We start from the raw sequence: 63,497 nt of genomic DNA, 5'->3' as shown, positions 1-63,497 counted from the left end.
CCAAGTTATTTTTTTATTATTTATTTGGCTCTGCCAGTTCTTAGTTGTGGCACATGAAATCTTTGCTGAGGCCTGTGAACTCTTAGTGACAGGATAAGGGATCTAGTTCCCTGTGCATGCCATGTGCATGCTCGGTCACTTTAGTTGTGTCCAACTCTTTGCGACCCCATGGACTGTAGCCCGCCAGGCTCCTCCGTCCATGGGATTCTCCAGGCAAGAATACTGGAGTGGGTTGCCATTTCCAGGGTTGAAACCCAGAGCCCCCTGCATGGGGAGTGTGGAATCTTAGCCCTGGACCCCCAGGGAAGTTCCATATCCATGTAATTGTTTGTGTCTCTAATTCCAAAGTCCCAATCTATCACTCCCCTGGCTGTTCATTTTTATCCTTTGTAATATCCTTTATAATAAACCAACAATAGTGAGTAAAATGCTTCCGTGGGTTCTGTGAACCCTAAGAGCAAATTATTGAACATGAGAATGAAATAGTGTTCAAGCCCTGTGTCCTTGTCTTTTGAAGTAAAGTGCTGACCCAAAAGTTAATGATTTGGAAATATGAAGATGTAGAAACAAAGAATAGCTGTTGAACTGGGGAACTGGTAACAATTTAGACTATAATTCTGCCACACAGCAGAACCAGTGAAATCCCAGTTCTCTGAAAGATAGAGATAAAGGCCTGACACACATTCCTAAGTTGTTTTTTACAGGAAGCAGACCCGCTCCAGATGAAAACTGTTGACCACAAAAATGCAGACCCTAGACTAGCTGAAACCAGAAAATTGATGATGCTTGAAACTTCACCTAAATGCTAACCAATCCAAGAATGGTCTGCGAGCTGATCATACCCTGCTTCCTGAACACTGTGACACTCCTCACTGTCCGTTCCAGGGTGGGTCACACAGTCTTTAGGACATCAGCCCACTATGGTCCCTTTTTGCCTGGCAAAGAAATAAAGGCTACTCTTCTCTACTTCACCCAAAACTCTTTTATCTCCGAATTTCTATTCAGCAACAGTGAACAGAGGCCAAGTTAGGGCAATAAGAAGAGGGGGTCATGGGGATCCCTGTTACATGTAGGCCACTCAGACCAAAGTGTGGGTAACCTGGGGACCCACTACTTCTAACTGGTGTGTGAAGTGGCTGTAGTCTTGTGGATCTGAGACCTTAAGGATGAGTGTGTGTGTGTATGTAACTCTAGGTGGTTGGTGTCAGAATTTAATTGGCTTATAAGACAGTCTGTGTCCACAGAAAACTGGGGAACTGCTTGGTGTGGAAAACCTACACATTTGGTATTAGAAATATTGTGAGTAGAGAAAGAGTTTTCCAGTAGGAAATCCTCTAGGAAGTAGGAAATGTTTCTTTCTTTTTATTTATTTATTTATTTATTTATTTATTTATGGAAATTTTTCAACTATCCCTGGAAAGTGATCTGAAATGCAAGAAGGAACAGGGAGGACAAAATGAATCATAAACATACAATTATAATTGCCTGCATAAAATAAGAAAAAGTATTCAATGAAGGCATTTTAAAAAGTCAAATTAGAATGCTAGCAACACTAGCTGCTTAGTCTGGAGAGAGTTTAATGGAGTTAACTTGTCACATTCTTTTTTATTTTTTGAGAGAGGGTTTAAAAATCTTTAACCTTTTGCTGAATTAAATGTGATGGCAAAATTTCAAAAATAATAAAAGAGAATTAATGTATAAATTTGAAGCCAGAAGAAAGAGGACAAAATGGACTGAGGAAACAAATCCATTAAAAGAAAGGAGAAAATAAGCATGGAAAAGGCAGGACAACAAGAAATATAAAAATAAAATGATAGAAATAGGTCCCTCTTGCCTCTGAGATAGTCCCCATGCTGTCTATGGAGTGTTCTACTTCTTACCAAAAAAAGGAAAGTGATAGAAATAAACCTAAGTATATCAGAACTCTAAATAAATATAAGAAGACTAAAGGAGAAATTCATAGAACTACAAGGAAAAATTGATATTTTACTTCATTTGTTATTTTATGCACTTTATTCCTCTTTAAGTTTCATGTAATTTAATGTACAAGTAAATGTCTTATTTCTTATCAGCTATCAGAAATCAAATCCAGAATGCAGGCGAAACATGTTTAAAAGAAATAAATGCTTTCTTAATACAACTATATGTTTTGTAAATGTATTTGCAGAAATGAAGGCAGCTGTTCTGAGAAAAACGATCTGATTAACTGATAACTTAATGAATATTTACTTTATACCTTTAAACACATAGTGATAAGAACCTAACTTACGTCAGTATAGAATGAGCTAAATATATTTTGTTACATCCATGATATAGGTTAGGATAAGACATTTTAAAAAGACGAAGTATATTTATACAATTTCATGAGAAAAACAAAGTTTGAAAACAACATTAGTACAGTAGTATCTGTGAAAACGTGAATATCCTGTGTTAAACTGTTAACTTTTTATTTCAGGGAAAGGATTTCGGTAGGAGTATTTTCACATTCTGCACTATACACTATCATGTGTAAATTCATTATAAATAATATTATTTTACGATTCTAGAATATAAAGGATTTCATCTTTCTTGTTCTAATAACAAAAACAACCAAGTCATTTGTTGGTTACTAGGCAACTCTTGCCGGACCAAACCATCCTCGAAAGTAAGGGGGGAGATGGTGTCTTTCTCAATTTTGCTCTAAGGAAGATTGCTCGTGATTCGTCATGCGGCCATCTTTGAGAGGGGCACAACTATTTATAGCCTTAGAAGGAAAAATAAGACTGGTCGTTGCTAGGAAACCCCAAGGCGCGGTCGGCATCTTTGAGCCCGTAGTATTTCCTACCGTAAAAGAGAAAGCCAAGCTAAAGCGGTTGCTAGGCAACGCTTCGGCATCGTCGCCATCTTTGAGTGTGGCACGGTTGTTTGTCAATTCAGAATGTGAAACACACTCGCTTACGTGGTGGTTACGAGGCAGCGCCTTGGAGTAGTCACTACCTTCAAATTGGGCTCTTCATCCTCTTCTTAAATAGAGTCAAATCGCTTCAAGTAGCGAACAGTCAGCTTAGCAAATACAAAGCCGCCATCTTTGTTAGGGGTATTGTGACTTCCGGCTGGGGCGGAAGAGAGCGTAACGGGGCTCGGGGGTAGGTGCTGGAAAAGGGCTTGAGGAGGGGTTTGAGTTGGGATGAGGAAGGCGGAAATCTAGTCCTCTTCCAATCAGCTTCCTATCTCGCCCTCTGGCGGCTCCGGACAGCAGCAGCCCGACTTCGTGTGACTATGGGCGTGCTCCGAGGCGGGCATTGACTCTCCCCATGAGGGGACTGGGTAGCGAACGTTCCAGATGGGGGAGGAGGGGACCGAGGGCACGGTACATCTTCTGTGCCTCGCGGCATCTAGCGGGGTCCCCCTGTTTTGCAGGAGCAGCCGCGGTGGCGCCCCCGCCCGCCAACAGGTGGGACCCTGGGCGCCTGGATCTCTGAAATAGCAGGGATTTAGAAGGCCTCTGGGTCCTCAAGGGAGTAGAGGCTGGGGAAGTTTCAGAGTTGTGTTTAGACCGTCGAAGGTGCAATTGACCAGTAATCCTGGTTCCTTGAAGAGGAGGGGCCAGGGGCTCTAGAGAGAGGAACGGGGTTGGGGGCCTGAGTAGTTGGTTCTCAAGGAGGAGGAAACTGGGGGGCTCTTGTCTCAAGTTCCCAATCTTTCCCCAGCTCCCATTCTCTGTCATCGGCTCCCTCAATGGAGTCCACATGTTTGGGCAGAATCTCGAGGTGCAACTGAGCTCTGCGAGGACGGAAGACACAACCGTGGTGTGGAAGAGCTTCCACGACAGGTCTCCCAGAGCAGCTTGGGGGCAGGGCCAGGGGGACAGCCCCTGTGTCTGCGGGACCCCCAAGCTGTCCAGCTCTCCAGCGCCAGCTGAGACTGGGCTGTGGGATCTTTGACAAGGCATTCAGCCTGATTGCTGAGCTTCTTTGTACGAGGGGCCGGTTGTGCTGGGGCATGGATCCAGGGTAGACCTACTCTCCTTTTTGCCTTGTTTACTTGGCCTGGACTCATCCTTCTCACCTTCCTTTCTCACAGCATCACCCTCATTGTTCTGTCGTCTGAGGAGGGCACCTCGGAGCTGAGGCTGGAGAGACTACTCCAGATGGTGTTTGGGGCCATGGTGAGACTCCCTAACCCTCTTTTTTAAAAAAAAGTTCTTGTTTGTTTTTGTCCACACCCTATGGCATGTGGGATCATAGTTCCCAGACCAGGGACTGAACCTGCCCCCTGCTGGGTGGAAGTGCAGTGTCTTAACCACTGGACCACTGGGAAGAGAGAGAAGTCACAGTTGTGTCCAACTCTTTGTGTCTTTATGGACTGTAGCCTACCAGGCTCCTCCATCCATGGGATTCTCCAGGCAAGAATACTGGCATACTAGGGAAGTCCCTCCTTTACTCTCTTTCCCAACCCCAGGAATCTGAGCTCTCAGCATCCCTCTCCCTCAGACCCAGGGGTCCAGACTCCCAACAGCCTCCTGTAGAACCCAGGAATTCTGTCCCTCAGTCCGACTCCTCCCGCAGACACAGGAGTCTGAGTCCCAACCCCTCCTGTCCTATAACCAATTGTCCAGGGTCCCTACTCTCCTCTTCTAGGTTCTTCTCGTGGGACTTGAAGAGCTAACCAATATCCGCAACGTAGAGAGACTGAAGAAGGAGCTGAGGGTGAGGCTGTAGGACATGAGGATGGGAAGTTAGGATACCTGGTCACTGATATTTGGGAACTATAGTTCCCAGAAGCCCCTGGGGCAGCCTTATCCATTGGGCTCCCAAGGCATCTTGGTTGTCTGACATCCCCTAGGAAGGCCCAGTGGGCCAGTTTTCTGGGGGGAGCCAGCAGATTTGGGTGCCACCTGGGTCTTAGGCTCCTCCATTTTTCCTTCTACTAGGCCAGTTACCGCCTCATCGACAGCTTCCTGGGGGACTCAGAGCTCATCGGGGACCTGACCCAGTGTGTGGACTGTGTGGTTCCTCCCGAGGGGTCCCTGCTGCAGGTATTGGGAATGCCTTGTCAACTTTTAAAACTATCCCTCTGGCCCTGTGTCAGAGGCCAGTGTCCGTCCTCTTACCTTTGGACCATTGCCTCTTCCTATACTTTTGGCTTCCAGTCCACCTCCCACTTGACCCCAGAAGGATCTTTCTACACCTAGAGCTGACACTGCCCCTCCTCTGGTCACAGCCCACCCGAGACTTCCATCAGACCCGGAACAAGGTCCTAGCCCCTTAGTCTCATGTTGAGGACCTGAGGAATCTGATGCCCGCCTGCCTTCTTGCCCTAACCTCTGCTAACTAACAGCCTCTCCCAGCTGCCTCATGAGTCTCACAAATCCTACAACTCCCCAGTTTCTCTGCCCTGACACATCCTGTTCTTTCTTCCACGGAAATCTATCTGCTCTTCCTTAAATATTGATCTGATTTCATCTGGCATGGCTGCCTCCCAGCAGTGTGGCTCTGGGCAGCTGACAACCTCTCTGAGCTTCAGTAGCTTGTAGATTGCACCCACCTGGCACTTAATAGCACTCAATAAACCGTAGCTGGTGCTGTTAAAAGGACGTGTCAGACTAGGCGGCGGTCAGCCTACCTGTTTAATTTTACTGTGTGACTCGGGGATGGTACCTGCATGTGAAGGTGAAGGAACTCAGACCCAGGGAGGGTGAGACACAGGAGCACAGCCATCAAGTTAGCTTTGAATTGTACGCCTGTCTCTTCCCGTACTCACCCACCTGGGAAGTCTGTCACCCCTGCTCATGTTCTCTGACTCGCGGCCGGCCTGCCTCCCTTACCCAGGAAGCCCTCTCCGGGTTTGCTGAGGCGGCGGGCACGGCCTTCGTCAGCCTGGTCGTGTCGGGCCGGGTGGTGGCAGCGACGGAGAGCTGGTGGCGGCTGGGGATGCCGGAGGCCGTGCTGCTCCCCTGGCTGGTGGGGTCCCTGCCTCCTCAGGCCGCTCGCGACTACCCGGTGTACCTGCCGCACGGGAGCCCCACGGTGAGTGAGTGGGTGGGGCGGGCAGCGGGGGAACGGTGAGGGCTGGGAGGAGCGCGCCAGGGGTGGGACCTGGAGGACCGCCTCTAGGAGACCGAGCTTGCGAAGAGAAGAGGAGGAGCTCCGGCCAGCCCACCCTCCTCGCTGCTGCAGGTTCCACACCGGCTGCTGACCCTGACGCTTCTGCCGGACTTGGAACTGTGTCTGCTCTGCGGCCCGCGGCCTCCCCTCAGCCAGCTGGATGCGCAGGTGAATCGGGGCTCCGTCCCGCTTTGCTTCTAGTTCACCTTTCTACTCGCGAGCCCTGGCACTCCTTTGAGCACCAAGCCAGGCGAGTGCGCCTTTACCCTGGACCCGCCCTGTGTCCGGCCCGCCCCTCGTAGATCCGCCCTCTCTAGGCCCCGCCCCCACAGGCCCCACCCTCTAGTGGCCCCGCTCCTTTGGGCTCCGCCTCCGGGGCCCCTCTTCCCCATCCTTCCAGGCCCCTCTCTCTTCCCTCCCGCGGCCCCCTCTGCCTTTGTGGTCTCCTCCCCAGCTCCCTGGCCAAACTGCCTCCCCTGGGTACCCCCCTGACCTCGCCCTTGGGCCCCGCCTCTCTTGCTGACCACGCCCCCTGCAGCTTCTGGAGCGCTGGTGGCAGCCCCTACTGGAGCCGCTGCGGGGCTGCCTGCCGCTGGGACCCCGAGCGCTGCCCGCGGGCTTCCCGCTGCACACGGACATCCTCGGGTAGGGCGCTGCAGGGGGAGTGGGTTGGGGGTCCTCAGCACCTCTTTCCTGGCCGTGACACCTGTTTCCTCACAGGCTGCTGCTCCTCCACCTGGAACTGAAACGCTGTCTCTTCACAGTGGAGCCCTCGCGGGATAAAGGTGACTTGGAGGTGGGCGGGGGCCGGGAGGGGCAGGGGGCTGGGCAGGGGCTCTGCGTTACCGCGCCCCTCTTCCACCTTCAGAACCGTCTCCGGAGCACCGCCGGCGCCTTCTCCGCTCTTTCTACACCCTGGTCACCGCCACTCACTTCCCACCAGGTCAGCGGCGGGCACAGCGACCCCTTTGCACAGGCTGAGGCACGAGGCGGGAGTAAGAAGCGGGGGAGGGGAAAGCAGTAGGAGAAGCGTGGACTGGGCATGGCCGTTGGTGAGCCCTGGGCATGTACACAGGCAAGGAGGGAAGAGAGCTGAAGGGAAGGGCAAGGAGGGCCCAGCCTGCAAGCTTCAGAGCCTCCTGACTGACCCTAAACACCGAAACCTCATCTCCTGCCAGGTGCTGCTTGTGTATTGCTTCACTTCTTCCTCGAGCTTCCATTATAGCTCAGTTGGTAAAGAATCTGTCCGCGATGCGGGAGACCTGGGTTCAATCTCTTGGTTGGGAAGATCCCCTGGACAAGGGAAAGGTTACCCACACCAGTATTCTGGTCTGGAGAATTCCATGAACTGTATAGTTCATGGGGTCACAAAGAGCTGGAAAAGACTGAGCAACTTTCACATCATCATTTCCATATTATAGATGAGCTAACAGGTTTAGCTAAACAGCAGAGCTCGGCTGTGATTCAAACACAGGCAGCCTGGCTTCCACATCCACACGCTCCTGCTCTACTGCTGAAAATACAGGCTTTGGGTGGAGAAGGGTGGTAGATTCCACAGAACCCAGGTCCAGGAGGAAAAGCTGTCACACAGAACCTGAGGCCCAAAGAAAGGGACTTAGAGTGATACTACAATCCCAGCAAAGACCCTGATGAGTTAACAAGATGGTGAAAAGTTCTCCCTGGAGGAGTAAAGAACTGTCCCTTCCTAGCCGTGGCACTCCACCTCCGCACCTGCTTCGCAAGTGGGGTGGGGTCCTCTGGAGGCCAGTGCCTGGCTCCTGGGCAGCATCTCTTGCATGTCTGTGATCTGTACTGTAACCAGGTTCCTTGGGGCTGCACACACAGTGTCCCCAGGAAAGTGGGGCACTGGGGCTGGAAGCGGGGGAGAAAGTCTGATCTCAAGTCCTGACAGCTGGCTGGAGCTGGAGGCTCTTCCATTAGATGTCAAACTTAGCCCAGGATGGGGGTGGCTCCCTCAGGTTGGCATCCTAGTTGTCCAGGCCTCACTGGTCACCTTGACCCTCGCTGTCCTTCCTTCAGAGCCGGGGCAGCCAGAGGAGAAAGCAGAAGAGGCTATCCACCGGGCCCAGGTAGCCAGAGCCTGCTACTTGGTGTCGGGGACTGAGGAGCCAGGCACGGGATGGCGGCTGGTGGCGCTGCAGTTGGGGCCACGGCGGCTGCTGCTGCTGCTGTCTGCTCAAAGCCCCACATATGGGCTGCGGGGCCTGGCCACCCACACTCTGCATGCCCTCACCCCACTCCTCTGACCACTGGACTTGAACGCCAGACACAGACAAGGACGGGGGCTACTAGCGTCTCTCTGTTTATTCGCTCACAATAATACACAGCCCCTGGAAGGGGAGGGGGTAGGAGGGGCTATGACAGGATGGGGTGGGAGGGGAGGAGGCACCCACTTCCCTGGCCCCTCTCCCCTCTGTGCTTCGGGGGAAAAGGGAGGGAGGGGGCTCCCCCTTACCCCCCCAGAATGTAAACAGCAGCAGATGAACAAAAATAAAAATACAAAAGGCCGGAGGAAGTTCCTGGGCATCCCCCTACCCCAGGGTCTTCCCTGTCACCAGAAGAGGTCCCTCGCTGCCCCATCCACCAAAGCTGCCTCAGTCCTGGGGGCTGCCCAGTGCCGGCCACATCCCCGGGGGGCAGAGTCCAGGGCTCAGAACTGCTGGGCCAGCAGCTCACACAGGTGACGGGAGACGGGCTCCTTGCTGGTGCGCAGGGTCAGCCGGTACATCTAGGGGAGACAGGGCAACTCAGGGAGGAGGCAGAGGGGATGGAGAGTGTGGGGGAGGGGGATTAGATACAGGGCAGATAAATGATGAGACAGAAAGGATCAAGGGGTCAGAAAGGTGATATGAGAGAGGGAAAGGATGAAAGGTAAAAAAGAAGTCACAAAGGGTGTAAAGGATATAGAGAGACAAAAGCGGGGAAGAAAAGGGAGAGGAAGACAGCAGAGAATGCACGCGGAGCAGGCGGCCTTGGGAACCACCACTCACCTGGGCCTGGGCGTTGGGCTCCAGCCGGAGCAGACAGCCCACCTGCAGGGCTTTAGTCTGGATGATTCCAGCCCCCACGAAATTCTCAGGGTTGGGGTCCACATTGTCCAGGAGAGCAGAGCCAAACCCCAGGAGCTAAGGGGGACAGGGGGTGCCCGATCTCTGTTAGCTCCCAGACAGCAACATGCCAGTTACCCCAAACCCTTGGGAGTGGAAATTAGTCCTTTACCGATGGGAAAACAGGTTCAAGTAGAGCAGCCACCGCACCCCAAATCCCAGAGTTCGGGAAAGGAGAGGCAGGACTGGGATGGTAGCCCCCGTGCCTCTCCTGTCTAGCCTCTCACCTTGGCCTTAGTGACCTCCGCGTCCATGGGGTGGTTGGCTTTGAAGATTTTCTGGGCCTCTTGTTGGGGGCTAGGGGCGGGAAAAGGTCTAGGTCAGGGATCTGGAAGCCCCAGTCCCGCCCACCCTGAGGGCGGCTTTGGCTCCCTTCCCCCGCGGCTCACAGGCTTAGCTGCTTCCAACGTTGGAAGAAGTCCTGGGCCGCCATCTCCGTCGGCTGGAAGAACTTGTTGATGGTCACTGGGAGCTTCAGGGTGAGGGACTGGGGGGCGCCCCCGTACCTGTTGGGAGAGAGCAGGCTCATCAGGCCCCGCCCTCGCCCTGGAGGCCCCGCCCACCCGGCAGCGCCCCGCCTCCTGACTTACCGGAAGCGCACCGATAGGAGCGGCGGCGTCAGGAAGTCCCGCAGACACTCAATGTTGAGCACCTGCTGCACCTGCGCGCCGCCGTCCACCTGCGAGGCCACCCGCTTGGTCTGCACGGCCAGCTGTGCCCGCCCGTGGTCAAGGAAGCCAGAAATGCGAGTGGGGTAGTGGGGAGGAACGGAGGGGCGCTGAGGAGGGCAAAGGGACTTCACCATCATCACCTGATGGTTCAGAACTTTCCTGGCGGCCCCAGCCTGCAGGTCTCTGAGGGGCCCAGCCCTGCCGTCCCGGGCTCATCCAACATGACCCAGCTCCAAAGTCCTTCCTAATCCAAAGCTCTGACCTGGGTGCCTCTGGCTTTCCACAGCGGGCTCAGTCACCTCCATTATGGCACAGGTCACGCTCTGGCTCTGACGGCTGACCTGGGTTTGAATCCCAGCTCTTCTTAGAGGTTAAGACGTCACTTAACCTCTCTTAGCCTCATCGTCGAAATGGATGTAAGTGTCCTCAGCAGTCAATGAAATAATCTCCCACAAGTACTTGTCAGTGTGTCTGGCACATGGTAAGTTCACTGAAATGGTAGCAATGAGTATTACCACCATCTACCTTTGTTCAACAACCCATTGGCAAGTTGGGGTCTTATGTCTCTGCCCCCGCCCCTGCCCAGCACAAAGCTGAGCCTCCGGGAGGTCTCTGGAAATGTTGAATGAAACAAAGCTAAAATGGTCTTCAAGTTTTGGGGTATAATCACTCTAATTTCCAAGTTGTGGAAACTGAGGCCCAGAGAAGGGCGGACAGGGGACTGACACCCTTCCAGGGTCTTCTAGCCACACTGATCTTCAAAACAAGACTGAGAAGGAAGAGGAGGATCCACACTTCACCGAAGGGAGTGCAGGGCTCGGAGAGGCCAAGTGACTGGCCGAGGCACTGGAATCATGGGTATGGAACCCGATGGAAGAAAAGGTTAGGACACAGCGAGGGGCCTGACAGGGACCAACTGATGCCCACAGCATGTGGGATTCAGGAAATAACACCTCCTGCATCCCTGTCATGTCATGTCAGTGTCCTCTCCTGTCCTGGGAAAGAGGCTCAATCCCTCTTACAGATGATGCTGAATCTCAGAAAAGTACCATGGGCTCAGGCTCTCAAGTAAGGGGGCCAAAGAGGGATCTGGATCTGTTTCCCGGCTGCCAGGAAGGCAGACCTGGAGGAGCAGGGCTGGGCCAGGCCGAGAGGATATGAGTCTGGAGGTCTCCAGGGTGGACCACAGTGGGAGAGAAGTTCTGGAACTGCACCGAGGTCTTGTTGCCATAAAAGAGATACATGCGGCCTGTGGGAGCAGGGGTGAGAGGCAGAGCTCCATCTGAGTTCCTTCCATGTCCTCCCCAAGTCGGGGTCTCCTGAACCTCACCCCCTTGCCCTCTGGACCCACCCAAGTTCTGCCGGAACTCTGACTTGACTCCAATCTGCAGCAGCTGGTTCTCAAACAGCACCCCGTTGTTCCTGCACACGAACCTGCGTGGGGCAGTGGGGGGGCAGGATGACGGTGCCTGCCTGGGCTCTGCTCTGTACTCCCCACTCATCCCTACTTCCGTCCCCAACCTCACCCACAACTCACTTATTCAGCAGCTCATCGGCTTCGGGGATGGGCGGGCCAATGTCCTCAGGACCTGCGCTGCACGTGGGAAAGGAGGGAGATGGGAGGGGGCTTGGGGAACTAGAGGTCAAGGCCCAGAGCTAGTGGTGGGAGACAGCAAGCCCTGAAGGAACGGAAGCCCAGAATCCACATACCTGGATTCCCCACAGAGCCCCTCAATCAGACTGGCAATTGCCTCTGATGGGAAGAGGACCCTGGCAGGAGCCATCACCCCCCTACCCTATACCAGACGGCCCTGATTCTCACTCCCAAGCCCTCGCAGCTCATCAGGAGAGCCTGCTGAGAGCTCCCAGTCCCCTAACCCTCCCGGGGGGATACAAGAGTCTGCCCCCCAACCCCCTGAGGCCACCCCTTACTCAGCAGCTGGAGCTGGATCAGCCAGCAAAGCCATGGGGCTCTCAGGGGCAGGCGGCTCCAGCTCGCTGGGCCATCCAATCCCAGAGCAGACAAGAGAAGACAGGCGTGGCAGGCAGCCAATCCCAGAGAGGCAGCAAGAGGGCGGAGAGAGAAAGAGAGAGAGACGGGAGGAGAGAAGGAGAAGGAAGAGCAGGCTGAGACGGTGACAGGGAAGGACAACACAGGGTGGCCAGGGTCAGCGAGAGCCCAGAGAGGCCCAGAGGGAGGGAGGGGGGAGACCGGGGCAGGCAGCAGCCAGGGAAGACACGAGGCTCAGGGAGAGGGGAGTTGGGGTGGGGGGCAGATGAAAAGGGGGCCGCCCTGGGCCCAAGGCCGGTACCTGAGGAAGGCCTCCTCGGGGCTGGGCCCCAGGCCGGGCTGGGCGGCTGGGCTGTCGGAGAAGACGTCCACGAGGAGGTTGCCTGCACCCGAGGGGGCCGGGGGAGCCGCGGGGGGAGGGGCTGCCCGCAGCCCCAGGAGGTCGGCGGAGGGCGAGGGTGTGGACTGCAGGCAACATGGAGGCAGGTGAGAAGGGGCTGGCCTGGCCGGGCCCAGCCGCCCCGCCCCCGGCCCAGCTCCCCGGGACTCACCACGGTGCTGGGGGTAGGCTCCACGCCCCCATTGATGTCGTGGCTGCTGGGGTCCCTCCTGCTGTCGTCCAGGGCGCTGCCGGCCCCCGGCCCCTTCTTGCGCTTCAGCTTGGCCAGGATGGATGACTCGCGTTCGGGGAAGGGTGGCATCTCCTCCAGCACCGTGGCCTGCAGGGTTTGGTCAGGGACGGGGGTCAGCACCGGTCTCCAGCGGGAGTGGGGGCAAGGCGCAGGGGCGGGGCACGTGGGAACTGGGCTCTGACCAGGACGTCCGTGCTGGCCACCGAGCTGAGGGTGAGGTACTCGACGGCCCGCTGCTGGAGCTCCACGTCAGCGTTGCGCAGCTGGGAGCCGGCCCGCAGCACGCCCTGGATGGTAGCCTTGGTCTCCGGGAAGAGGTTGATGAACTTGATGTAGGTGGAGAGCAGCAGGGCCCGCGTGGCCACACTGCACAGGTGGAACTTGGAGTGCAGCAGGGAGAACTGCACCGGGGGGCTGCAGAGAGTGGGTAGATGTCGGTGGGCAGCCGGCTGCACCGGCCTCTCCCAGCAGCCCCTGTGGGAGGTGCCGCCTCCCTCAGAGGGACCCTTCCCAGGACCCCAGGTGGGCCCTGGAGCCCCAAACCCCTCACCTGGAGCGGGGGTCCCCAGCAATCAGGTTCCCAAACTCCCCAAGGATGTAGCCGCCAACCTTCACCATGTTCTCATGGCAGGCGGGCGCCTGGAGCGCCTGCGGGCGGGGACAGCGGTGAGCAGCAGCATCCTGGCTCAGGAGCGCTTGGCATGTACCCGGCGCTCCACTGAGCCCTTGACTCCTATTAACTGCAGAAGCCTGGTGACTGCTGTGAGTGGGTTTACAGCTGGGGAAACCGAGGCACAGAGCAGTTAAGTGACTGAACTGAGCTGGGAATAAAACCGAGCTGAATGGGAACTCTTGTCTGGAGTGGAAAGAGCGGGAAGCTGGTGGAACTCAGGGACCAGTGACTACACACCGGGCATCCTGTGCCCTGCTGACCCTCACATTGGCCCGTGGTGGCCCGGCCCCTCTGAGGATGAGGCCCGGGCCAGCTGGCCCCACAGCCTCAGCTGTCCTGGCTCTGCCCTGAAGCCCCATCGTGGGGTGAGACGGGGGCGCTGACCTCGAAGACGGTCTTGGCAGCGTAGCCCTGCACGTCGTCGCGGTTGGTAACGATCTGCAGCACACGGTACCACACCTCCTCGCTCACGTAGTCGCCCGCGATGCGGATGAGGTTGAGGATGGTGTCCACGTACCAGCTGTAGTCCACGGCGTACTTCTCAGCCAGGATGGCCACCTTCAGGACCTACCAGCGGAGGGAAGGTCGGGCGTGCATGTGTGTCCCAGGCAGGGGAACTGGGGTGTGGACTCGCCACATCTGGGCTCAGCATGTCCCCACCTGGAGGAGGGCCCCTCCTCCCTCAGGCCCTGGAGTCTGGGTGCCCGGCCCCTCCCAGGACTCACGATCTCTTCACGAATGGCGTAGTCGGCCGTCTCCAGGTACCGCAGCATCTCTGACACGATCTGCTTGGCATTGCTCCGGTCACACATGGCGTAGAGGAGGTCAGCTGCCCGCTGCCGCACGCTGACATCCCGCTCCGTCTGAGGAAGGAGAGCAGGTAGGGCATGTTCTAGGCTCCCTTCTGACCTGGCCTGGTCACCCAGGGCCGCTGGGTCCCCGAGTCGCTCCGAGGGAGCAGAGGAGCCACAAGCCAGGTCAGTGTGGCCAGGACAGGCGCCCAGAGGTCGCACCTTGAGGGCGTTGATGACTGTGTCGATGTGCGTCTTGACCGCCTCGTGGGAGAACTCGGAGCTGGCCAGCGTGCACATGCTCTCCAGGGCCAGGTAGCGCAGGTTGGTCTCCCGGTGCTGCAGGAACTGGCCCAGCTGGTTACAGGCCCGAACCAGGAGGTTGGGCTCACTGCCGGTGAGAGAGGGAGAGATGGGGGGCGGGGGCGGTGAGAACACACAGTTGATGTGAGCAGACGAAGGACTGGCCCCAGCCGACGCATCTTGCATCCCCCTCAGGACCCCACTCTGAGTTCCTGCCCTGTCCCAGTCACAACCATGCCCGGGGACCTGACACCTGGGCCGTCCAGCCCAGATATGGAGAGCCAGGAATTCTGCCCCGCAGAAGGGGCCCAGCACCTGTGAGTCACGGCAACACCCCACAACCACACTGCCCTCCTACCTCGAAGTCACATTCCCAGACCCCGTCCCCTAGGACCTGGGAGTCTGGCCCCCACAGGCACCTGTCGTAGTGGATAATGAGGCTGATGGTCTCGAAGAGGATGGCGTTCTTGGCGTTGGAGTGCTGGACCTTCTTGGACTTGGGCGGCTCCTGGGCCTTGTTGAGCACGGTCTCCAGGCACTCCACCAGCCGCCCCTTCACGGCTGCGTCCTCTGAGGAAACAGAGGGCACGCCCCGGGTTGAGCTCCCTGCAGGCAGGGCCCCCCACGCCATGGCCCCCATCCTCCAGAGGAAGAGGGAGGGCCCAGCAGCTTCAGGCTGGGGCCCCCAGGCCACACAGGGAGGCTGATGGAGGACAGGAAACCAGACCTGGGCCCTTGCTCTGCTCTGTGCTGACTCTGATGGGCCAGAGGCGGCACCGTGGGAGCCTCCCTTTCCCCCGCTGCAGCACCCAGGCCCTGTAGGAGTCTCACAGAGCAAGGACAGCGCCAGTAAGCCTCCCTAGAGACACCCCCAAGCCCGGCCCTTCCCAAGGAGGGGTCTGAGCACCTGAGACAGTTGCCAACCAGGAGCTCACAAAACCCGGAGAACTGCCATTCCCTCGCCCGTGAGGTGACCCCAAGTGGACAGAACAGCTGGCAAATGTTCCAGCAAAGAATGCGGCACCAGATCTATCAGGAAATTCACGAGACAGAAAACCAGCTAAAGGACCCAGAGAGCTATCAGCCGAAACCAGCATGTTCGACACACCGCAACACAAAACTCTCCCATTGTTTACAAAACAGGCAGTGGGAGGCGCAACTATTCCAGGTGTGGGGCAAAAAATGGCAAAGACATAATCATAGTTAATTTGCAGTCCTGGACTGTATTTTTTAAGCCCGCTCTGGGCACACGCCAAAATTATGAGGCGGGGCCTGGGCTCTAGCTGTACCTTTTCTTAAGGGGTGAGCAAAGAAGCTCAGCTGGGAGAGCCTTCCCCAGGGACTCACGACAAAATTCATCCCTGGTTTCCCAGGCTGAGAAGGGCCTTCGGTGTCACGTACACTCTGCTACAGGGTGCAGACTGGCTGCGGAGATTCAGGGCCGCACACCAGCCACCGTCCCCAGTAGGTGCTCAGCACCCTGGCTGAATCGAAGGGCACTGTTTCTCAAGCACCTACCATGTGCTGAGCACCTCAGCACAGGGTCCCTCAAGCTGCTCTGTGAGGTCAGACACCCGAGGATCGGGACATTCTGGGGGAGCCCGGCCCACATGAAAGGGAAGGGGTTATGTGCACGGACTCAGTGGTCAGGCTCTGCTCTTTGTCGCTGCCCAGGGCCTGGAGTCACTGCAGATGGTGACTGCAGCCATGAAATTAAAAGATCCTTACTCCTTGGAAGGAAAGTTATGACCAACCTAGATAGCATATTAAAAATCAGAGACATTACTTTGCCAACAAAGGTCCGTCTAGTCAAGGCTATGGTTTTTCCAGTAGTCATGGACAGATGTGAGAGTTGGACTATAAAGAGAGCTGAGCACCGAAGAACTGATGCTTTTGAACTGTGGTGTTGGAGAAGACTCTTGAGAGTCCCTTGGACTGCAAGGAGATCCAACCAGTCCATCCTAAAGGAGATCAGTCCTGGGTGTACATTGGAAGGACTGATGTTGAAGCTGAAACTCTAATACTTTGGCCACCTGATGCAAAGAGCTGACTCATTTGAAAAGACCCTGATGCTAGGAAAGATTGAAGGCAGGAGGAGAAGGGAACGACAGAAGATGAGATGGTTGGATGGCATCACTGACTCAATGGACATGAGTTTGAGTAAACTCCGGGGGTTGGTGATGGACAGGGAGGCCTGGCGTGCTGCAGCTCATGGGGTCGGAAAGAGTCGGACACGACTGAGTGACTGAACTGAACTGAACTGAGGGCCTGGAAAGATGCCTCATCTCCAAGCCTCCGTTTCTGAGACAGCTGCCCCCCACCAGCTCTGCAGGAGGCGGCTGGACACCCTGGCACAGCACCTGCTCACTGCAGGTCCTTCGTCCACACCAGCGCTCATGACCACGAGCACTGAGGGCATGAAAACCCTAACAGAGCTACGCTGACTCCTACCACCCAGCTTGGAGTTACCCCTTGATGTGCTGGGTGGCCTTGGGCAAGGCCCCCCTCTCCAAGCCTCGGTCTCCTCATCTGTAAGAGAGGTAACAGAGCCCCGACGTTTCAGGCGGGGGCGTGAGTCTTGCCTTAGAGGGCCCCTGGGCCACGGCAGGGGAATCAACAGCGATCTGTCCGTTCCCTGTGCTGGGGAGAGCACTCCCTGCTGAAGGTCCCCCCCCCCCACCCCGGCCCCTCACTGCCTCAACAACATACTGGTCCCAGAGCCTGAGTGGGCTGTGGGCTCGGCACTGCCCCCACTGCGGCCTCGGATCAGGGGCTGGAGGCACCAGGCCAGCCTCCGGGAAATCGACACAGACCCCTGGCGCCCTGCCCCCTGGCCAGCCTTGGAGTCGGGGGACCCCAGGCCCCAGCCCACGCGGGCTTGTTGGTACCTGGTGGCGGGTAGCACTGCAGCAGCCGCAGGAGCTTCACAGAAAGCCAGGGTGCCGGCACGAAGTAGTAGGTGTAGTCCTGGAGGTCAGTGGAGGCCGAGGAGACGATCTGGGGGCAGAGAAGGGTGGGCAGAGGCAGGGGAACGGGGAGGGGCAGCTGTCACAGCGTGAACCTTTATGGAGCAGAAACTGGAGGCTCAGGGAGGGTGGTGAGGAAGCCTCGGGGACACAGAGTGTGACCGGGTGGATCTAAGCCCAAGCTAGGACTGGTCGATCTTTCCAAGTAAAGCTGGTGATAGGTGGGCAGGGAATGTTGGCCAATCTGATCCCCTTCTGTGAACTCCTGATGCCAGCTCGGCACCTCACAACACCCTGGGCCGCCTCCACTAGCAGCTGAACCTTACCAGCTCCCTAGAGCAGGCACATGGGTGAAGGCACCTTCTTTACTGAGTCTACTGACTTAAACATTGGGTTGGCCAAAAAGTTCACTGGGGTTTTTCCATAAGATGTTAAAGATGCCATCCAGGGCAGAGGGCGTGGACGAGGACAGCGCCAGCTGCGCATCCCGCTCAGTGTCTGGGGGCCGAGGCCTCAAGGACGAAGGTGCTTTCTGAGATGGAGAGGATGGGCCGGCTCTTCCACAGAGAGGAAACTGCCTGAACGGGGACCCAGAGACAGGAAAACCCACGCCTATCAGAAGAGACGGGAGGCCCCTGGAAGGAGGGCAGTCCGCTCCTGTGTGGCTCTCCCCCAACACTGGAAGCTCCTCAGGAGCAGGAACTGAGTCTGACCCTTTCCTGGGTCCCTGGGCCTACTACACAGTCAGATAAGAGAAGGGCTCAGCGAAGGGTGGGGGAATTAGTGAAAGAGCCTGTGACTTTATTGTCCTCACGGCAAACTCCTATGCAACCGTGAAAACCCCTTCTCCAGGAAGCAAGCCTCATCCTGCTCTGAGCCCCCTTCATGACAGTAGTTGCCCCCCCTCCACTGTCTGTGGCTCTCCTACCAAGCGTGGCCCACGGAGTATCCGAATGTGTGGTGAATGAATGAAAAACATGGTTGAACGAATGAGCTAATGTTTTGTTTTCTTTGATTGAAAACCCAGGCCTCTCTTTACCTGCTCAGGAAATGTTTCTATTCACTCCAAGTTTCAACTCAGGTAAGGATCACCTCCACCAGGAAGCCTTCCTGGACTTCTAGGCTGGGTAGAGTGCCTTCTTTGGGGGCCTACAACGTCCTTGCTATCTCCATGACCACACATACTGTCCCTTGTATGATAATCTGTGCCTGAGATGGCCTGTCCTGCAATGCATCCCTCCTCCAAACAGAAGAGGAAGCCCCTGAAGGCAGGCTTGGGTCTCACTCATCTGTGTCTTCAGTGTCAGCCCACACAGAGCTGACCAAAGAAGCAGCCTCGGGGCATATGCCCAGGAGGGAAAGAAAGATGCATGAGAAGGAAAAGTAGGAGAAGCAGCAGGAGGAAACAAGAGGGCTCAAGAGGGAGGGAGGCAGGAGAGCAACCTCCCTTGCTGGGAGCTCCCAGTGCCCTGGGCGCTGCTCTCACATGCTATCCAGGTTAACTCACAGCAGCTATGCTGTGAGACAGGCACCTGGAATCACCCCCTTCAAGCAGATGAGGCCAACGAGGCCCAGAGAGGTGATGCCACTTGCCTAGGGCCCCATAGCCAGGAAGTGGCCAAGCAGGGATGAACTCAGCTCTGAGCCTGCCTTCTTAACCGCTGGGCTGGATGGTCTCTCAGGGAGCGTGAGGGGGACCAGAGGGGTGCCCAGGGAACAGGCACACCAGGGTCACCTTCCTGCAGTCGGCGTGGACACCACACCTACCCGGCTCAGGCGAGACACAGCCAGAGAGACACACGTCTTGAAGTCATCCGGGTTCTTCTTGCAGAGACAGGTGATGAGGCTGACAGCAGCTGTGACCACGCCCTGCGGGGGCAGGAGAGAGGCAGGTCAGGGCCCTCGGGGGACTGGGGCATCAGGGGAGGGGACAGAGGTCCGAGTCTCTACGCTGGCTGGGCAGGCACTGGGACGTGGGGGAAACTCTGGGTGTCAGAAACAGAGGCTGGATTTTTTCTGAGGGGTGGGGTGAGTGATGGATGTTGGGGACACTGGACAGGATCCCTGAGTGGCCAGGTGGGTGTTGGGGACAGAGGCAGGGGGCCTCCGGCATTCGGGGCATGCCCAGGGTGGGCTGGGTCTTGGGGGCAGGGGCCTCACCATGTGCTGGTCGTTGAGCAGGTGCACCACGCGGGCCGTCCACTCGCCCATGGGCACCAGGTCGGGCGAGGCCTTGTAGAGCCGCAGCAGGCACAGGGCCGCGCTCTGCTTCACGCTGTCCATGCTGTCCCTGTGGGGACACAGAGTGGGGTGGGGGTGGGGGTCAGTGCGGCCCCAGCCCTGCACACCGCCCTCCTCCTCTCTCACTCCTCCCAGGAAGGGTGTCCAGCGAGAGGCGGCAAGAGCCTGGTGGACCCAGGAACCCATCTGGTGCTGCCCTCACGGCCCACCGGGCCCCCAATTCTTCCTCTGCAAAATGGGTTGCATCCCAGTAACCTCATGGGGTTACAGGCAGGGCAGGCGTGGCTCTGCACCTTCACTTAGCTGCCGTCTGCTCCTCTGAGCACCGCCTAGGCACTGGGCACCCGGCGGCACTGCGGACTGCATGTGCGTGCTCAGCAGCTCAGTCGTGTCTGACTCTTTGCAACCCTATGCACTGTAGCCCACCAGACTCCTCTGTCCGTGGGATTTTCCAGGCAAGAATACTGGACAGAGTGGTGGACAAATTGGTCCAAAGAGTGTCCTCAGAGAACTTATGTTCTTGCCAGGGCAGCCCCACTCTACAACAGACGCCGTCGGGGTTCAGTAGCCTCCTCCAGGGCCGGCGCAGGAGCTCTGGGGACGGTGTTTAGGACGAAAGCCTCACTGATGCGGCACCAGGTGAACAGAAAACCGAGAGAAAACACTAAAAATCTACACAGATGTTCCCGGCAGAGTGAAGAGCCTGTGGAGGCCCGGAGGCAGGTGGGCCTGTGTGTGGGAGGAGCTGGGAGGAGGCTTGGCGCCCCCTACAGTCTCTAGGCTATCTGAAACTTAGGATCAAGCTTTCACTGATTCTTGTATATTCTTAGCTATCCTCTGTTCAAACACTGCCTCTGTTACGATTCTCTTCCTTTTCTCCTTCTAGAACTCTGAATGGTGTTGTTAGACTTTATCTCCCTTGACTCCTAGCCTCTCTCTTTTTTTTTTTCAACCCCCGACACCCCAGGGGCAACAACACCCAAAAGTCGCTTGCGGTGTGAGGAAGCTCTCAAAGGGCGAGACCAACCACGGAGGCCCGGCAGGCCAGGGGCCTCGGCGCAAGCTTGAATCCCCTTCTCCCCTCTCGCGTCCTAGCCTCTCTTAAATTTTTCCATCTCTTTGCTTCTCTGGGCTGCATTCTGATTAACATGTCTCTATTTACAATCCTTGCTTTGGTTCTGTCTACTCTGCTGCTAAACTAAACCATTTATTTTCTTTATGAAAACTCCCAGTTCTATTTTTGGCTGTATCACGTGGCTTGTGAGATCTTAGTTCCCCGACCAGGGATTGAACCTGGGCCCTTGGCAGTGACAATGCTGAGTCCTAGCCACTGGACCACCACAGAATTCCTTGAAAACTCCAATTCAACTGTTATTTTCTGTTTTCTTTTTGCTGGCTCTCCTTCATGGTGCCTTGCAGCCTGCATTTAGTGATTTTCGACTGTGAGCTTCTCATATAACCTGGAGCTTCATCTAGGAAAATCATAGAGGCTTGTGGTGAAGGTGGCTTTCTCCAGAAAAGACTTGTTTGCGTCTGTCAGGCACTAGCAGGTGGGTAGGGAACTAGCAGTATGTATCTCTTTAAACTAAACTTGACTTACGGATCTATGGATCACCCAAGAAAGGGAAAATCAGGCTGAAAACCAGAGTTGTGGCCTGTTCCATGCCAAGACTTGAAAGGGGTAACTCTGCCTATAGTCCCTAAGGGGATTTATTTCTAGGTCACCCTCACTTTGAAGTGTGGCCTCTGGAGCCTCTGCTTGAACAAGCTTTGTCTTCTATTCCCAGAGGCTGCAGGGCCCCAAAACCAATACCCTGCTTCACCCAGTTCAGCAAATGCCCCAAGCAAAATCCAGCTCAAAACACCAACAGTTTTACCTGCTCAAAACACACCAATTGCTTCCCATTTTGATCAGAAGAAAATCCAAACACCACTATGGAAAAACTCAAGCAAACTTTTTGGCCAACCCAATACAAAGCTCATGCCTATCCCAGGGTCTTTCCACTTACTGCTCCTTTTGCTTGGAACACTTTCTCCGATATTTCTGATTGACTGTCTTCTCCTCATCATTCCAGTCTCCAATTACACGGCACCTCCATGCAGACACCCTCCTTGATGAGTCTGATTTAAGTAGCCAGCCCCCCACGCTGCCACCTGTTTTGTTTTCTTCACTGTAGCTGTCCCTGTCTGAACTCAACTCACTTCTCTGCCTATGCGTTTGCTCTTTGGAGCCCCTCTCAGATGCCAGCTCCCTGAGGGTGGGGACAACTGTTCCCCCAGCTCCCTCCTGCCTCCCAACGCCCAGAACAGAGCCAGGGACTTTGCAGGTGCTCAAGAAACAGTTGCTCAATGCCCTCCTGATTCAGAAAGATCACAGGCTGATCACTGCCCTTCATGCCTTTCCCTTTTTCACAGCCAACTCCTCCTCCTCACCCAGGTCTCAACCTAATGCCACTTCCTCTGAGCAGCCCTCCGACCCACAGCCTAGTTCAGATGCTCCCACTAAACGCCCTTAGGCTCCTGTGTCCCACAGCAGGGTTCTGAGAGAAAGTAATATGTTTCATCCTGCAATTATTCAATCAATGTTTATCCCCCACCTCTGGACCGTGAACACTGGGAAGATGATGACCGTGTCTGCCTCTGGTCATGGCTACGTCCCCAGCAAAGAGCACGGCGCCTCACACATAGATGTTCAATAGATGATTGCTAAATGAATGAATGGAGAAGGGGCAAAAGTTCTGGAAGGCTGTCACCGACATGATTTAAGGTCATTGCCTCTTCTTCACCAGATGTTAAAGGTCAATCAGAAATTTTGCAAGTTTTATCACATTTAGTGATAGCCCCTTCATTCCTGTGAGCAAAAAATCATTTAATTCATTTTGCAGGATGGCTACCTACTCCAGTATCCTTGCTGGGAAATTCCATGGACAGAGGAGCCTGGCGGGCTACAGTCCACAGGGTCGGAAAGAGTCACACATGACTGAGCAACTAACACTATCGTTATATTTATTTCCAGTGTTTCTCATTACTAGATCTGTGCTTCCTATTATTTTTATAAAAAGGTTATTTCACTCCCTTTGTATTGGTTTATCTTATACCATATGGTAACCAAGGTTGTATGAGAGTCAAAGGAAAATGCCTAAGAAACTCTACAGGCCTTTCAATTGCCTCTTATTTGGGACAAAACATTTTTCTAGTTCTTACCAAGAATAGTAAGTTATTAATAAATAGTGACAAATTTCCACTTTTTTTAACTGTACTTTTGACCTTATTTTTTCTTATGGTACATAAACAATAATTTATAAATATGAAAAAAAAAAAGGTCCATTAGACAGACATCCCACTGGCTTTGTTGGGGAGCTGCCTTACAGGGCCGAGTCCGATTGGTGAGATGACAGGAGACACCCATGGGGCTGTCACCACGCCCAGCGTAATCCCCACGTCCCGGCTGGGAGACCTCGGGCAGGTGACACTGCCTCTCTGACCCTCAAACTGGGCTGGGTCTTGTCTAGCCCACCCCACCAGCTGGGTCCCCAGTGCCTCACCCGGCCACCAAGATGCGAGGGATGTCAGCGGCAAAGGCCTCGCCCATCTCGCGGCTGCCCACGTTGGCGATGCAGTGCAGGGCCAGGCACATGAAGGTGGGGTTGCGGCTGGCCAGGTCGTTCTTGATGGCGTTGTTGATGAGCCGGATCAGCTCAGAGTTGGAGTTCACCAGCACCGAGATGAACAGGTAACCCTAGGTGGCGCGAAGGAGGTGGGGGGCTTGGGGCCTTGTGGCTAACTGACCCAGAGTCCACACCCCTAGCCCCTCCTCCCTCAGACCCAGGGGTCCAGGCCCCCAGGCCCTCCTCCCTCAGACCCAGGATCCAGGCCCCAGCCCCTCCTCCCTCAGACCCAGGGGTCCAGGCCCCCAACCCCTCCCAACTCAGACCCAGGGGTCCAGGCCCCCAGCCCCTCCTCCCTCAGACCCAGGATCCAGGCCCCCAGCCCCTCCTCCCTCAGACCCAGGGGTCCAGGCCCCCAGCCCCTCCTCCCTCAGACCCAGGGGTCCAGCCCCCAGCCCCTCCTCCCCAGACTCACAATCTGCTTCTCCGTGTACTTGTTGGAGCTCAGCAGGTTCACGGCTTCCATGTGCCCAAAGTCAATGTCATGGCCAAGCAGGAAGATGAACAGCAGTTTACACACGTACTTTTTCTTGCTGTAGCCGTCCAAGGCTTTGTCCCCTGGGGTCACAGGAAGGAGGACAGGGTGGCAAAAGTGAGGAAGGATCATACTTACAAGTCCTGGGTATTCCAGCTCCCAGTCCGCTCCTCCCACAGGACCCAGGAGAAGAGCTCCCAGCCTACCCTTGAACTTGGAGCGGATGTTGGCCAGTTCCTTGTTGATTCTCTTAATCTCTGCCTCCTTGCTCTTACCTGGGAAGGAGAAGGCAGGGCAGGTGAGGAGGGTCCCGAGAGTGGAGCTGCCTGCCCTCACTTTCCGGGACCAGGACCCTCCCAGGTGGAAGGGCGGATCCTCTCTATGCTGGGGTCCCGGTCTGGAGGCTGAAGTCAGGCCTGGGACTCCATCTCTATATGGGAGCTTCAGGGAACCAAGAACCTGCGCTCAGGGGTCCCTACCACCCAGGGGGAAAGCCTGGCACACACTCTGGAGCGATCCCTGACCCCCTCCCTTCTTCCTTCTCCTGTTGCCATTGCATCCATGGCTCTGCACCAGCCCCCAGCTGAAATAAGCCCCTGGTAGAGAATGTGTGATGAATGAATGAGTGAAGAAATCGGCTGCCCTCAGGGTGGCCCCGAGGGCCCTCAACCCCACATCCCCGCTGAGTTCCGCACCCCCTGAAAACCTCCTCTGCCCTCAGCGTCCCAACTGTACTCGCTCACCAGGCCTTGCGTCCTGAGCTCCACACTGCCCTCCCCTGCCGCCGCCTGGTCCCTCCTCACAACCTGCCAGTTCTCTCCATACCCCATCCCACCCCCGAAGCCTGGCCCACAGACCCACTTCCTCCTTCCCCCCTACACGTCTGTCTGCAACGTCCCTACTCTTCTGCCGAGATCCACCCAGAGGCGGACTCGAGAGGGCCTCCCCGGGCCCCGCGAGCCTCTGTGCTCCTTGATGCCTGGGAGTCCCCATCGGACCACGATCCGACTGGACGGTGACCCGGTCTCGGCTGCCCTCACCGCTGGCTGTGTCCCTCCTCCAGCTTCCCAGTTCTACTTGAGCCAGACTTCACCATCTCACCCTTGACAGGCTTCACCGCTCACTCAGCTCCTCCGAGCAGAGAAACCTAGGTGTCCTCACCCCCTCACTCGTCGCCACATCCTCTTTGTTCGACCTTCAGAACACGAGCCCAGGCAACCTCCACCATGACCATCTTGTCCAGACCCCATGCCCGCCCACCTGGATCACTGCAGCAGCCTCCCTGCCTCCCAGGGCGGGGACTCTACCCCGGGGCTAGCAAGCTCTGGTCACCCTCACATCTCACTGTGTCCGGCCTGGCAGGCCTCCGCCAGTTCCAGGGCCACTCCACATGCCCTCCCACCTCCAGGGCCTTTGCACCTGCTATGCCCATCTGTCCAATTCTCTTCTTGTCATTTGGGTCTCAGCTCTTGTCACCTCCTCCACGTGGCCTTTCCTGGCCAGTTCTTTAAAGGCAGTGCTTTATTCTTTGGTTTCCTCATTTTAAAAAAGGTCCTCCCTGGCACATGTCACATTGCATAACCATTTCTCTCTACTGTCAAACCTTGGCTCCCCCTTCATTACAAGCCATCATGAGGGAGTTTCTAGAACAGTGCCCAGCATACAGCAGGTGCTTAATAGATGTCTGGTCGGGACTTCCCTGGTGGTCTAGTGGTCAAGGCTCCAAACTCCCAATGCAGGAGGCCTGGGTTCGGTCCCTGGTCAGGGAACTAGATCCCACATGCTGCAACTAAGACCCGGTACAGTCAAACAAATAAAAATAAATATTATAAATAATAAAAATAAATGGCTAGTCATCTGAAGGGTGGAGACTGCTCCGACCCATGGCTTGCGCCCAGGCAACTAGGAGGTTAAGATGAATGAATGAATGAGCACTTAAGAGTATGTCCTCTCCTTCTCTTTAGAAATCCTGCCTCACCAACTACTCCCAACTTCCAGGGAAGCTCCCATAAGCCCCACTTCAGCTATCAACTCCTTCAGGAAGCCCCCTTTGATTAGCACCTCCTGATCAGTTCTAAGCAGATGCTAGAGCTGCCTTGTCAAATATGGCAGCTGTCAGCCAGGCAGCTCTTGAGCACCTGAAAGGTGCCTGTTCTCAAATGAAATGAGTGACAAAGACACATTTAGAAGACTCAGTGTGTGTGGGGGGGAGGAATGTAAACTATCTCATTACAAAGTTTAAAATATTAATTATTGGTTGTTGTTCAGTTGCTAAGTTGTATCCGACTCTTTACAACCCCATGGACTTCAGCACACCAGGCTCCCCTGTCCTTCACTATCTCCGGAAGTTTGCTCACACTCATGTCCATTGAGTCAGTGATGCCATCCAACCATCTCATCCTCTGCCGTCCCCTTCTCCTCCTGCCCTCAATCTTTCCCAATATCAGGGTCTTTTCTAATGAGTCGGCTCTTCGCATCAGGTGGCCAAAGTACTGGTGCTTCAGCTTCAGCATCAATCCTTCCAAGTAATATTCAGGGTTGATTTCCTTGAGGATTGACTGGTTTGATCTCCTTGCAGTCCAAGGGGCTCTTCTCAAGTCTTCTCCAGCAGCACAATTCAAAATCATCAATTCTTCGGAGCTCAACCTTCTTTATGGTCCAACTCTCACATCCATACATGACTATTGGAAAAACCACAGCTTCGACTAGACCAGCTTTTGTCAGTTAAGTGATGTCTCTGCTTTTTAATACTGATATTTAGTTTTGCCATAGCTTTTCTTTCAAAGAGCAAGTGTCTTTTAATTTCATGGCTACAATCACTGTCTGCAGTGATTGTGGAGCCCAAGAAAAAATCTGCCACTGCTTCCATTTTTTCCCCATCTATTTGCCATGAAGTGATGTGACTGGACACCATGATCTTAGTTTTTTGAATGTTGATTTTTAAGCCAGTTTTTTCACTCTCCTCTTTCACCTTCATCAAGAGGGTCTTTAGTTCCTCTTCACGTTCTGCCATTAGGGTGGTTTTAAATGAAAAAAAAAAAAAAGTCTAAATACTGATTACATGTGGAATTGATGCTTTCAAATTGTGGTGCTGGAGAAGACTCTTGAGAGTCCCATGGACAGCACAGAGATCAAAGCAGTCAATCCTAAAGGAAATCAATCCTGAATATTCATTGGAGGGACTGATGCTGAAACTGAAGTTCCAATACTCTGGGCACTTGATGTGATGAGCTGACTCACTGGAAAAGACTGTTGCTGGGAAAGACTGAGGGCAGTAGAAGGGGGTGACAGTGGAAGAGATGGTTGGATGGCATCACAGACCCGACGAGAATTTCAGCAAATTCCAGGAGACAGTGGAGGACAAAGAAGCCTGGCATGCTGCAGTCCATGGGCCTGTAAAGAGTCGGACACGACTGAGCGCCTGAACAAGAGTGTATCAAGTTACATAAATACATTAAAATTAATTTGGCCCATTCCTTTCTGCTTTTTAACAAAAATGTGGCTCCTGAGGAAGTTGAAAACCACTCATGCGGCTCACACTCTGGGTAGGACTGCTCTCAGGCTTTCCCCGGGCTCCCCACACTGCCCGGGCCAGCGCTGCTGTGGTGTCTGGGTCTGCCCCGTCCCCAGACCACACTGAGAACCACCTGAGGGCGAGCGTGGGTCACTTTTCTAGTAATGACTCCACGTTTCACAGGCTTACTGAGTGGCTGAGCTCAGGAAAGACAAGACGATATGAAAAAAATTCAAAGTGCCTGAAGAGGTACAGTGACCCGCTCCGTCCTCAGGGAGGGAGGAGGGTCTCTGGGACCCAGGCGATGAAGGGCCAGTATCTCCGTGATAAGGCTGAACCGGCCCGTGTGGTCCCAGAGCCCATCTGATGCTTCATTTATTAATTACACGTTTCCTGAGCCCTGCGGGGCAGGCTGATGGGGGCCTCGCCGGGCCCCTGGGACTACAGAGATCCGGCACTCCTGAGCCTCCCCCAGGGCCTCCGGGCCTGGTGGGGCGCAGGCTGCATACCTCCTGCCCACACCTGAGCAAGGTATGCGTGGATGGAGGTCATGGGGGCAGCCCTGGGGCCTTGCTGGTGGCTGCCGAGAGGAGGGGACATTTGAGGAGGGCCGTGAAAGATGAGGCGAGTTCAGAAGCAGTTCACCAGGGAGAATTAAGCCTCGCTGCTGAGTGACCAGGGGAGGGTGGCCAGGGCGTCAGGACAGCGCCTCCCCTGGGGCGGGGCGGGGGCGGAACGGCACCCGCGCAGGGCGGGGCCTCGCCTATGGTGCGCATGCTCCATTCATTCTTCCCAACGTGGAACACTCACTCTAATGAGCTGTCTTAAAGCTATTCTGTAGGGACCAGAAAAGGAAAAAAAAAACAAAACCAGTTTTTATAAATGGACCACATACCACATGGTGGCTGCCTAACTTTTACCACAGGTAAATGGAAATCTGAATGGTAATTACATTTCCGACACTAGAGCCCTGGCTTTTGCTTACACATCTATTAAAAGCTTCAAGAAGCAGACAAAACTAACCGAGGGTGTTGGATGACTGAGCAGTGAGCAGGGGGTGCTGGGGAGCTGGGGATGTTTGTTCCTGCATCTGGGGGCCAGTTACACAGCTGTGTTCAGCTGGGGAAAATTCATCAGATTTTGATGAATTTTGTTTTCATCAAAATTCATCACTTCTGATCTGTGAGCTTTTTTATAGATATACTATATATATGTGTAAGTGAATATATAAATATTTTTGTATAGGAATATATATTAACATGTTTTTATAGTTAAGTGTATCAATGACATAGAACAGAATGTCAAACAGATACGGAAAATTTAAAGAATATTCAGGAATTCCTTGGGACTTCCCTGGTGGTCCAGTGGCTTAGACTCCACGCTCCCAACACAGAGGGACTGGGTTCTATACCTGGTCAGGGAACTAGATCCTGCTGGCCTCACTAAAGCTCCTATGTGCTACAAGTAAGATCCAGCACAGCCAAATAAATAAACATTAAGGGACTTACCCACGGTCCAGTGGTTAAGAATCCACCTTCCAATGTAGATGACACGGGTTCAATTTCTGGTCAGGGAACTAAGAACCAACATGCAGCAGAGCAACTAAGCCCACCCCAAAGCCTGCAGGCCACAACTAAGATCCAGTGCAGCCAAATAAAAAAAAAAAAAAAAGAATTTGTGATAGTCAGCTGAGTGAATTATTCAATTATGCTATAGTTGGACATTTCACTCCTTTAATAAAAAATACTAGTGGCGGCTACGTGTAAAAATTAAAAATAAACTTTTAAAAGTCTTTAAATTGTCCACATCTATTTGATATTGTCTTCTGGCTCACCAATATACTTCCCTATAAAAAAGAATTCACAGAAATTACAAAGCATCAGATCTCCCATCAGAGAATGCTCTCTGGCCCTGAGGAAAGGCATTCTGGTAGAGCACATAACCTCTGCAAATATCTAGTGCCCCCCTCCCCTTATTTCTGCTTGGTGCATTTTGGCAAATATCGAGTGCCCAGGTGCCCAGAGACAGCACCTGGGTGCTGCTGAGGGTAACGCATGGGAGAAAGGCAGCTGTGACAGAACTGGGCTGCCGGAAGAAATTTTTCATCACTCAGGACCAGCCTGCAACAGAAGGTGAGCTCCCTGTCACAGGAGGCATGTAAGCACTTCAGGATGTTTTTTAAAAAGATTCCTTTATCCTCAAACATTCCCTGGGTCAGGCTCAGGGATGTCATACCTGCTCTGCCCTGGGGATGCTCCCTGATTGGAGGAGAGGCTGATAGAGATAACGTGGAAAACTTTGACAGAGGCAAACACAGTGAGGGCTGGGAGCCTAGAATCATATGGGAGGAAGAAAGCTTCCCAGTATCCAGCTCCTGGGATACTTTTTTTTTTTTTTTTTTTGGTGGCCGCACAGCAGAGCATGCAGGATCTTATCTCCCTGATGAGGGATCGAACCCGTGCCCCCTGCAGGGGAAGCATGGAGCCCTAACCACTGGACTGCCAGGGAATCCCACTCCTGGGATTTGAGGCTCAATGGACAAGGCTGAAATGCACCAAGCAGAAATAAGGGGAGGTGTGCTTGGGGTACGAAGGTCAGCTTGTGTGAAAACCCGGGGGCTAGCACAGCAGGTGGGGGTAGACTGTGGGGCTCCCTGTGGGTGCTGGGGAGACATGGGAGGGCAGGGGCCTCTTCTGCCCGCAGCTGTTCCCGTGAGGGCCGTGCAGGAGGGAACGAGGCCACCGTCTAGCTACAGGCCAGGGCAGGTGACTGCTGAACACTCCAGATGTACCAGGGGACTCCTGGCTGGGGGAGCTGCAGCTTCCCTGAACATGGTAGCCGGGGGCATTGGGGTGCGCCTGTCGCTGCCATCAAAGGGACCCTCGCCAACCCTGACTGCCGTGAAGGGACTGTCGCGCTCTCACATCAGTCAGGTAACCCAGGCACTGTCCGGCGCCTCACTGCCAGGCCCTTCAGTGCCTTCCAGACAACTGCTGTTTACAGCACAAAGGAACAAATGTTTCTCTCTACTAGGATGCGCCCTGCTGTCTCCCACACAAGTCCGGACAGCCCGGAGTCCTCCAAGAGGGTTCTGGGAGATGAGACTTGTTGACACTGGATCCCTGTGAGGTTCACAACATGCTGTTCCTGCTGCGTCCACTAGGGGAGCCACTGGCCACACGCGGCCGCTGGGCGCTCCAAATACGCTGGTGCCTCTGAGGGACTGGATTCCTAATTGACTTGTAACAAGCTAAAAATTAAAAACTGATCCTCCACTCAGTTACCAGAAAAGTATGTTTGGAACGACTTGGACTCTCTTGTGAAGCTTCTTTTTAACTACAAGTTTTATGAACTATTCAGACAGCAAGTTATTTCCAATGAAAATGGAGCTTCCGAGTGGAGAAAGGAACATAAACTGTCTCATTAATCATTGAAAAAATATCGATTACACATTCAGATAATATTTGGGCCATCCCGGGGTAAAGGAAATAAAACATGTTAAAGTTAATTTCCCCGGTTTTACTTTTTTCATGTGACTCCTGGAAAATTTAAATGTCTGTATGTGGAGGGACCTCGAGATTGTCATATTAAGTGAAGTAACAGATATGTGAGGGAGGCAAGTATCAGATGATATCACTTATCTGTGGAATCTAAAAAAATGATACAAATGAACTTCTTTATGGAACAAAAACAGACTCATAGACATAAAAAACAAATTTAAGGTTACCAAAGGGGATAGCTGGGAAGTTGGGAGGGATAAATTAGGAGTTTGGAATTAACATATACACACTACTATACATAAGAGATAAAGAAGAACCTACTGTATACCACAGGGAACTATACTCAAAATCTCATAATATCCTAAAATGGAAAAGAACCTTAAAAAGGATATGTGTGTGTGTGTGTGTGTGTGTGTATAAATTCAATTAAAAAACTGAGGTATAGTTAATTTCCGACTCATTGGAAAAGACTCTGATGCTAGGCAAGATTGAAGGCAAAAGGAGAAGTAGGGGGCAGAGGATGAGATGGTTAGATAGCATCACTGACTCAGTTCAGTCAGTCGGTTCAGTCGCTCAGTTGTGTGGGACTCTTTGCGACCCCATGGACTGAACAACATAAAAAAAATGTACATATGTGGATTGCCACATGAAAGCCCCGGGTTGGATGTTATCAAAGTCCTCAACTTCCCCTAGAGAGAATTTTCTCCTTGAGCAACCAAGTCACACCTTGTCATTCCCCGGCTTGAGCTCAGCTGCAAAGACCTCCTGAACTGCTTCCCAATACATGAGGGGGCATGTGCTGCTCTGTAAACCCTGGGCCTCTGCCTGGGAACACTGGTTCCCCAAGGGCAGGGGTGGGGGCCAGGGCAGTCCTGACACAGCGCTCAGTCGCTACAGTCGTGTCCGACTCTTTGCAACCCCACGGACTGTAGCCCGCCAGGCTTCCCGTCCATGGGATTCTCCAGGCAAGAATACTGGAGTGGGTTCCCATGCCCTCCCCCAGGGGATCTTCCTGACCCAGGGATTGAACCCACGTCTCTTGCATCTCCTGCCTTGGCAGGCAGGTTCTTTACCACTGGCACCATCTGGGAAGCCCCTTGTCCTGACACAAGGGAGGTGCTGAATGTGATTGTGGACCGAGGTCACAAGAAACACAGCGAGAGGGAGAAAGGGGGCTCAGGCCTGGATCTGTCTGTTGCCGGCATCAAGCCAGTTCCTTTAACACACTGATGCTGGAGCACCACCAAAGTGGGACTCATTCCTTCTGCTGAGTCAAATCCTATTCCTTCACCGTTCTGAATCTCTCCCTGGCTCCCATCTGGCCCAGTGTAAAGGCAAAGTTCTTACTGGATCCACTAGTTCCTTCTCTGACCACAGCTCCCACCCTCTCCCCACATTCCTATTCCTCAAGCACAGTCCTGCCTCAGGGCCTTTGCACAAGCTGTCTGTGCAACCAAGAATGTCTTTTCCAGATTTCTATGGGCCAATTCACCCACCAAATTTGGCTCCAAGCTCACCTTCTCAGAGAGAGATTCTGACCAGCCAATACCAGAGCACCACCCCTGACCTCGTCCCTACACCCCTTCCTCGCTTTATTTTTTCCCAGCACTCTGAACACTGTATATTTACCTGTGGGTTGGTCCATCTCCCCACTAGAATGGAGCACCACAGGGAGGGGACTTCTGCTCACCACTGTGGTCTCATTACTTAGAAGAGCGTCTGGCGCTCAATCAGTGCTCACAAAGATAGATTCGTTCATTCATTCATTCAATCAGCAAATACCTCAAAAGGGCTCCCATGGGCCAGGCCCTGAAGAAGGTGGAACTGGGGACCCAGGGAGCAATCAGACCGGGGCCTGTGTTCCAGGGTTTGGGAACGACTGTCACAAATAGGATGGATCACAGTTTGTTGTGAAATGTGCCCCCCATGGAGAGCTTGGCCTGCACTCTCCTCAGGCTTGGGGAGGGCTGGGGCCCTAGAGACAGGGAACCCAGCCCCTGCCTCAGGGAGCTCCCAGCAGATAAGTGTCTGGAGGCCAGACTCCCCCTCCAGACAAGACAGGACCACGCCTTCAGGCTGGGCCTGGCCTCACCCCTCCCTTTCTTATCTGCAGAATTTGCCCTTCCTGGCTCTTCTCCTCAAAGCCTGCCTTCATCCCCTTCTAGATCCTCTCCCCAGCTCCACTGTGCCAAGCCTCCAGTAGGAGGACTCCACTCTCCTCCTGTCCTCCACCTGCCCCCTGACCCTACTCTTCCCCTCACTCGGGCTTGAAACCCTCTCTAGTGCTCTCAGGACAAACACTATCCTGGCCTCTGCCCACCTTCCCAAGGTCAGATCACATCCCTCTCTGCACCAGCCACACAGGCCTTAGCGCAGAGTCTCCACAGGGCCTCAGGACCTTTGCACGTGCTGTCCCTCTGCCTTCAGAGCTCGCCTCTCCTTCCTCTGGCCTGGCTAACTCCTCCACATTGTCTGGGCAATGCAATAAGACAGCTCCTGTTCTCCCAACACGATGGCCCTCTCCCTCACTGGACTTAGGACAGCTACAAGCTTTTTTTACCCCACTTAAAAAAAAAACAAAAAACTGGGGGACTTCCATGGTGGTCTAGTGGCTAAAACTCCAAGCTCCCAATGCAAAGGGCCTGGGTTCAATCCCTGTTTGGGGAACTAGATTCCACATGCTGCAACCAAGACCCAGTGCAACCAAATAAATAAATATAATAAATATAAAATTTTTGATGAGAACAAGAAGGGAGCCAGGATAGGGCTTGTAAACAAGTTGATATCAATTCTGAAAGTAAATTTCACATGACTTTCTGAGGGGCAACAAGATACACCTCCCTGAATGCTTTGTAATATATTTAGATCTGACTTTATGTTACATAAAAAAAATAAATTTAATGGATCATCAGACAGAGGCATACGTGAAATAAAAGGACTTGCTGTATAGTACAGGGAACTATATTCAACCACAGTGGAAGAGAATATGTGAACAAAATATATATATGGATAACTGAATCACTTTGCTGTACATCTGAAACTAACACAAGATTGTATATCAATAGTACTTCAGTTAAAGAAAAATTGAGATACAATTCACACAGCACACAGCCCACCACTTGGCAGAGCCATTTCAGGTTAGTAGATCCACAGTGCTGTCCATCTATCACCACCATCTAACTCCAAAACATTCTCATTACCCCCTAAAGAAACCCTGTTCTCATTAGAAGCCACTCCACATTCCATCACCCCCTAGGCCCTAGGCAGTCGCTCAACTACTTTGATTCTCTGGATTTGCTTCTTCTGCACATTTCTTATAATGGAATCCTACAATATGTAGCCTTTTATGTCTGGCTTCTTTCCCTTAAAATGATGTTTTTCAAGGTTCATCCATGTTGTAGCCTCTACAGTACTTCATTCTTTTTGACGGCTGAATAATATTCTGTTGTGTGGGTATCCACATCGTGTTTTTCCATCCATCTGCTGATGGACATCTGGGTTTGTTTGCGCTCTCTGGCTATCGGTCATCGATGATGCTGTATGAACATCCATATACAAGTGTTTGGGAGATGGACAGCTGCAATTTTTATGCAGTTCCTGTCTCCCTCTAGGGCTGGGAGGTTCATGGGGGTACAGACAAGTCTGTCCTATCTACCACTGTGTTCCCAGCACCCATGATAAGGTCTGAAACATACCAGCCATTCAACATACACTCAATGAGAAAGCCAAGGACGAGGGGCACCCTGATTCTCCAGTCCTGATTCTTTTGGCTAAACAGTCTCCACTGCCCCCAAGTTGGAGTCTCTCCTCCATCCTCTGGCTTCCCTCTGGGGTCCAGCGGTGACACCCACTTGTTTTCTCTTTCCTTCCCCACCCCCACCATCCAATCCCTGTGTAGATCCACCAAGATCTATCTCTAATCCAAACACTTCTCACGGTTTCCTTCCCAACCCAGTCGAGTAAATCACCATCTTGAGCAGGGACGCCTGCAACAGCCCCCTAATTCTTTCCCTGCTTCCATTCCTACCTCCTTGGGTCTATTCTCTATCCAGCAGCCAGAGGAACTATTTTAAAACATCAATCAGCTCCCAGCCCTCCCATGCTCAAAACGTTCCCACCACCCTCGCTTCAGAGAAAGCCCAAGGTGCTCCCCATGGCCCACAAAGCCCTACCCGCTCCCTGTTCCCTCTCTGCCCTTATCTCCCACCTCTCCCTCCCTCCTTCTCTTGGCTCCAACCACACAAGCCCCCTCGCTCTTATCTGAACCCTCACCAAGTGTGCTACAACCTTAGGATCTTTGAACACACCATTCCGCTGCCTGGACCTCTCTTGCCTCCAAAATCTGTACTGCCTGCCCCTTCTCAATCCTGTTACCCTCCCCCTCTTCCCGTCCTTATTTTTCTTCACGGCACTAGTCATCGTCTGCAGTTCTCTGTGTTTATATTTTAATCTCTTTCCCAGCACGAGTGCTCCAAGGGGCAGGAATTTCTGTTCACTGTGGTAGCCCTCGTCCCTGGAAGTGTTTGGCACATTGGAGTGATCAAAAAGCATTTGTCAAGTGAGAACAAATGAATGAATCTTCAGAGGCAAGATGGAGTCAGCTGATAAGAAAACGGAGCCTTCAAGAGGTTGAATGACTTGCCAAGGGTCATAAGGTAGGTGTCAGAGGCAACGCACACCTGCTTCTAACAGCTGCCCCCCCCAACCCACAACCCCTCAATGCTCCACCTCTTTCCTAACAAACATAACCTCCCTCTGCCACTTGATACCCAAGTTTCCACCCTTCTTACTCGCTGAGCACCTACTATGTGCCAGATCATCCCATACCTGCTAAATTCTAAAATCATCACTGGGCACTTGCAGAGGCCGCTTCTCAGATTCGGCCAAACAACAAAAACAGGAGCCAAGACATCTAGTGCCTGGAATGTGTGAAACGCCTCACTCACATACAGTTATCATCACAACCCCATCAGGAAAAGGCCATCGGCAGTCCCTCCTGACAGAAGAGGAAACCGAGAGGTGAAGTCCCTCATTCAAGGTCACAAGACAAGGGGACGGGAGCACTCAAACTCGAACCCAAGCCTGGCTGACCCTGGAGCCTGTGCGGATACAGCCTCTGAAGCTCTTGGCAGCTCCAAACACCAACACCCGCTCCTAAGAGCTAGGAGCTGACTTGGCGCCAGGCCTCCCATAGTCACGACCATTCTTCCTGCTGGTGACGGCTGTCCCCATGTTGATGTGGTCAGAGGGGAGAAGGCTCCAGATTCAGGGCCATCCTGCTCCCTGACCCATGACCCCTCTGGAACCAGGCTTCCCCCCAGGCCCCCCAGCTGTCCAGATCTCTTCCCCATGGATTTCTAAGGCCCCTCAGGCCCCTTCTTTGAGATCTGAGCTCTCTCCCTTCTGGCACTTCCCCCAAGTCCCCACATTATAATGACCTCTTCTTTCCAGGACTCTCCATCTGCAGCACTCCTCCTCCATGCTCCCCTCAGTAACCCCTCGAGCCCCTTCTCCATTGCCCGCTACGTCTCCGAAGCAATCCTCCACTCAGGAGCCCCTTTATGCCTCACCAAGGTCCCAGAGAGTCTCCCTTGTTCCCATGTCTCCTCCCCAAATCCCTGGGACTTTCTATCATTCTCAAGTCCTCTCTATGAACCAGTTGAGCGCCTCCGTGACCTGTCTAGCCCCTTGGCCTCTATGACACCCCCTGCCCAAGCCCTCTAGCCCGGTTCCTTTTAGGTTTCCTGTATTTCGCGTCCTCCCAGTCCTCTCTGGCCTCCTCCTACTCTACCTCTCCACAGGGTACCCCCACCCACCCTCCCTCCCATGCACCTTCTTCCTTTTCCATCTACAACAGGGAATCTCTCTAACCCTACCGCTAATACGATCCCCCAGCCTTCCTTCCACTCCCAGGGGACACCTCCATGCCCTGTTCCCGGGACTTTACTAATCTCCTCTCTATTAAAACCCTCCGCGACGCCTCTAACCGCTCCGCGTCGACACCTCGAGAGGCACACTATGACACCCTAAGCCCCTCCATTCACCTCAACCCACCCTTAAGTCCCCCCCCCCCACCCCCGGTGGCCTCTCTCGCCTCTCACTCTATGGCCGCAATGGATTTCTAACCCTTGGGTCCCTCTGTAACCCCCCCGAACCCTTCAATTCCACGCTCTCCCCCCTGTCCGATCTCCCCCGGCCGAGCTCTCACAGTTCCGGATGTCGGAGATGAACACGGCGAGCCCCCGCATCCCATCGCCCTTGGACACGGCCGGCATGATGGCGGTGGCGTCGGCTCCAGGCCTGCCCGGGCAGGGCACGGCACAGCGGGGGCTGGCAGGCTGTGGGGGGGACCGGGAGGAAAGGACCCCAGGCAGCGCTGAAAAGACGAGCCGGCCGGGGCGGGGGGCGGGCGGGCGGGGAGGGCGGGCTGGCAGACGGGCGGGCGGGCGGGCAGGCCGCGGCTCCGCCCCCGGCCCCTCCCCTCGCCTCCGCCGGCCTGCGCTCTCAGGGCCGCCTATAGGCTGCAATTACTGGCGTTCAGACGCAGGCTCGACCCCTCCGCCTGTCTCATTGGTCGCTGGACAAAGGCGTGCGGTTCCGATTGGTCCAGCTCCCCGCAATTTCCGCTCGGGGAGTGGAGGGGGTGGGGGAGTTGACCAAAAGACGGGCGGAGTTCGTGACGTGCTGTGGGACCGCCCCCTCCGCTCGGCCGGGTGAGGGACCGATTGGATCCGGAGGCTCTCCCAGGAGGAAGGGACGGACGCGAAGGACGGAGGGGGCGTGGACTTGCAGAGGCGGGACTCACGTTGACGGAGGCCAATGGGCGGATAGATCGCCCCCGCGGGCGTCGCGGATTGGGCCGGTGTCGGGGGCAAAGGAGGAGGGCGACGATCCGTAGAGAAGGAAGGAGAAAGGGGGGTCGTTACTCGCCTGGGCTGGGATAGGTGGAGCGGCTCCTGCAATTCCCTGCTGCAGAGAAGAAGTTGGGAGGGGCGGGAGAGCGTGAGGTGCTTACTGCGCAAGCGTCTTTCTGTTCCCTTTACCGCCCCCCCCCCCCCCCCGACTCCTTAAATCTTCTTCCAGGGAGACGTCCCTACCTCCTCCCCCTCCCTTCTTCCTTCCTTTCCCTTCTCTAGCCGCCGAGATGTTGGGACCTAACTTCTCCGGAAGCCTAGTATCCCAGAGCTGAGGAAACAGTAATTCAAGTCTACTCCCATTAAGCAGAGGTTAAAACTGACGTCCAGAGAGATTGAATGACATGCCCAAGGTCACAGAGCTCGGGATTAAACTATATTCTGGCATTCTAATATACAATGGCTTTTGTTGTTGTTGTTGCAACTGTAACACCATTAAATAGATATCAAATACAAATTGCGAGTCTTTCCACCAGACTTTGAGTTCTTCCTGAACAAGAAGGGGACCTGGTAATGAAGGAAGAACGTTCGATAAGGAAAGCAGTCGTTGAACCCGCTTTGTTTGGCCCAACCAACACCGCTTGTCGCTCCAGAGACCTTCCTCGTTAGACTGTATTTGGGGAAGGCAAAACCTCAGAAACTCCAACGCCCTGGGCTATTGAGAAATTTGGGGCAAAGGGAACTGGAAGTGACCATTCTAGCACCTAGAAGAACTAAGTCCCCCGTCAGGTTTTTCAATATCAGAAGCCTAGTATGCTTGGATTGAGCCTTAAGGGAGTGTCACGGGTCCAGGGAACATCCCCTGGGGGTATGGGGACTGGGCAGAAGAGCCCCTCTTCCAGGCTCAATGGATTCGTCCATTTGGGCTTCCAGGGATGGGGCTTGGGAGTCTATTTTGGATTCCAGGAGGACAAACATCTCTGGTGTGGGGGGAAGCTGTCTGCCCCTAAAGACTATGTAGAATGGCCCCATAAACAACAATAACAACAAATTATTAGGACCAATAGGAGTTGGGAAAACTCCTTTTTATGGAAGATAATGTCAAGCAATCCAAGGACTGGAGGAGTCCATTCATGACAAGGGAAGAAGCACTTTTCTCCCTGAGGATAACACCATTAAATATAGATAGATACCAGATAGATAGTAGTGGGTTGGAATTAGTCTGCTTTTCAGGGGGTGCAAAGAGAGACATCCAGAGCCGGATGAACAAAATTATGTCCCTAAGGAAGAGCCACCCTCTTCGTAGACTTCATGGGGATGGATTTGGCAACCCCAACAGGAGCTCCTGGGCTCACCAGTGCCAAGTTAGAGCAGCGCCTTCCAAAAGAAATGCAGTGGGAGCCACAAAAACAGTCACAAATATGCTCCTCCCATGTTAAAAAAGTAAAAAGAAAAGGTGAGATGAATCTTAATAATATATTTCATTTAACCCCTCACACCCAAATACTGGGCTTCCCTGGTGGCTCAGTGGGTTCAATCCCTGGGTTGAGAAGATCCCCTGGAGGAGGGCATGGCAACCCACTCCAGTATTCTTGCCTGGAGAAGCTCATGGACAGAGGAGCCTGGCAGACTACAGTCCGTGGGGTCACAAAGAGTCGGACACGACTGAGTGACTAAGCACAGCACAGATGGTTCAGTGGTAAAAAAATCCGCCTGCCAATACAGGGGATACGGGCTCCATCCCTGGGTCAGGGTGATCCCCTGGAGAAGGAAATGGCAACCCACTCCACTACTCTTGTCTGGGAAATCCCATGGATAGAGAAGCCTGGTGGGTTATAGTCCCTTGGTCGCAAAAGATTTGAACATGACTTAGCGACTCAACAACAAACAACAACCCAAATATTATGATTTCAACATAGCTGACATATCACCCTAAGTGTTTGAAATCTGGTGTTTATAAACATAGCACATCTCAGTGGAGACTCACCATGTCGCAATCGCTCAGCAGCCACGGGGCATTATCAGAGGCCGAAAATTAGAGACCGGATTTGAGCAAGACCATTCTGGGGTGCAAGGGCTCAGCAGGTGACCCTTTGCTAAGTTTTAAGACCATCATGAAGAAGCTCATGTGTGGGGGTCTAGATGAGGTTTAGACAACTCCTTGTTGGTTTCAGGATGGAGCACAAAGAGAGAGAACACCAGAAGTCCCTCGAAGAGCTCACAGGTTGAACCACGATAGTTTCTGAGATTCTGACCTGAGCAAATCAACTCAATTTTCACCTGAAAAACAGGACTCATCCCCATCTTCCCATTTTGGTAGATGGGCCCACCATCAATCACCCAGGCACTCTTACCAGAAAGGACCCCGTCATGTCCTTCACACCAAACCAAAGCCAGAACACACCTGAAAACCAGCCACCTCCTCCCACAGCCACTGCCTCCCCCTGTGCAGACCACCATCACCATCGTCTTTTGCTGGAACCATGCTATGACCTCCCAGGCTGTCTTCCCTGCTTCCATCCTGGCCACTCGGGGTGCTTTTAATAACATCAGTCAGCTGTGTCCCTCCCCAGCTTAAATGCATCAGCCATACTGGCCTCCTTTTGGCCACTCAGACCCTCCAGACTCATTACTTTGGCTATCTGATGTGAAGAGTCGACTCATTGGTAATGACCCTGATGCTAGGAAAGATCGAGGGCAGGAGGAGAAGGGGGCGACAGAGGATGAGATGATTCAAGAGCATCACCGACTCAATGGACCTGTCTCACTCCAAAAGACAGTGAAGGACAGAGGAGCCTGGCATGCTGCTGTCCATTGCAAAGGGTCGGACATGACTTAGTGACTAAACAACAACATGAAGACTCATTCCTGTCCCCTGCCCACCCTGACTTTCCTCGCGGCTGGCTTGTCCTTCGGGTCACAACAGAATGGCCCCTCTTCGGAGAGAAATTCCGGATTTAGGGATTTAAAGTGATCTCTCCCTGTTATACTTGCATACATTATCCAGTATTTTTTAAAAATGTGGTTTAGCAATTCCATTCCTGGACATATATACAGAAAAGATGAAAAACTCTCCTTTGAAAAGACAGATGCACTCCAGAGCTCATAGCCCACTATTTACAATAACCAAGACACAGAAGCAACCTAAATGTCTATCAACAGAGGAGTGGATAAAGAAGATATGGTCTATATACACAATGGAATATTACTCAGCTATAAAAAAGAACAAAATAATGTCATTTGCAGCGACACAGATGGACACAGAGATTATCACACTAAGTGAAGTAAGTCAGAGAAAGACAAGTACCAAATGATATCACTTATATGTGGAGCCTTATAAAATGATACAGGGGGACTTCCCTGATGGTTCAGTGGTTGAGAATCCACCTGCCAATGTAGGGGACAGGGGTTTGATCCCCGATACAGGAAGATCCCACGTGACATGGAGCAAATAAGCCCACGCACCCCAACTAGAGAGCCCACATTCTAGAACCTGTGAACCACAAAATACTGAAGGCTAAGAGCCTAGAGCCTGTTCCCCAAACAAGAGAAACCAACACAATGAGAAGCCCACACACCACACAGCGCAGCTAGAGCTAGCCCCCCGCTCTCTGCAACTAGAGAAAAGCCCACGCAGCAATGAAGACCCAGTGCAGCCAAAAATTAATTAATTAATTAATTTTTAAAAATGCTACAGGGCATTCCCTGGCATTCCAGTGGTTAGGACTTGGTGCTTCCACTGGTGGGGCTGGGGTTCAATCCTTGGTTGGGGAACTAAGATCCCGGAAGCCACACGGCACAGCCAAATAAAAACACCAACAACAAAAATATACATCAACTTTATTCAATAAAGAAACCATTAAAAAAAAAAAGTTGTAGACAGCAATACACGTCAACCCTGTTATGGGCTGAATTACATCCTGCAAAAGATGTTCAAGTTCTAACCTGCAATAACTGTGAATGCACCCCTATTTGGAAGAAGGGTCTCTAGCAATGATCAAGTTAAGATGCAGTCATATGGGTGGGCCCTGATCCAGTATGTGAAGAGTCCTAACCCCTGGACCCCAGGGAAGTTCTTAATTTTGGGGTTTTTTTTAATCCACAGAATTCACACAATAAGAGGCTCAGATCCCAGGCACACAAATCGATGAGCTTGGACAAATGTCCACTTTGCCATCACCCGGTTTTGATTCCCTTCATATCACATTCGGACACCTGCTATTTTTAGTTTGTTTCTACTTCTTGTCTGTCTGTTCCCTTCCAACCTCCCATAAGAATGTGAGATCCTCCAGCGACCCTCCTTTCCAATCCTCATCCCCCCCCAGACCCTGGGCACAAGTCCCGCACGATGAATCAAGTCTGAATGCGGATGGCGGAGCTGGGGGTGGGTGGGGAGAGTGCTGAAACAGAGTTTCAGGGAAAGGGAATTTGGACCCCTCCCAAGAAACAGTGAGCTAGTCCACCATTCAGAATGAATCAGTTTCACTATGGTTCTGAAGTGGGGGAGAGATCAGAACAGAACTAGCAACCCGGACAAGGAAGAGTTCACCGAGCCCCCCGCCGGGGGAAGGTGATGTCACATTTCCCACCCCTGTGCTCCCCACCCCCCCACCTTACTGGGGCCCAGTGGTTGGGTCCTTTATGAGTCAGGCTTGTGGGGACCGGGGACCTTGAGGGGCAGTGGTCAGAATAGGTGGACAGTCTTGGAGGAGGGAGCCCCTGGGAGCCGGGCCCCCCACACGCCATGGCGAGCGTGGTGGTGAAGACAATCTGGCAGTCCAAAGAGATCCATGAGGCCGGGGACCCCCCAGCGGGGGTCGAGAGCCGCTCCCAGCTGGTCCCCGAGACTCCTGGGGGGGTAACCAGCCCAGTCAAGGGGATCGCGAAGAAAAAGAAGGCTGTGTCGTTCCACGGGTGGGTTTGTTGCACTCTGTTGGGGTCCTAGCGCCGAGTTGCCTCCAACAGAGCACGAGTCCCACCGTGGGTGCTGGAGGAAGGGGTGGGGAAGAAGAGGACGGGGCTGAGGAGAGGCAGGCAGGGGGCCAGTGGCCAAGGGGGACTCAAGAGTGTAAGAGGAAGAAGGTAGTGGGGATGGAGTCAGAGGGACTAGGGGATGTGCAGGCAGGGAGGCGGGAGGGGCCGTGCCCTGCTGGGGCCGCACCCTGACCCTCCTGCCCGTTTCTCCGCCCCAGGGTTGAGCCTCGGATGTCCCATGAGCCGATGCACTGGTGCCTGAACCTCAAACGGTCCTCAGCCTGCACCAATGTGTCCCTGCTCAACCTGGCGGCCATGGAGCCCACTGACTCCTCGGGGACAGACTCAACCACGGAAGACAGCAGCTCACTGGCACTGCCCGTGCCCCCTGCCTCCCCTACCCCACCCTGGGCCCCAGATGACCCAGACATCACGGAAATACTGGTGAGGGGCCCCTGGCTGGGCTGGGGAAGACCAGGGTCCTCACCCTGGTGGGAGACAACTGAGGATCGGGGGGTGGCCGTCTTCATGATTGGAAATGAGAAGGTTCTGGTCACCCTACAGGGTCCTGACAGGCAGCCACAAATCTGCTCCATCAGGGGTAAATGATGCCTGTTGCCTGGAAGTGGGTCTTTCATTCATTTAGTCACTTCCAAATGCCCTGAGTGAGGCTGGGGTCACAGCTGGGAATCGGGCCAGGTCCCTGCTCCAGGGAAGCTCCCAGTCTGGTGGAAGTGACAGATACAGATGGGATGATAAATTCCGTGATGGAGGTAACACCAGAGATCCCAGAAAAGGGCCCCTCAAACCAGACTAAGTTATTAGGGAAAGCTTCCCGGAGGAGGTGGTGTTGGCACTGGGCTTTGAAGGATGAGTATGAGTTCTCAGAGGGTACCACTTCAGTAGGTGTGACAAAACTGCAAGGTGAGTAAAATCTAGGAAAATTTAGAGAATTTCTTACTAGAGCATAGAATGCTACCTGTGTGCATGCTTAGTTGTGTCCAACTCTTTGCAATCCTATGGACTATAGCCCACCAGGCTCCTCAGTTGACAGGATTCTCCAAGCAAGAATACTGGAGTGGGTTGCCTGACCAACTCCAGGGGATCTTCCCGATTCAGGAATTGAACCAAAGTCTCCTGTGTCTCCTGCATTGCAGGCAGATTCTTTAACCAGTGCTATACCTTGGTCCTTTAACTCCCCTATCACCTTCCACCCCTTGCCAGGTTTCTCCTGGGCCAGGCTCTGAACTAGGCTTGACACAGACATTGAGAATCACACTTACAATAACCCTGTTTATAATGATACTAAGATTCATTAGCAGATCCTGAACACTTTCTGTGTTCCGGAGCCTCAGTTTCTTCATCTGTAAAATGGAGACACATGTGTATGTTCTTTCAAGAAATATTTCTTAAACACCTACAAATGTGTCAGGCGCCGGTCTAGGAGCAGGAAATACAATAGCACCTAAGACAGAGTTCTGTAGAGAACTTCACCCTCCTCATTGAGGCTGTCATGACAATGAAATGCAATTCATTCATGTAAAATGTGTAGCCCAAGAGTCAGCCGTGTGTACAGAATACAGGTTAGTTGTTGTTATCCTCTCTTCACATATGAAGATACTCAGGCTCTAGAAGGTTAGACAGCACCCCCAAAGTCACACAGCTTCTAAGTAGTGGGGCCAGGTTTAGGAGTCAGGGGTGGGGGGAGGCACCCCGCATTGATGGGGGCAGTAGAGGTCACTGTGGGAGCCCTGAAGAGCAAGGCCTTGGCCCAACTGGCCGTGGTCAGGAAAGGCTTTCTCTCTGGAAGAGCCAACTCCCAGGTTGGAGTCTTGAAGATAAGTAAGGTGGAATACAGGGAAGGGCGTTCCACCTAGCTGGAACAGCATAAACAAAAGGACAGGAGTTGAAAAGAGCCCTGGGGGGAACAGGCCCTTGTGGCTCGATTGTGGTGTGTGGGAGAGGTGAGGCTGGCAGGGGCTGGAACACAGAACACAGAGGCTGAGAAGTGTGGACATTCTCCTGAGAGCAATAGGGAGCCATTGAGTGTTCCTGGGCAAGGGGAGACAAGCCACACTGGAGTTTGGGCTCTGTGCCCATTTACTGAGCACCTACTATGTGCCAGGCACTGTGCCACATCCCTGTGGTGGGGAGGGGGTCTCGTTTTCCTCTCTGAGAAGTTCTACAAGGAAAGGGAATAATGACCCATTTGAAGAAGAAAAAAAAATAATTAGTGAGGCAGAGAGAGGTGGAGTGACCCCCTGCAAGGTCAGAGAGCTTGTAAGAAGCAGGGCCAGGACCAGAGGATTAGTGGGTCTGATGCTTTCTTTCCTTAGGAGATGCCTCTGGGCCCAGGTGGGAGATGTTTGGAGGGGGGAGACCGAAGGCAGACAGGCCAGAGAGGAGGCCAGGTGAAGGTCCCGGGTAAGAGGACCAAGTCGAGAGAAGAGAGTGGGCAGAGAGTCCAGCTGGGATGGATGCCCCGGGAGGCATCTCCTCCCCCTCGCTGCCAGCATCACTCAGGCAGCTCTTGCAGAGGTCCACCTCCCACTGGAGCTATTTCTGAGTCACATCCCCCAGAGGACTGTGATGCTTGAGAAAGAGCCCTGGGCGGCCAAGATCAAGGTCTGCTGCAGCTGCGAGCTCACTGTGGGGCTGCGGCCTCCACGAGGCTTCTCCGTAAAATGGAGAAAATTACTGACAGGCAGCACCTTGGGCTAGGGGCAAGAACAGTGAAGAGGTGGACAGTAACAGGGACTGGCTCACAGCATCAGAGCTATATCAGGAGAGAAAGATGGAGATGGATGGACTGAGTGGAGGGGGCAGAAACCCAGAGATCAAGGACTCAGATCCGGGGCGGGGGGGACAAGAACCCCGGGAGAGGAGGACTTGGACCTAGGGAGGGGGCCAGAGACCAACTGAGGAGGAGACAGAAAACCAGAGACAGAGGAGGGGGGCAGAGGCCTAGAGAAGGAAGGAACGGACACCATAGAGAGAAGTGGGACAGAGAACTGGACAGAAGAGGTAGACAGCCCTGAGTGATGGAGACCCCCGGGGAGAGAATGACAATTCCCAGAGTGGACAGAGGGTCGAAGAAGATGGTGAAGCAGATAGCTTTGGTTCGTGTTTTCCTTTTTATTGTTTTTTTTGGCCATGCCGGTGCAGCTTGTGGGTTTTTAGTTCCCTAGCCAGGGATCGAACTTGAGCCAGTAGCAGTGAGAGACAGAGTCCTCACCGCTGGACTTCCAGGGAAGTTCCTGGTTCATGGCTTAAGCTCTGACATCTTTATGAGGCCAGAGGATGCAACTGAGGAGGTGGTATTGCTTTTAGGAAATGTCAGTGCCTCCGTGCAGAAATGGACAGATTAGGTCTTTGCAGCCTTGCTTCCCATTTGTCCTGCTGCCTGAGGCGGCTGTGCGATCTCAGTGCTAAGCCCCTTCTTGGTAGGTCATGTCCTATTGTCATTACTTTTAATGATGCTGACACTAATCATGGTGCTTGCCTTATGGATCCTAACATCTTGTTGACCCTTCCTCACCACCATCTGCCAAGGTATCATCATTCCCATTGGACAAGAAAGGAAATTGAGGCAGGCTTGGAATGGGGAATTGGACTGCCCAGCTGCATGGCGTGTGGGTGGCCAAGGAGGAGGGGTTTATCTCCAGATCTGGCTGCTGCCCACCTCCACCGTGGGGCTTCCCCAGTGGCCCAGTGGTAAAGAAGCCACCTACAATGCGGGAGACGCAGGTTCCATCCCTGGGTTGGGAAGATCCCCTGAAGGAGGGCATGGCAACCCACTCCAGTATTCTTGCCTAGAGAATCCCTGTAGACAGAGCAGCCTGGTGGGCTATGGTCCATGGGGTGGGAAAGAGGCAGACGCCACTGCAGCGACAGAGCAGGTATGCATGCACCTCCACCTCTACTTTTCAGCCAAGGCTGACAGGCTCAGCCTTCACTATTTCCCAAATCTGCTCTCAGAGAAGCTAAAACTCACCTCCAGTGACCCCAGCTTTTCTCCAGTGCCCTTTCTCTTTTCCCACGTGTTTACCAGTGGCCTTTCTGGGTCAGCCTGTACTCTTCCCAACAGCAGCCCCGTGAAGGTAGTGATTAGTCCTTCCCCGTTTTACAAGGAGAGAAACAGAGGCTTAGAGAAGTGAAGTCCCCTCCCTGAGGCCTTACAGCTAGTAAGTGGGAGAACTGAGTTGACCCCAGGACCTGCTCTCCTAGTTTTCCAGAACCTCTACCTACAAGAAGTCCAAGACTTAAAAAAAAAAAAAAAGAAGAAGAAGTACAAGACTTTGTGGGTCTTCAGTTCTAAAATATCATTCTGTGTATCTGTTAGTGATTGCAGTGAAACAAGAGATCCATGACCTTAAAACAGCAAATCTGGAGTGGTTTAGTTGGGAGCTCCTGGCTTAGGGTTGCAGTCAAGATTTTGGCAGGGTGGGACTTCCTTGGCGAGTCAGTGTTTAAGACCTCATGCTTTCACTGCAGGGGGCGTGAGTTTCATCCCTAGTCAGGGAACTAAGATCCCACATGCTGCTCCGCCAAAAAATATTTAAAAAAAAAAAGATTTTGGCAGGGGCCATAGTCATCTGATGGCTTCCCAGGTGGCACCAGTGGTAAAGAATCCACTTGCCAACACAGGAGATAACAAGAGACTTGGGCTTGATCCCTGGGTTGGGAAGATCCCCTGGAGGAGGAAATGGCACCCCACTCCAGTATTCTTGCCTGGAGAAAATCCCATGGACGAGGAGTCTGGTGGGCTACATTCCATGGGGTCACAAAGAGTTGGACCCAACCGGGCGATTAAGCACACAGAGTCATCTGAAGGTTTGACTGGGGATGGAAGGGGTGCTTTCAAGATGGCGCACTCATATACTCCCGGTTGGTGGCCTCAGTTTCTTTCCACATGGGCCTCTCCAGAAGGAGCTGCTTACGGCCTGGCAGTTATCATCCTCCAGAGCCAGACAGAGCAAGAAGGAAGCCACAGTTCCTTTCATGAACTAGTTTCTTAAGTCACATACCATCACTCTGACTTATGCTATTTACTGGGTATGAGTCACTAAGTCCAGCCAACACTCAAGTGAGGCAATAAGGCACTACATTTGGAAACAGCCTCAAAAAAATTATGGGTGTATTTATTTTATTATTATTTTTTTTCATATGCTGGCTCCTTGATGCCTGGGCGTGGGGAGGGTTTGAATTAACGTATCGTATAGTTTTGTATTATGTATCCTCTTCCAGACCGCTCCAACTGGGAATTTAGAAATTATGCAAGTTCTTCCCCTTTGGGTTTGAAATCTGTAGGCAAGAGGTTATCTAAGACCTTTGAGGGTCTACGTGGAACATTCTCGAACTGATTTTGAAAAGTCAGTACTAATTGCTATGCAAAATTAGCAAGCAGCAGGGAGAACCTCTATGGGTGTATTTAAAACCACTATGGCTTTGTTGTTAGTTTTATTGTTTTTAATTTTTTTTTTTTTGTAGGTACTTTTTACCAGGATGAGGAAGTTCCCTTGTACTTTTAGTTTGAGTGTTTTTGTGTGTGTGTGTGTTTTTTGTTGTTGTTGTTGTTTTTATCATGAAAGAGTATTGGATTTTGTCAAAAGCTATTTCTGTATTCATTGACATGATTGTATTCTACCCTCACCTTGTATTTTACTAATATGATATGTTACATAAGTTAATCTTCATGTTGAACCAATTTTGCATGCCTGGGGTAAATTATATATGGTGTAATGTATAATCCTTTTCTTTCTTTTTTTTTTAAAGGCTTCCCACTTGACTTAGTGGGTAAAGAATCTGCCTGCAATGCAGGAAACTCAGATTCAGTCCCTGGGTTGGGAAGATTCCCTAGAGGAGGGCATGGCAACCCACTCCAGTATTCCTACCTGGAAAATCTAATAGACAGAGGAGCCTGGTAGGCTACAGTTCATGGGGTCGCAAAGAGTCAGACGTGACTAAGCACACATGCATATAATCCTTTTTATATGCTGCTGGATTTTGTTGAAATTTTTGTGGCTGTTTTCAGAAGGGATATTGGTCTGTAGTTTTACTATCTGGTGATGTCTTTGGTTTTGGTATCAGGGTAACACTGGCTTCATAGAATAAGTTAGTTCCCTTCTCTTCTGTTTTTTTGGTGAAGAGTTTGAGATAAATTGGCAGCAACTCTTTAAAAAAAAAAAAAAAGAAAAAGATTGGTAGAATTCACCAGTGAAGTCATCTGGGCTTTTTTTGTTGGAAGTTTTAAAATAACTAACTCAAACTCTTTACTTGTTATAGGGCTATTCAGATGTTCTGTCTCTTCTCCAGTTAGTGTTTTGCAAATATTTTTTCCGTTTCATCTAGGTTATCAAATTTGATGGCATCCAATTGTTCATAGAGTTCGCTTGTGATCCTTTCTCTTACCATTAAGACTGGTAGCAATGTCCCCTTTTTCCTTCCTGATTTTAGTGATTTGAGTATTCTTCCTCTTTTTCATAGTTAGTCTAGCTAAGAATTTGGCAATTTTGTCGATCTTTTAAAAACAACTTCCGGTATGCTGATTTTTCTCTACTGTTCTATTGTTTCATCTTCTCCATTCTAATCTTTGCTCATTTTCTCTCATTCCAAAGTATAATTTCTCTTGTGATTCTTCTTCCACCCATTGATTATTTATGAGTGTGTTGTTTAATTTCCATATCAATATTTGTGAGTTCCTCAAATTTCCTTCTGCTTTTGATTCCTAATTTCATTCTACTGAGGTCTTTGAGGTCAGAAAGCACACTTTGTTTTTATATCCTTTAGGGTCTGTCCTTGACCACATGAAGAATGTTTCATTCCACTTGAGAAGAATGTGTATTCTGCTATTGCGTGTTATGTTCTATAGATGTCTGTTAGGTTTGGTTGATTTATAATGTCGTTCAAGTCTTCTATCTCCTTGCTGATCTACTTTCTAGTTTTCAATTCATTCTTTATTGGGGGATGGGGAGGGGAGGGCGCTGTGCCACGCTGCATGCGGCATCTTAGTTCCCTGACCCAGGGATTGAATCTGGGCCCTCAGCAGTAAAAGCACTGAGTCCTAGCCCCTGGACTGCCAGGGAATTCCCAATTCTGTTAGTTTTTGATACATGTGATTTGAAACTCTATTAGGTGCAATATATGATTGCTGTAATCTTCCCAATGACTTGAGTCAGTTTTGGTCACTTTTTTTTCATTGTTTTCATTGAGGGGTGTAATTTGGGGGTTTCCAACTCCTCCATTTTGCTGATATCACCTTAATACAGTATTTATCACGGTATTTATCCAGAGCAGTTGTGCAAGAAATGTGAAGTTGTTCCCATTTTACAATGGAGGAAGCTTGTTCTCTTTTTTCTTTGTGTATTACTTAAGCAGCTGTGAAAGAAACCCAAAATATCTGGTTGAAGCAGGATAGTTTATTGCTGACATAAATATCTCAAGTATAGCAGATCTCTTCAAATGAAGCAGGTTAGAGGCCCCAGGGTTCTAGAGGCTCAGTTACTAAGTCACAAGTTTGGCTGCTGTAACATAAAAGACACAAAGTATCAGTGTTGCTTTTTTAAAATATTTATTTGGCTGCACTGGGTCTTCCTTGTGACATGTGGGGTCTTTAGTTACCCTACTCAGGATATTTTTAGTTGTGGCATGTGTTTATGCAACTCTTAGTTGCAGCATGGAGGATCTTACTTCCCTGGCCAGGGATCGAACTCAGGCCCCCTGCATTGGGAGAACAGAGTCTTAGCCACTGGAGCACCAGGGAAGTCCCAAAAGTAGCATAGTTTAAACAAGGTGGAAAATGTTCTCCTTCTCACACGTAAAGTATTCAAAAGTGGTTGGAATTGAGTATGGCAGCTTCACAGGGTTGAGAATTCAATATTCTTTTATCTTATGTCCTCCATCTCATGGTCCAAGATGGCTGCTCTGGCTTTAGCCATCAACATCATAGAGAAAGGGAGGTATGTTCCCTACTTTCCTTTATTAAAGGCATGAATTGGAAATTGCCTACATTATTCCCACTCATATTCCATTGGCCAGAACTTAGTCACATGGGCATGCCCAGCTGCAAGGGCACCTGGGAAATGTAGTCTTTGGCTGGGCAGTCATGTGCCAGGCTAACTCTTCTATAAATGTGGAAGACAGGAGAGTGGAGATCCTGTCACATGCAGCCTTCCTGAGTCAGTTTTTTTTGACAGGGATCACAAAGCATGTTATGATAACATAAGGTAGCTATCTATGATCAGCAGCCACATGGCATCATGGTTTAAGACAATGTTTCTGGTTCTGAGTATAAATTCTGACAAGGGCACCTCACGTACCATGTACCTGGGAATACAAAGGACATCCCCTCTCTGAGCCTCATTTGCCTCCCTTGCAAAATGGGCCAAAATAACCTCAAGAGGTGCAGTTGTGGGGAATAAAAGGGAAAACGTGGGTAAGTGCGTGACTTGGTGCATAGTGAGTGCTTATATTTGGAAAGTGGGTTATCTTTAGAATCCTCCACTGCCTGGAGAGAAAGACAGGGCATGTGTTTTAACAGTTTATCTTATTTATGTCTCTGGACCCAAAGGCATTTATCTCAGGTTAAGAACATCCTCCTCCTCCCACATGTCTGAGCAACCCCCCACCCCCAACTCCCTCCTGGATCCTACTTATTTTTCTTCCCATCCACTAAGCAGAAAAAGAGTCTGCCCCCTGGCTTAATGGAGCAAGAACACCAAGAATCAAAGAGGTGCAGCCCTGGCCCCCAATTCCACCAGCTATTCCAGGGCAGAATCAAGGTGTAAAGCCAGTTTTAAGACTTTCTTTTGGGGTTGGGGTTTGCTCCCCTACACCCACTGACCCCTGGCTGTCTCCCGTTCTTCCCCAGAGTGGGGTCAACAGTGGATTGGTGCGTGCCAAAGATTCCATCACCAGCTTGAAGGAGAAGACCACCCGGGTTAACCAGCACGTGCAGACGCTGCAGGTGTGAGGACCACTCCATCCCCCGTCAACTCTACTTCCGGGGCCACGTTCCCCTTCTCCAGCTCAATGCACCCATAGCCCAGTTGGGGGAGACTGAGGCTCAGAAGGGAAAGGGATGTTCCCACCTCTCCCCCACTTCCCATGGGGTGTCCCCTGGAGGCCCTGGCTAACCCCTCCTCCCTTCCATGCTCCAGAGTGAGTGTTCTGTGCTGAGTGAGAATTTAGAGAGAAGGCGGCAAGAGGCGGAAGAACTAGAAGGGTACTGTAGTCAACTCAAGGTGAGCCGCCGAGGGGCAGGAGCGGGGCGGAAAGAAGGAAGCAGGAGTAGGAAGAGGGTGAGAGGAAATGGGGAGGAGTAGAGTGGTCGACAGGAGAGAGATGGGGGCAAGCAGACAGGGAGCATGGGAGAGGTCCTAGGAAGAACCTGCCCTTTAGCCAAGCGAGCCGAGGGAACCAAGGGCGGAGGCAGTCCTTGCGGAAGAAGGGGGCATGTCTTGGCTGAGGTGGGGTGGAGCCTGCATGGAAAATAACGAGGATAAGGGTTGGGAGACGGAACTGGAATGGGAAGGCAGGGCCCCTGCCCTGGTGTCCTGACCCAGGAGAACTGCCGGAAGGTGACCCGGTCGGTGGAAGACGCTGAAATAAAAACCAACGTCCTGAAACAGAACTCTGCCCTGCTGGAGGTAAGGCGGAGGGGTCTAAGGGTTTGAGGAAGTTACTCAAGTACGTGAGGTACTCAAGGTGGACTTCGGGTAGGACTTCCCGCCCTGCCAACCACCTTTACCACCACCACCCCCTGCCCCTTCGTGTTCACGGTCATACTTCTCCACGCACAGTCATATTCAGGTCCCAGGGAGAGGAATTCATGTCAGACTTGGAGTGGGAATGCCTGTCCTGCCCACACGCCCACTGATTTCCCAACAGAATGTTGGAAAAGCTTCAGTTGTTCTACCTAAACAGGAGGGACTGGAGTTTGAGGCCTTTTGAGGATTAGAATTGGGGTGGAGGGCTAGATGGAGACAGAGAGGCGGGCATTTAGAGGTTAAGGTGAGTTGAGACTCCAGCTGGGCCTCTAATGGAACTTCCCTCCCTAATCGCGTCCCCACATCCATTTACTTTCTAGTGTCAGGAACTCATTGGGCGCATCTGGGGGTGGGGGTGGAGGTGGAGGTGGCAGTGGAGGGAGGCAAGGGGCAGGATGCTCCCGCTAACCCTGCCTGCCTTCCCGGCCCAGGAGAAGCTGCGCTACCTCCAGCAGCAACTGCAGGATGAGACTCCAAGGAGGCAGGAGGCCGAGCTACAGGAGCTGGAGCAGAAGCTGGAGGCTGGCCTCTCCAGGCACGGCCTGGGCCCCGCCACCCAGCCCCCAGGCTGCTCCGGTCCACCCGGGAGCCCCGACGAACCTCCGCGACCGCGTGGCCTGGCCTCAGGCGGCTGGGGAATGGGGCCCCGGCCAGGGGAGGGCCCCATCGTGAGCGAGCAAGAGTTGCAGAAGGTCTCTGCCGGCCTGGAGGAGCTGAGGTGAGTGGGGTCTCGAGATGGGCCCGGGGGGGGGGGGGGGGGTGGAGTGGAGCCTCGAAGAGCTTAGGAAGGAGTGTTCTGGGGCGATGACCCGGAAGGGCAGGACTTCGAAGAAGTGAGTAGAGTATAGGACTGGTGGCGGGGAGGCCGGGAGGCCCGTGAAAATGAGGTGGGCGAAGTTTGGGGAGCTGTCAGGTGGCTTCAAACTCAGGGGGACAGGGTTGGGGCGAGTGGTATCTCGAGGAGGCAGTGTCTGGAGCAGTTGACGCAGGGCTGGGAGGCAGGCCGAGAGAAAGCCAGGATATCTGACAAGGGGATTCTTTCCGGGCCGGGTTCTGGGGGACGTGAGAGGATTCCAAGACATGAACAGGACGGGAGAATTCGGGGACTGGGTGGGTCCAGAGGCCCTGGCGGGCGGACCGGGACGTGTCCAGACTTAGCCCTGACGGGTTCCTTACCTTTGCCCCTGCAGGAGGGAGGTGTCTTCGCTGACCGCCCGGTGGCATCAGGAGGAGGGAGCCGTGCAGGAGGCCCTACGGCTGCTTGGGGGTCTGGGTGGCAGGCTCGACGGCTTCCTGGGCCAGTGGGAGCGGGCGCAGCGCGAGCAGGCGCAGACCGCGCGGGGCCTGCAGGAGCTGCGGGGCCGGGCGGACGAGCTGTGCACCATGTAAAGGCCCACCCGGGAGCACTGTGGGAACGTGGGAGGGCGGAGCCTTGAGTGAAGGGCCAATCAGCTGGAGCCAATCGGGTGGAGACTGTAATACTGACAGGTGGGGGCCCCAATTAGAGAGGAAGGAGAGGTGCTTTCTACCTAAGGGCTGATGGGCGGAGCCACTACAAAAGAGGGGCTTCTCTGGTAGCTGAGCTGGGACAGAATCCTCGTGCAATGTTCGATTCCTGGGTTGGGAAGATCCCCTGGCGAAGGAAATACCAACCCACTCCAGCCTGGAGAATTCCATTGACTGTATAGCTCATGGGGTCGCAAAGAGTCAGACACGACTGAGCGAGTTTCACTTTCACTGTATCTTAAAAGGGCAAGGGGAGGCAAATGGGAACAGGGCAAACCAGTTCGAGAACAAAGAGAGGCATTCCCGAAATAAAAGGAAAAAAAAAAAGATAGACCCGTCAGAGCAGAGGCTGTGCGTGTGGCGAGGTATTGCAAACTGTATAGAGGCAGACGTGCTGGGCTAATCTTGGGTGGAGCCTTGTTGGGCCTTCACCCTGTTATACGAAAGTAGAGCGGTTCCTGTGAAACCTTTGGTAAGCCACAATAGCATAAAGTGAAGAAACAACTACCTTAGAATACATCTTGCCAACAGATGCACAAAATAAATTGAGGTAAAGCACAGATGCCCACAGAACACAGCTCAAAGCTATGGTGGCTTGATGCTGAGATACTGAGTGTAGTTCTCAGAGGAGGAGCTTGGTGGCTCCACTCCCACTGCTAGCAATGTGTCCTGCTTCTGTAAAAGCAGGCTGAGCGCGGAACTGATGCTTTCCAACTGTGGTATTGGAGAAGACTCTTGAGAGTCCCTTGGACAGCAAGGAGATCAAACCAATCAACCCTAAAGGAAATCAACCCTGAATATTCATTGGAAGGACTGATGCTGAAGCTGAAGCTCCAGTACTTTGGCCGCCTGGTGCAAAGAGCTGACACATTGAAGATCTGACACATTGGAAACGACCCTGACGCTGGGAAGGATCGAGGGCAGGAGGAGAAGGGGATGACAGAGGATGAGATGGTTGGATGGCATCACCCAATCAAGGGACATGACTTTGAGCAAACTCCAGGAGACAGTGAAAGACAAAGAAACCTGGCCTGCTGCAATCAATGGGTTGCAAAGAGTCGGATGCAACATAGCAAATGAACAAGAGCTTGCTACAAAACAGATGCTTTGTGCTTTTTTCATAAAAGCAAAAATTCTTTTCTGATTTCTTTTGGTTAGTGAAAACAGGTACTAATGTAGGTCTTTCCAAAAAAACGGACTGGGATAAAGCGACCTTTCAGAAATCGGAGGATGCCTGTATTCTCTTTGAGAGGTGACCTCACTGCACCGCTTATTCTCACATCTCAGGGTGGAGCGGTCTGCAGTGTCAGTGGCTTCACTGAGGAGCGAACTGGAGGGACTGGGCCCAGTGAAACCAATTCTGGAGGAGCTTGGACGGCAATTTCAGAGCTCTCGGAGAGTGTCTGACCTCTCTATGAACCTGGATCGGGGAGCCCAAGGCTCCTGTACCCGCTGTGCCAGGTAAGGGAGCAGCGCCTGGCTCCAGGTGCATTCTGTGTCATATTGAGGACAAAGCATTGAAGGAGATGAGACTTTAGCATGACTGGAGAGGGAAATGCATTGTGGGAGACAGGGCAGCCCCAAGTATCATAGGATGGGCCAGACTTGCTGCATCTGGGGAGTCGCATTTCTCCCCTTCCCCACACGGTGAAGTCAGTGTCTTGCGGAACATGAGAAAGTCTTGCTTTGTTTCGAGCATCCTGGATTTCCAAGTGCATCGTGGGAAGGTGGGGCAGTGGTACTGGTGGGAGGCAGAGTTGCCCAGTGCACTGTAGGGAAGTGTGAGACCTTGGGGTATTGGAGAGGCACAGGACCATGTTTAACCTGTATTAAGAGCAGTGGGGGCACTTCCCATACAATTTTAACTGGGGCATTGTGGGAAATGTGAGTTTTTGACGTGCTGAGGGCCATCTGGTGTCGGGAGTGGGAACCCCCAGGCACTGTGGGAGTTCCCCGTGCTGGTGGAAGCTCTAAGTATACCTGATGCACTGTAGTCTGGCCCCAGTGCATGGTGGGAAGGTGGCCTGGGTGAAGGCTGGGCCGGTAGGCTTGAGCCATCCTGATCTGAGCCCTCTTTCACCCGGTGACTACCCCTCCCCAGCCAGGGACAGCAGTTGTCCACGGAGTCCTTGCAGCAGCTTCTGGAACGAGCGCTGACCCCGCTAGTGGACGAGGTGAAGCAGAGAGGCCTGGCTCCTGCCTGCCCTAGCTGCCAGAGGCTACACAAGAAGATTCTGGTACCAAGGACCATGGGCCACCATGGGCTAGTTTGTGATCAGGGCAGGGGGAGGGGAGCCCCAGACGCAAGGATACTGCTGGTGTGTGGCAGGATGAGGAGGGTGAGCTGGGGGCAGCAGGTGTTGGGGGAACGGTTGGCTCTGATATGTCAGAATCGGGGGGCAAGATCAGTTTGGTGGTTAGTGAGTCATAGGTCAGTCATTATGAAAGCTTGGGTGATGGACTTGGGCCCAAAGCATCATGGAACCCGGATCTGGTGCTCTGTGGGACAGAGAAGACAGACACCAGTCTATAGCTTCGTGGAATATAAGCCTGATTTTCCATGAACCTTGAGAGGCAATGCATTATATGGGATCATTGCAGTCAGACAGGGAACCAGTGAATACAGCTCAGAGTAAGCTAATGTAGTATGGGAAATGGAAGCACAGCTCTTCCTGAGGCATTGCACACAGACACAGGCGCAATAGCAAGTGGAATCCGAGGCTGGTGTACCTTCTGAAACATAGCGATCTAGTATATTATGGGATATGAGTTGTATTGGGTGAGATGGACAAATGAGGCAGTAAAGGACCTGGGGCCTGGCGCATTGTGGGACACAGGGCACCAGAGCACTGAGGACTATTATTGTGATAGAGAGGCTGGCCTGATAAATAGCAGATGTGGGGTCTTGTGAATTATGGGATGTAGACGGTCACCACGTGATGCGAGATGGGGGCCCAGACATCAAACGCATGATGGCTCATGGGCAGTAAGGGACAATGTGACAGATGCTGACTTAGTGTTTACAGGGACAAAGATGGCCAGTGCAATCAATAGAGGACAGACGGTGGGACAGGTACAAGTCAAGTGCACAAGGGAATCAGGACGGCCCAGTGCATTGTGGGATGCTGGGATCAGCCTCAGGCTCAAGGCATGATGGGATACTCCAGGGGTGGGGGATGCGGGCCCCAGGGGACCCTACCCCTTGCGCTTCGCAATCCAGATCCCCCCTCCACCCCCAGCCCAGTCCAGCAAGCCCAGCGGCGCCTACGCTCCTCTCCCCAGGAGCTGGAGCGCCAGGCCTTGGCCAAACACGTCAGGGCAGAGGCCCTGAGCTCCACCCTTCGGCTGGCCCAAGACGAAGCCTTGCGGGCCAAGAACCTGCTGCTGACGGACAAGATGAAGCCGGAGTGAGGAAGCAGGCTGAGGGCATGGGAGGAGGGTGAGGTCTTGGAGAGAGGGCCTGAGTCACCCCCACCTTCCTCTTCAGCCCCAAGGCCTCTGGCCTCACCAGCACTAACTGTCCACTGTCTCATTACAGGGAGAAGGTGGCCACTCTGGACTATCTACACTTGAAAATGTGCTCCCTCCACGATCAGCTCAGCAACCTGCCACTTGAGGGGTCCACTGGGACAATGGGGGGAGGAAGTGGTGGGGGAACTCCCCCAAAACGTGGGGGCCCAACCCCTGAGCAATAAATGGCCCCTCATGCTGGCATGAATTCAGTCTCCTGTTTGGCACCAAAAGAGCGCTAGTAAAACTGCACATGCCACGCACCAGCATCTGTGCTCACTCTGACTTGATCCTCAGTCGATGGGATGTCGGTGATGGTACACTCTTCTGATGAGTTCTGCTTGAAAGGGGAGTTGAGAATGAATTGATAGCCTGTGTGGAGAAGTGGGAACAAAGAAAGTTCAAAAGTCTCAAAATTTATCTGTGTTCCATCAGATGTTCCCTTTGTAAGTCTCAGGCTTCCACTCCTTCCCAATCAACGCCCCAACCTTCCTACCAGAGTCTTAGCGAGATTTTTAATTCATCTTGGTATGTAATTCTGGAATCCATACAGCTACAGCTTGTGTTAGATTTTCAACCATGTTGACCCTGTGTTTACAAGAAATGTGAAATTCTTTTAGGGTTTCCACGGAAAACGATTGGTTCGCTGAACATGATTGGAGCTGAGAGTTTAAAGATCTCAGCTCAGGTGGTACAGGTTCCATCCCTGGTTGGGGAACTAAGATCCCACATGCTTTGCAGCCAAAAAAAAAAAAAAAAAACCACATACCAACATAGAAGCAATATTGCAAAGATCTGAGCTCATAATGTTCTTTCATTAAGCATGTCAGGGCACTCAGAAGAAGCCACTGAATGCCACTCTCCTTGTGGCCATTATTAGTGCCCTGATGGTTCATTGCAGCAGCCACTCAACCCTCAAGTCACAGACTTCAATTGGAACCTCACAACAGCCAAGATGGATGCTAATATATGATTTACCATGATGCCACTGCAGACTGTGGAATATTAGCATTCCATTTCTTGACAAGGAGCTCAGCACTATGTTCAAACCCTAAGAACCAACTAAACCATTTCCCAAACCAAATTTAAGAATTCACTTCCTCTTGCAAATATTGATGTCAGTCAAGGTATATTCAGGAGACAGAAATCACACTGGTTATTTTCACAGAGTTGATTTCATATAAGGAAATACTACTTAGGTATAAAGAGTTGGTAACTAGGAAACTGAAAAAGCAAAAAGAGAGCCCTATGGAATCATAGTGGTAATAACTCGTGACAGTAGAAGCAGCTAATAACGCTGGTGAAGGGAAAAAAACAGAATATGGGTTAGAATTATGAAAACTAAACACTTGGGTGAGAGGCTCACCGAAGATGAAATCCAAGGAGGACAATGAGGAGGGGAGAGTGCTCAACTGGTGCAGATGTTATCTGAGCTTAGAGGACCAGCAGGAACTGGGGCCTTCTCTGAAAGCATGCTAAAATGGTACTGGCATTTCTTAGGGTGCGCAAGATTTGGAAAAACTGCAAACTAGACTTAGCAGCTGCTGCAGGAAGGAAATGCCTCAGTTGGGATAAAGAAGCTATGCTGGGTGATAACCGATGAGAAGGAAATAAGCAGAGAGCAAACCGGAAGAGCCCAGTCTCTCGGCTTCCTTCAGTCCCTTTGGTGCCCCCTACTGGCAGAGTCGAACACAGCCTGTTGGCAAAGAAAAAGTGTGGTTTTCAGAGTCCCTGAGTCCCAGATTCACAAGGGAGCGAATTTGAATCCAAGAGATAATAGCTTAATAATTGGCACACGTAACAGTAGTGTGTGCCAATGATCAGAGATTATGAGTAATCCAATTCCGTACCCCTAAGGCCCAAATACATCTTTTAAGGAGTCCTTGAATACTTGAGAGACTAATTATTTTCCTGGATAACTAGTCTGAATGTTGCGCTGATGTTAATTCTATCCAAATTCTATTGTGGTTTTAATGCAAATTCAGTCAAAATCCCAGTGAGATTATTTTTTAAAGGAATTGACCCAATTATTCTAAAGGTCTCCTGAAGAAACAAATAGATGAGAGAAGCAAAGATTTTTTGTTTCTACAGAGGAGTAATAAGATGGGTCTACAGCCAGTATGTTAAAATATAAAGTTACACTGGGAATTCCCTGGTGGTCCAGTGGCTAAGACTCCATTCTGAGCTCCCAATGCAGGGGGCCCAGCTTTGATCCCTGGTGAGGGAACTAGATGCCACATGCCACAACTAAGAATTTGCATGCTGCAAAGACCCAGCACAGCTAAGTATCTTTTAAAAATCGTATAAAAGAAGAACAAAATAAATAAACAAGTAATTTTTAAAAAAGAACAAATCAAAAAATAAATAAATAAAAAATAACAAATCAGGCTGCTCTTTTGGGAACACTTATTGAAGATACCCCACAGAGATAGCAAGCCCTGGCCATCCCATTTCCCAGGTGACCTTTCAGCTTGATGCACTGACCAATGACTGGTGACCACAACAAGGCCACTGAGTCCAACTCAACCCAGAATGTATGACCGTGAGCGCATTGAATGACTGGCTTTCAAAATTTTGGCAAAATGTGCATCACATACAGTTTACCATTTTAAACATATTTAAGTGTCTAATTCAGTGGTATGAATTACACTCACAACTTTGTAACCATCACCACTGTCTATGTCCAGAGCTTTTCATCCTCCCAAACAGAAACACTGTAGCCGTTAAACAAAACCTCCTCATTCCCCATTCCTCCCTCCTCCCAGCTCCTGGCAACTGCCAGGAACATCTTTTCATGGGCTTATTTGTGAATCTTCAGTGCAGAAATGTCTATTCAAGTCCTTGGCCTATTTTTTGAATGGGGTTGTTTGGCTTTTGTTGTTGGATTGTAGGAGTCATGTCATATATCTGACATTAACTCCTTATCAGATACACAACATGCAAATTATAGTCTCCCATCATGCCAGCTCTTTTCACTCTATTGATTGTGTGTCCTTGGATGCACAGAATTTTTTAATCTGGTTGTAATGCCATTTATCTTTTTTTTTTTTTCCTTTCATTCTCTGTGCTTTGGCTATCACATCCAAGCTGAGAAGTCATTGCCAAATCCAATGTCATGAAGCCTTGCGCCTGTGTTTTCTTTTGAAGGGTTTTATAGACTGGGGTCCCCAACCTCTGGGATGTAATGCATGATGATCTGAAGTGGAGCTGTCGCAATACTAGTAGAAATAAAGTGCACAATAAATGTAGTGCACTTGAATCATCTCCAAACCATCCCCCCACCCCCACACTGGTCCATGAAAAAATTGTCTTCTACGAAAGCTGCCAAAAATGTTGGGGACAGCTGTTACAGAGTGCATGTGATGGTCTCACAGACCCTCTTCCTTCCACAGTGTTTGGATGCAACAGACCCAGGGATGCCCCTTCCTCCAGCTTCCCACCACCCTCCAACACTTTTTCCAGTTGCAATCTTTGGAATCAGCTACTCAGCTATCCTCGGTCACTGAGACCAGCCGACACCATTTTTTGGGCTTAACTCCTTATTACCGATCAACCATGAGCTCCCAGATTCGTTAGAATCATTTCACCGAGGTGGAAGCCGCCGTCCACCACCTGGTCAACAAGTATCTGCAGGTCTCCTACACCTACCCGCCTCTGGGCTTCTTTCTCCACTGCCACAATGCGACTTGAGGGCGTGAGCCCCTTTTTCCTCGAACTGCTCTAGGAGAAGCGCCAGGGCACTCACCATCTCTTGAAACTGCAAAACCAGCATGGCTGCCGAGTGCCCTCTTCCTAGACGGGCAGAAGCTGTATCAAGATGAGTGGGGTAAAACCCAGGATGCTACAGAAGCCTCCGTGTTCATGGAGAAGAACCTCCATGAACCAGGCCCATATGAATCTGCACGCCCTGGGTTCTCCCTATGCAGATTTCCACCTCTGTGACGTCCTCGAGCCTCAGCCTAGGTGAGCAGGTGAAACTTATCTGCAGGATGGGTGATTACCTGACTGACCTCCTCAGGCTGGCTGGTTCCCAGGCTTGGCTGGGCAAGTATCTGTTTGAAATGCTCAGCCTTAAGCACAACTAGGAGTCCCCCCACCCAGCCCCGCACCCCTTGAGGAGCCCCCCTGATGTCAGGCCTTCTGGCCGAAGCCGCTCTCTGCAACCACCCGGTGGCTTGTTAACCACTCTGGTGAACCAGCCCCACCCCAATGACCTTTCCCCTAGTTTCGCCACTTACCAACTCATGGCCTATCTGGTTTCATCGATGCACCTGTGGCAGGCAACAATGGTTCCCCCAAAGTGCCCTGGACCCTGTGCATATGGTATTCTACATGGCAAAGGGGAATTAGGTTGCTAATCAGTTGGAGTTAAGATTAAGAGCTAATCCTGGATCATCTGGATGGGCTCAGTCTAACCACAAGGGTCCTTAGATGGCAGGAATCAGTCACAGGAGGTGTGACTAGTGGAGAAAGGGACAGAGGGATGCAACAACGATGGCTGTGAAGATGGAATCAAAACCGACGAATGCAGGCAGTGTCTAGAAGCAATAAGAGTATTGGGGGATTCATTTGGGAGTTCTCAACCTTTTAAGTTTAGGCTGGGCAGGGACTCTCCTGGTGGCCCAGTAGCTAAGACTCTGCGCTCCCGAGGCAGGGGCCCCCGGGTCCAATCCCTAGTCAAGACCCAGGACAGCCAAATAAGTGTATATATTTTTAAAATATAGGGTAGGCAGTTGGTATTGGGGCAGCAGGAACTGAGCTCATGAAAGCTTGTGGGGTTGATTGGGATGGGTCTTGCATGGTTGAGTTTGGTGTGATTGAAGCTGAAAGGCAGTAAATTAGGCAGGTGCCAGGGTTATAGCTGACATGGTGACTGTAACTGAGAATTCATGGCGGAGCCTGGGGATGGATGGGAACTTTTCTCTTCCTCCACCCTGACCCTCACCTCACCCACCCCTGCCCAGCCCAAGAGCACAGCGGACATCACACCCCCAGCTCACACATTTTTATTAGTCAGGATGTGGGATTTCCAAACCCAGACAGGCTGCCTCTGTCCTGCACCAGCCCAGCTGCAGAGACCTTCCCCCTAGTTCCTGGGGAGACCAGCTCCCCTCTGGAAGGCGTCAAAAGTTAGTGGCTGTCGTGGGGGCCCTGGAGACCCTGGTAAGGCAGGGGAGAGAACCACAGCTGTGCTCCGAGTCCTCCTCCCCTAACCCGAGTCCTCCTCCCCTAACCCCCTGCGCTTAAGATGCTGCCCCTCGGGGAAGAGGGTGGCCACGTCCAACAAGGCGTCCTGGATGCGCTGGCCCAGCCGGTGGGAGTCCTGGAAGGAGAGATGTGTCACGTGCAAGAGAAGCTGGGAGAGGGGCTCCCAGAGGCTGAGAAGCAAGAGGGCTGGGGTCCCTACCCCTGGGCCTGAGGGCTGCGGGGTTTGAGTACTGGGACTCCGGGATCGTGGGCAGGTGGCGAGCTGGGAGTCTGGAATCCTGAGCTGCAGGGGAGGAGGGAGGTGGTAGTCCCGAGGGAGGAGGGGCCGGGGTGGGTTAGCCTCACCGTTCTTGTGCTTGATTTTTTGCTCGAGATGTGGAAGGTGATCACGTCATCGCCCATGAACATGTAGGACACGCCGTAACCGTGGTCATCGGCCTGCAGAGGGGCGAGTGACGGGAACAACACAGCCCCAGGTCCCATCCCCCCGCCATAGGCGGGAGGGCGGACCCCCCACCCCCTCCTCCCTCAGGGCCCAGTTCCACTCACAGGCCCGAATCCACCACCAGAGGAGACGTAGTCGGGGTAATTGCGAACGTCGAACAAGTGAGTTTGCTGAACAGGAATCTGGCTGGTGGCCAGCTGCCACTGCTCTGAATGAACCTGAGGGACAGAAGTCAGTCACGTGTGCGCTAAAGACAAGCCGCCGCGGCTTGAACTGCCAATTTCCCTTCAAGGTGTGCCACTCTGCCCCGCCCCTTCCTGACGTCACCCTGCGCTCTTTTCCCTCTAGACCCCGCCCCCTTCCCGTGTCCCCGCCCCCAACCACGCCCCCTCCCTTTCAACTCCTGACCCTGCGGTCTTCTAGACCACATTCTTCTCCCACTGGCCCCGCCCCTCCGCCCTGACCACGCCCGTCACATCCTTTCCATAACCGCGCCCCCCTCTCTAGGCCCCTCTTCGCTCTCCACTCCTTCCCTTTCTCTCTTGCCTGGCCTCCCTAGCTCTCTCCTCTGCTG

General features: G+C 52.5%; 4 protein-coding genes across 9 annotated transcripts in view; 2 read left to right on the top strand and 2 right to left on the bottom strand.

The window, feature by feature from the left end:
- Positions 1 to 3,131: 3,131 nt before the first annotated feature.
- FUZ (fuzzy planar cell polarity protein) lies at positions 3,132 to 8,395 on the top strand. Of its 3 annotated transcripts, XM_065926523.1 has the most exons (12): positions 3,132 to 3,306; positions 3,400 to 3,433; positions 3,690 to 3,811; positions 4,063 to 4,147; positions 4,620 to 4,688; positions 4,913 to 5,017; positions 5,811 to 6,008; positions 6,159 to 6,254; positions 6,625 to 6,731; positions 6,807 to 6,871; positions 6,955 to 7,029; positions 8,127 to 8,395. In XM_065926523.1, the coding sequence occupies exons 3-12, from the start codon at positions 3,729 to 3,731 to the stop codon at positions 8,351 to 8,353; spliced, it is 1,110 nt and encodes a 369-aa protein (XP_065782595.1). In that variant the 5' UTR covers positions 3,132 to 3,306; positions 3,400 to 3,433; positions 3,690 to 3,728; the 3' UTR covers positions 8,354 to 8,395. The 3 variants fall into 3 exon arrangements, with proteins under 3 accessions (XP_065782595.1, XP_065782596.1, XP_065782594.1); XM_065926524.1 differs by lacking the exon at positions 3,400 to 3,433; XM_065926522.1 differs by having other exon boundaries at positions 3,132 to 3,433.
- Positions 8,396 to 8,656: 261 nt separating this feature from the next.
- On the bottom strand, positions 8,657 to 37,069 carry AP2A1 (adaptor related protein complex 2 subunit alpha 1). Of its 2 annotated transcripts, XM_065926520.1 has the most exons (24): positions 36,868 to 37,069; positions 23,852 to 23,920; positions 23,586 to 23,728; positions 23,048 to 23,241; positions 19,422 to 19,551; positions 19,029 to 19,130; positions 17,184 to 17,292; positions 14,715 to 14,865; positions 14,215 to 14,383; positions 13,927 to 14,064; positions 13,586 to 13,768; positions 13,079 to 13,176; positions 12,711 to 12,942; positions 12,448 to 12,615; positions 12,198 to 12,361; positions 11,818 to 11,883; positions 11,423 to 11,479; positions 11,237 to 11,319; positions 11,046 to 11,134; positions 9,805 to 9,929; positions 9,604 to 9,720; positions 9,442 to 9,511; positions 9,098 to 9,232; positions 8,657 to 8,835 (listed from the first exon to the last, which is right to left on the bottom strand). In XM_065926520.1, exons 1-24 carry the CDS (start codon positions 36,932 to 36,934, stop codon positions 8,758 to 8,760), a joined length of 2,937 nt encoding a protein of 978 aa, XP_065782592.1. In that variant the 5' UTR covers positions 36,935 to 37,069; the 3' UTR covers positions 8,657 to 8,757. The 2 variants fall into 2 exon arrangements, with proteins under 2 accessions (XP_065782592.1, XP_065782593.1); XM_065926521.1 differs by lacking the exon at positions 11,818 to 11,883.
- A 5,188-nt stretch (positions 37,070 to 42,257) lies between these two features.
- On the top strand, positions 42,258 to 57,455 carry TSKS (testis specific serine kinase substrate). 2 transcript variants are annotated; one of them, XM_065920730.1, is made up of 11 exons: positions 42,258 to 42,427; positions 42,706 to 42,931; positions 51,357 to 51,452; positions 51,646 to 51,729; positions 52,051 to 52,134; positions 52,686 to 52,972; positions 53,445 to 53,639; positions 55,048 to 55,221; positions 55,862 to 55,997; positions 57,043 to 57,167; positions 57,299 to 57,455. In XM_065920730.1, exons 1-11 carry the CDS (start codon positions 42,258 to 42,260, stop codon positions 57,453 to 57,455), a joined length of 1,734 nt encoding a protein of 577 aa, XP_065776802.1. The 2 variants fall into 2 exon arrangements, with proteins under 2 accessions (XP_065776802.1, XP_065776803.1); XM_065920731.1 differs by lacking the exons at positions 42,258 to 42,427; positions 42,706 to 42,931 and adding an exon at positions 45,231 to 45,606 and having other exon boundaries at positions 52,024 to 52,134; positions 57,000 to 57,167; positions 57,299 to 57,411.
- A 4,854-nt stretch (positions 57,456 to 62,309) lies between these two features.
- The window catches only part of CPT1C (carnitine palmitoyltransferase 1C), a 19,895-nt gene continuing 18,707 nt past the window's right edge, over positions 62,310 to 63,497 (bottom strand). For both annotated transcript variants that reach the window (XM_065920728.1, XM_065920729.1), the window contains 3 exons: positions 63,028 to 63,141; positions 62,824 to 62,916; positions 62,310 to 62,593 (listed from right to left, as the gene is read on the bottom strand). In XM_065920728.1, coding sequence (XP_065776800.1) covers positions 62,480 to 62,593; positions 62,824 to 62,916; positions 63,028 to 63,141 — 321 coding nt within the window. In that variant the 3' untranslated portion in view covers positions 62,310 to 62,479. The remainder of the gene's footprint in view (positions 62,594 to 62,823; positions 62,917 to 63,027; positions 63,142 to 63,497) is intronic.

This window comes from Muntiacus reevesi, chromosome 2, assembly GCF_963930625.1.
Source record: "Muntiacus reevesi chromosome 2, mMunRee1.1, whole genome shotgun sequence".
Classification (NCBI taxonomy): Eukaryota; Metazoa; Chordata; class Mammalia; order Artiodactyla; family Cervidae; genus Muntiacus; species Muntiacus reevesi.
This window is presented reverse-complemented; position numbering and strand designations above follow the sequence as displayed.

Excerpts from the sequence above, each read along its gene's own strand:
- TSKS (XM_065920730.1), top strand. The coding sequence starts at position 42,258 with ATGGCGAGCGTGGTGGTGAAGACAATCTGGCAGTCCAAAGAGATCCAT. Across the intron at positions 42,428-42,705 it reads AAGGCTGTGTCGTTCCACGG|GGTTGAGCCTCGGATGTCCC; the intron begins GTGGGTTTGTTG and ends TCTCCGCCCCAG. Across the intron at positions 42,932-51,356 it reads CAGACATCACGGAAATACTG|AGTGGGGTCAACAGTGGATT; the intron begins GTGAGGGGCCCC and ends GTTCTTCCCCAG.
- FUZ (XM_065926522.1), top strand. The coding sequence starts at position 3,323 with ATGGGGGAGGAGGGGACCGAGGGCACGGTACATCTTCTGTGCCTCGCG. Across the intron at positions 4,148-4,619 it reads AGATGGTGTTTGGGGCCATG|GTTCTTCTCGTGGGACTTGA; the intron begins GTGAGACTCCCT and ends CTCCTCTTCTAG. Across the intron at positions 6,872-6,954 it reads GGAGCCCTCGCGGGATAAAG|AACCGTCTCCGGAGCACCGC; the intron begins GTGACTTGGAGG and ends TTCCACCTTCAG.
- AP2A1 (XM_065926520.1), bottom strand. The coding sequence starts at position 36,934 with ATGCCGGCCGTGTCCAAGGGCGATGGGATGCGGGGGCTCGCCGTGTTC. Across the intron at positions 13,177-13,585 it reads CTGCCAAGACCGTCTTCGAG|GCGCTCCAGGCGCCCGCCTG; the intron begins GTCAGCGCCCCC and ends CCCCGCCCGCAG. Across the intron at positions 9,721-9,804 it reads CTCCTATCGGTGCGCTTCCG|GTACGGGGGCGCCCCCCAGT; the intron begins GTAAGTCAGGAG and ends CTCTCCCAACAG.